At 42.7% G+C, this 72,089-nt stretch overlaps 1 protein-coding gene across 2 annotated transcripts; it reads right to left on the bottom strand.

Annotated features, from left to right (window-relative positions):
* Positions 1–27,409: 27,409 nt before the first annotated feature.
* On the bottom strand, positions 27,410–58,918 carry tmem168a (transmembrane protein 168a). 2 transcript variants are annotated; one of them, XM_080754456.1, is made up of 10 exons: positions 58,860–58,918; positions 56,881–57,030; positions 56,024–56,404; positions 54,251–54,541; positions 53,486–53,692; positions 51,920–52,201; positions 47,485–47,627; positions 36,724–37,001; positions 30,808–30,962; positions 27,410–29,743 (listed from the first exon to the last, which is right to left on the bottom strand). In XM_080754456.1, exons 3-10 carry the CDS (start codon positions 56,387–56,389, stop codon positions 29,330–29,332), a joined length of 2,136 nt encoding a protein of 711 aa, XP_080610582.1. In that variant the 5' UTR covers positions 56,390–56,404; positions 56,881–57,030; positions 58,860–58,918; the 3' UTR covers positions 27,410–29,329. The 2 variants fall into 2 exon arrangements, with proteins under 2 accessions (XP_080610582.1, XP_080610581.1); XM_080754455.1 differs by having other exon boundaries at positions 56,886–57,030.
* Positions 58,919–72,089: the final 13,171 nt, after the last annotated feature.

Genomic DNA, 72,089 nt, shown 5'->3' with positions numbered 1-72,089 from the left:
AGAAATCAGTATAAGGGGGTACTGCCGCCAAAAAGGTTTGAGAACCAGTGAACTAGTCGTTTCCCGTTCGAACATATGAGCTCCGAATTATGTGCAGTTTGGGTTATGTGGTGTGCACAGTAAAAAGGGATTGAATCTAGGAGTCTCAGAAGTAATGTTGGAGAACCCAGATGTAGCAGCGACGCATGCGCATACAGGCGGTGGTATCAGTGATGTCAGCTATGTCCAAATTTGGGCACTGTTTAGTATCAGTGATGTCAGCATATGCGTATATATCAGACAGACATCGGGCAGACAGACATTCGGTCGTTTATTAGCAGGATATGGCAGTCTGTCTGTCTGTCTGACCTTTATTTATGTTGCGTCATGCTCCTCTTCAAGCTCTTTCACTCTCTCTTAGTTGACACAGACTACTAGTACTAGCAAACATATCTGCATGTGGAACGTCCCTCCATACCCAATGCAGCCATGGATGACAGGGGCCCTCCGGGAATGGAGTTGCTTTTATATGAGCACGGCCCTGGTGTATGATTCTCAGAGGTTTGTCTCTATTTAGGACTCTCTCTATGCACACACGCACGCACGCGCACACACACACAAACACACGCACGCACTCACAGATGTTCCCCGCACTGATCTCGTTTCATGCATATGCAGGTACTGTACAGGCACACAACCCTTGTCGCTATATATTTGTGCCTGGCGGCATGTACTCTATCTCATATCTGTGACATATATCTTTTTGCAGTATCTGTATTAAAACACAATGCCAGTGCACCTGAACCTAAATGTAGTGAATAAACACACAAACTGTATTTTTTATACTGTATACTTTATACTGTACATACTGTACATGTACGGTCATGACTTATCTAGAAAATGTAACATTAATTTGGCACATTTCTTTCTCTCCATCACTGTCCTCTCTCTATTCCTGCTAATCATGTTTATCTATGTCTGTCTCTCTGTCTCTCTCTCTCTCTCTTTTTTCCCCTTTCAGTGTTTCGCTCTCTCTCCACCCTATCTGTTCCCCTCGTTCTCTCTCCCTCTCTCCTTGTCCATCTACTATTCAGGGACATTCAGTGCTGTTAAATTAGGCTATTCCATTTCGATGCCCAATTGCCTGGCAGCATGAGGCTGTGGCCGCAGCAGTGTGTGTGTGTGTGTGTGTGTGTGTGTGTGTGTGTGTGTGTGTACGTGCGTGCGTGCGTGCGTGTGTGGGTGTGTGAGAGTGTGAGAGTGTGTGTGCGCGCACGTGTGCATGCGTGCATGAGAGTGTGTGTGTGTGTGTGTGTGTGTGTGTGTGTGTGTGTGTGTGTGTGTTCGTGTGTGTGTGCCCACTGTATCCCAACATAAGCCCAACATAGACCATCTGTGTGGGCAAACGCTGAACATTCAAGAGCGAGACCTTGTCTGTGCGTGACTGATAGTCTGTCTGTGTGTGTGTGTGTGTGTGTGTGTGTGTGTGTGTGTGTGTGTGTGTGTGTGTGTTGGGGGGGGGGGGCTAGTATGTGTCATACAGTACACAATGAGTGGGTACGGATGCAGAGAGTTCTCCATTGTGTGTGTGCATGTGTTCATTTGTGTTTGTAGACTTTGTACACATGTGCTTTCTCCACATGCGTTTGTTGCGACCGTCAGGTCGCAGTTTAGTTGCGACCGTCAGGTCGCAGTTTAGTATCAAAACCTCCACCGGCCGTCCGTCCGTCGGTCACACGTCACACCTTTGCCCTGCTCATATCTCCGCATCAGTATGACATCACACTGCTGACATCAGTATGACATCACACCATATATGGAGGGATGTGTTGGTTATCTCCATATCTGGAGATTCAACCTTCAACGATTTTGACATCTTGTTTTTACTAATCTGTCGGTAGATAATGCCGGTCTTATATAAGGGTCATTTGTGTACGGTGTGATGTCATACTGATGTCAGCAGTGTGATGTCATACTGATGTCAGCAGCTATGTCTCTATATATGGAGTTATATGTTGTTTGTGTCCAAATATGGGGCTTGTGAGGTCAGACTTAGTGAGATTCGTCGGTTATCTCCATATATGGAGGGATGTGTTGGTTATCTCCATATCTGGAGATTCAACCTTCAACGATTTTGACATCTTGTTACTAATCTGTCGGTAGATAATGCCGGTCTTATATAAGGGTCATTTGTGTACGGTGTGATGTCATACTGATGTCAGCAGTGTGATGTCATACTGATGTCAGCAGCTATGTCTCTATATATGGAGTTATATGTTGTTCGTGTCCAAATATGGGGCTTGTGAGGTCAGACTTAGTGAGATTCGTCGGTTATCTCCATATATGGAGGGATGTGTTGGTTATCTCCACATTTGGAGATTCAACCTTCAACGATTTTGACATCTTGTTACTAATCTGTCGGTAGATAATGCCGGTCTTATATAAGGGTCATTTGTGTACGGTTTGATGTCATACTGATGTCAGCAGTGTGATGTCATACTGATGCGGAGATATGAGCAGGGCAAAGGTGTGACAAGGCCCTGCAGAAAATGCATGACACGCTGCTGCGCCACACTCAGCACCCCTAAAAACCAGTACTTGGGATTTGTTGATGTAAATGTTCACATAGAGTGTAATTGGTAAAACAAACTTTTGGCCTATTTGTGGAGATAAGCGACCAACGGTCGCTTATCTCCCGATTAGGGAGTCTTACTGGTGTACATACTCTTTGAACTGTGTGTACGAGAGTTTCCATGCGTGTACATCTGATCTGTGCGTGCTCATTTTGCAAAACAGAAAAAGTACAACACTATGGCACCACCTCTTTAACTCTCTTTTCAAATATTCTCGGGCACCCTCCTTCTCTTCTCTTCTCTTCTCTTCTCTTCTCTTCTCCATCCACCCATCCAGGCACGTGCACACATAGACATCAAAGGGGGCTTGAGCCCCTGCCCTTTAACCCGTCTGTAAAAAGTGCCCTCTCCAGACCATGAATGCCATTTTCACTAAGGTGAAAGAAATACAAATGCCCCCTTTTCATGCATTCAAGAGAATTGCCTTGTCCAAACTCTCCTGAACTTGAAAGCAGCATCTTATGTTGAAAGTTTAGTTTAGTTTTGTGTGGTATCAAGTACCGAAAATAGCCTACCTCCAAGCTATTTTTGATATTTTCACCAAAAGGCCCCTTTAGAAATTTCAGCCCCTGCCTCTAACATTCTCTGCACGTCCCTGCATCCATCCATCCATCCATTTCACTCCATTCCTCATTGCATCTCACCACGACCAATTTCTTCCGTTTCCCATCCTCTCTCCCTTTCTCTCTCCTTCCCTCTCCATCTGACTGTTCCTCCCTTTTAATCTCTCTGCATCTCTCACTCTCCGAGGCACCCGTGTTCAACCAAGTATAAATCTATACTTGGTTGAACACGGGTGTTTGCGCACCAAAAACAGGAGATCCAATAGCTTGCGACACCTGTGTACAACTAAGTATAAATCAGGTCCCTCTCTTACCCTCTAAGAACTCTCCCTTTTATGCCCCCCCCCCCCTGTTTCTCTCTCTCCTTGCCCGTCTGTGAGGCATATTGTAACGCAGCTTCATGGCTGTGGGTCTGCAGCTCCTACTTGGCCTCCTGGGGTATCTTTGACATTGGACACACACGCGTGTAACACACGAACACACAAACGCACGCACACGCACACACACACCTGTCTAAAATATCCTGTAACAGGTCGAAGTCTATTCAAACATCATACAGTAGTAATTTCTTTCCTGCCTCAAATGAGAGAGAGGTTGTGGTGGTCCACTTTTGGAACTGCGTGCATGAGAGTGCAAACACAAGGGAGTGAGCAAGCACAGAGGATTCAGCTCATTTATATACAGCAGTTAAAGTTTTAATCCGCTCTTGTATTGATTAGTGCGCACCGTGTTGAAGAGGAGGGCTTATTATGGCTCTAACACTGGTAAGCGTCACATCAAAGTAATAATATCCAAGATTTTGTTTTTTTTATGGATTCTTTATGGATATTGTGTGTCGATGGTGTCCTTCGTTAGCCTTAGGCTACACGAAAACAAAAAATCCCTGAAAATGTGCTATCTTGACTCTTTTCCCAAAATCATATCCTATACTATGTATCGCAGTGGCGTCCCCAGAAAAGTATCATACTGTAGTGTGTGTGACCAGATGGGGGAACTGAAAATATTGGGTCTAAAACGAACCCAAAAGCCTAACTGGATTTCAGGGAATTCTATTAAAGGCTTGTTATGATAGATAATGCCGTTTTACAAAGTGTCAAAGCATATCGTGGAACTCCTCCCTATATGGATTAAGGAAAACTGTGAACTCTATTAAAACTCGTTGGTGTCCGTTTTCAAGCCAGTGCTGCAGTTCTATCATGAGGCAATTGGAAATACAAAGATTCTTCCCCAAAATGTGGGACTGCAGAGTTTCAAGGCTTGTATATTTTGCATTATGACGCAATTTTCTTCACCTCAGAGAGAAGCACATCAAACTGGAACGGATGAAACTGTCTGAAATATCTCCTGATCTGTGTTGACCGGGCTTTGGCCCATCAGAGTGGAAATGTAATATCCTTCAAGCCAACAGAGCTTGGTGTGACATGATGGCCGGGAGGTACAATAGAACACAGATATTGCATTACTCGCCAGTCTGCAAGGGTCACAGTACTGTCCTAAATCTCATGAAGCACTTTCAACCTGCTGTGCAGCCCATTTGTGCAAGTCACCGTAGGAACCTTTTCAAAAAAGCTTGTAGGTTTACAAGATTGGATCTGCTATTTTCATAATTTGTCCTAAGACCAATTATCCTGGTATATTGGAAATATCAAAACTAGCCTTCACAGAGGCATTGGCTGAATGAACTTTCAAGATAGTGTACAATGTAAGGCGAAAACCTGCAATATACAAAAACATTGGGGTAAATTCTTCGATATTCTACCATCAATATGTTCCCATGGTTGATTTCATTTCATGTTGTCAAAAGGTGTTGTGGATAATAGAGTAATGAAAGTCTTTTTTTAAATGTATTTTATGGTGTGTTTTTTTTTGTGTATCTTATCTTTCTCTTCTTTTTTTCATTCTTTTGTTTTTCCTCTTCTTTCCCTTACTATAAGTCTCTCAGACTGAAAGTTCTCCCCATGTGCCTAGAGCCACCTTTGGTGCAGATATGAGTCAGACACCAAGACATACTGTACCATTTCTGCAAAAGAGAAAAGAAACAATAGGCTTCAGGGATACATTTCACACTGACAACTAATACTAAATTGAAGCAGTGAAGATTAAAAGCTAGAAAGCTAAAGATGCACACCTGTGTGTCAGAGGCTATATATATATATATATATATATATATATATATATATATATATATATATATATATATATATATATATATATATATATATATAACTCAATGGAACACAATCCTATTGAAGCTGATAAAACAAATACGAATAAGGTGATAAATGAGTTCCTTTTTAAATTAGTGTCGCACCTGAAAACATTTCAGGGAGACCCGTTATTGAACACTATACAACAAAAAAAAACAAGAACATAATTTTAGCTCCATAAACTAACTTTTGTTGTTCCCCTTAACGAGTCTTCATGTGCCGTTCCACATGACCCATGTCACGAAAGCTCAAACCTTTTGCCACTAAACTTTTTTTCCCCCCTGTATGAGTCATCATGTGTCGTTTCACATTACACATTTGAGCAAAGCTTTTACCACAAACTGTGCAGGTATGGGGGTTTTCACCTGTATGAGTCACCATGTGTGACTTCAAATGAGCTGTACGACTAAAGCCTTTGCTACAAACTGTACATGTAAAGGTCTTTTCCCCTGTATGGATCATTGTGTGTTTCTTCAGATCACGCTTTTGTCTAAAACTTTTGCCACACTCTGTACAGCAAAATCTTTTCTTCTCTGTGTGACTCCTCGTGGAGTGAGTTTCTTTTGACGAGTTCAGATCCTGGGGCAGCTTGTTATTGGAAGACGATCTTTGTCCTTACACATGTTGGGTCTTGTGTGAGTCAGAATCGTGTGAAGAGAGGAGTTGGTCATCAGTAGTTGGTTGTGATGTTCCACAGTCCTCTACACTAGCTTGTGTTTTCATGTGTTCATTTGAGGTGCTGGCTACAGGCTCGGTCTCTCTGGTTTCGTCTTCACTTCTCACTGCTAGTAATGTCAACATTGACCCATCAGGCTCCTCTGCTCTTTGAAGAAGCTTCTCTTTAATCTGTGGAGGTTGTGGTTCCTCCTGGACCAGACTGGAGCTCCGCTCTTGTCGGTCAGAAGAAGCTTCCCATTTACACATAGGGAGGTGCAAGAACTCTAAAAAAAGATCAAATGAGAGTTAATTATAGCTGGATAGATAGATAGATAGATAGATAGATAGATAGATAGATAGATAGATAGACAGACAGACAGACAGCCTGAAAAGGTTGAGAACCACTGGGTTAAACTGGCCAAGGCCACTGAGCTGGTATTCAAAGCCATACTTCTGCAGTATTTGTACAATTCTCTGCAAAAGTGCTGACATATTGCAGGCGCTCTGTTGCTTCAATGGTGAGGAAACGTTCTCATACAATATTGACCCATTTTAATAGTATCAAACTGCAAAAGACATCTGTTTCGTCAGGATTCAGAAGCTGGACTCAAACACAGGACGAGCAGGAGTTGTGAGGCAAAGGTTTACAAGGCTAAGTATACAGGAACAGGACACACAGTAAAGTAATAATTCAATAACTATCAGAACAACAGGCAGAATGAAACAGGCTTATGGAAATAAACAATTGAACAAACATTAAAGGAACGGACAGGTACTACTGTACATTACATAATATGTGTGTGTGACACTGGAGAATCACAGGACAAGGCGCTGTGGGCAGGGACCAGAATTAGCAGGGAAACACGTGGATTGGCAAACAAGATGCGTAGGGTTTATCAGGCAAAAACACAGGACAAAGCTGACAAACACAAACACAAGAGAGATGAGTAAGGAAAGGAAGGCTGGCGGAGGGATACAGAAATAGGGCGAGGGAGAGACAGATAAGCAGAGATAGTCAGACAGAGAAGCAGAGTGAGACAGAGAGCGACAGGGAGACATGAACAGGAAAGGATAGACAGATGAAACAGGGAAAGGAAGAGGAAGCAAGTTGCGAGGAACAACACAATAAATGGGAAATGTTCCTCTCTGTATCATAATTGGTCTATTTGACCATAATGCTGAAAGCTTTACTAAGTAAGTAAGTAAGTAAGTAAGTAAGTAAGTAAGTAAGTAAGCAAGTAACTGTATTTCAACAGGCAATGTTTTTTCTTTTCAACACTGTGTGTATTTATGTATTTGTGTCATTTGTCTTTTGATTGTGTGATCATGCTTGGCTAGCAGTTCCTAGAGGAAATGTACCATAATAGAGGAAATGTCCTATATTCTGAACTTTAATTTTTTGAAATGTGTTCTCTGTGCAATGTTTCATGTAGGCTGTGAGGAGCAGGGTTCCTTCAACAGTTGTAATGTACTCGCTATTTCCACTCACTCATTTATTATATTCTGCATTTATAGGCTGCGGGAAAGCATACATTTTTGCTTGCCAGGATTTTATTTTCATTCACTTTCGGCTCTAGCTTGCCGTTGACTTTGAATATTCTGGTGGCCATGCTGACATATAAATCCCTCATCTCAGTAAATAGTGTTTTTTAGGCCCCTCTTCAGATGTTTTTGCTGGAGCTGAAATGCTCTCCCGTCATCTCGATCGTCTGGTGTAAGGTGCTCATCAAAAAACTCAGTCTGAGCTGTCTTAAGTCAGTCTTTCTTCTCATTTTAACATTCTAATGAAAATTTAATTCATATTATTGAAAAGTGCATGCTCAATGTCAAGTTCAATTACATGAATATTGTCAAAGGTGCTTATGGAGCAAGCACATACTGTACAATATGGATGGAGAATCCAGTGGACCTATTTTCTATCAAACATTTCTCATTCTTCTCTCTGCTATATATCTGAGTGGGCCCAAAGTGAACACTGAGCAGACGTGCATCTACAGTAGAATAGGAGGTCCATGCTGAGCTTGCTGTGTCTGTCCACGTATTAATTTGGCAAATATTTAGCTAATGTACTGGGCTTTACACCAAGAAAGCTTCTCATAGGACAGTTCCACACAAATACTGCATTTGTTATTTCCTCCCAATATAATCTGCTCTATGCCAAATCATATCATCTGTGATTAAAAGCGGTGTGACTTATTACGCAGTGTCTTTAGATGGGTGTCAGACTTTAGTCTTTTTAAAAGTAATTTCAAAGTTGTTTCAAAGTTGTCTAGTTTATGATATATGTGAGAGGAGTGTCAGACTTTCATCTTTTCCAAGTATTTTCAAAGTCTTCCAGTCCATGGTATGCATTACTTACCCCTTAGCAGTCTGGTGGTCTGCTAGCTAGGCTAGCTTCTGACGATGCCAACAGAGACATGAGGATGTTGCTGCCCATGAGGCAGACTGTAATCTGTGCAGCACCTAGGCCAGGGAGGGATCGCAGTGTGAAATACAGATGACCAACTTGGTTCACCTTGTCATCTTTGGCTGCAATATGAGATGGCTTCATTCACTGCATTAAAGTATGCACAGTTCAGCTCAGTTCAACATACAGTATACAGTATGATACTGTAGAATTACTGCAATTTTGATTTGGATAAATATGACATCATGCTATGTTTAACCGCATTTAGCTGTTCTACACTCCTACAAGTGTACAGTGTAAAGAAAATGCCCAAATGCCCATCCTTAGACAATGTCACAAGGCGGTGGTTCTCTCCACCAACATAAAAGCGAGAGAGAGAGTTGCAATTCACAGAGTGCTTGTTTTTGATTATTTAAGAGAATCAATCCTAAGAAACACATTGTGCAAACATGCAGATCTTTGGACAAGAAAGGAATTCCTCCTGACCAGGGTGGCTGATGTCCCCTGTCCCTTCTGGACCTTGACTCGTGAAGGTGGGGTAGTATGAGGGCCAGTGATAGCCCCCTGGCCACTCATGTATCCATTCATCCCTCAGGTACATTTAAACTTTTTTTTCTTCTTCACACCACGCTAACAAGGTTTGTCTCCACAGTCAGCGGCTGAGAGCCTTGTTATGTCATGGTTGAAGGAGGAGCCGCGGTGGGTGTTTTCCATAACCGCAGTCTGAGGCCGGCAGGCAGGCAGACAAGACAGTGGGGAGGACAGGAGTGTGGGGCTGAGGTGAGTCATGTATCATCAAGGGCGTGTGAGAGGTGAGAGTGGATCGTGTGGGTCTATAGGGACATGACAACGTGAGCCAGCTCTCTGGCTGGCTGACATCCAAATCCCTGCTTGGTCACTCGTGCGTATGCCTTTCCCTGAAAAAAGTGACTGTTTTTCTCAGGGACTGTGAAATAACCTGGCACACGCTGCATTAAGTCCATTTTGAGTCTGGACCGTCCGTTGCCTTGTACATAGTGCTTAAATGTTTAACTTCCCTCCTTCCCTCCTAGATAAAGGAGCTAAGAAATCCTGCTATATCATCAGCCAGTTTTAGCCAAAAGTCAGATCAGACCACTGACGGCTACAAGAATGTTTTGGTACCAGTAGGCTATGGATTTTTAGCTACCAAAATAATGCTCTATACTCGTAAACAAGAACAGCAGAGTGCAGACTGAGAGGAACTTGAGAAAGGATTGTGTGTGCACGATTATAATTACATCTAAAGATGCTTCTCCTTCATTCAGGTTTGGTGAATGTAGCCCTGGCCAGGTAGAGTTGATGACTTCAGGCAATGACCATCGTCATCAGGTGTTTCGACCCTTGTACCGCTACACCCTCTGATGGCAGGGTCGGCAGTGGTGGCCAAATTACTGCCCATCTCCTCCTCCTTGCCAAGGCTAAACTCCTCCCTCCTGCTCCATAAATGATTATTTTTTAAACCAACCAACCTCTGTATAGCATGAACCATTGAGCAGTGATAATGAAGAGGTTGAGGGTTTTATAGTCACATTATATCACGACCTGAACCAATAGTGGACAAAGCAGAGAGCACATAAGTAAAAGTTTTCAATGTCTACAAGCTCGCAGTGAGCTTGGATACCTGCTATTTTTTTAACCCTTGCATTGTGTTAGAAAACTGGTGACACTTTTGGTGTTATAGCCGGTCAGATTTTACTCAAAAAAACTATACATTTCAATTTAGTTTTCCTCCTCCACCTAATAGCTGACTTGATATGCATTCATAACCATGTAAATAAACACTATTAAAATATTATTTTGGGTTAGGAGGAGATTTGAGTGTGATTAGCCATCAAGGCTTTGGCACGTTCGCTTGGCTTTTGCCCGTATGTCTGCAGTCCTGTCTAGTCTGTCTGTCCTGCAGTCACCACTACACATCAAATTGACATTAATTGAGTTAATTGAGTTAAGCATGCTGTAGTTTGGCATGTAGTACTGTAAAAGTTGTGCATCACTGTTTTTTTTTCTATGCCTCCTCCTTTTCCTTCTCTTGCAGATGCAGATGGAGTATAATGGTTAAAGACTTGTGTGGAATGGTATCACTGCTCAAACCTTCTGTCCTCTCTGGGGTTTTCTTAAGATTTTTTGGGGGATTTTATGCCTTTATTGGATAGGTCCGTAGACTTACAGGAAATGGGGGGAGAGACGGGGAGTGACACGCGGCAAAGGTCGTCCGGATCGGGAATTGAACCGGCGACGCCTTCAGGCATCAATGCCTATGTGGTATGCGCCTGGACCAGTAGGCCAGCGGGTGCCCCGTCCTCTCTGTTTTTAATGTCTGCTTTTCCAACCAGCAGTGTGTCTGACATTGAAATGTCAAAAGCCTGATCTCAAATGCATTTACTGGTCAATTAGCCTTACAAGGCTCCCCACTAGCCAAAACGCTCCTCACTACCTGTTGCTCTTTCAAACATGGCCATGGCCTTTGCAGTCTCTCAGAAGAACTGTGTATGTGGATAGGCGGGGGAAATCTGACATGTCACGCTTCAATTGCGTTGGGTGGCAGAAGTTAGTCGTCTGTGAGGCAAAGTGGAGAATATGGATGTTTGATGCAATGCATTGAATTGATGAACAAGCTTATGAATAGATAGGCTACTCTCCTTGAATGATTGAGACCTTAATCGGTTCAAGAAAATAAAAGCCATTGTTTTCTGTCTTGTTGTCGATGTGCACAGTCTGCACTATATAACTTTATAAAGTAAAGAACGCGGTATGTCGTTTCTGAGCAGTAAGTATACGGGCTGTCATTGCTGTCAACCGATTCTTGCAATGACAGCCCATACTGTCCAGTATGTACTCTGTGCTCTTTAGATACCTCAATGAAATTCTATGGTGTGCACATTGAAAAACAAGAGCTGAGAAAACTGAACTATCTGACAAAGGTAATCGCAATCATTAAGAAATATTGACTTGAATAGAATGTGACCACAAGACATTTGGAAACGCTACAGTGCCAATTCGACTTTTACCCTTGTACCCTACTTTAGTGTGTGTTGTTACTCTAGAGACTATGCCAAATCATAATACCGGTAAACTATTTTCAAGAAGCAAGTTCGAGGGACACAAACACAGAGGACTGGATGTAAGCTTTGCTACAGAGAAGCATTACCCATACACCCACAACATAATGCCTGTGTTTTGACATGCTTAGTAAGTTACACATGCATAGTTACCATCTATAGATGGGAATTTAGATGTGATAACAAGATTGCTCAGACAAATCCCAAGTGTTTGTTAAACTGTAACTCTCAACTATCAATGAGGCTGGCAGATTTCAGTGCTTTTTGAAGTTGAAATCATAAGCAAGCTGGTGTGGATGTGTCGGCCTCCGGAGCCAGCCAAATGTGCTCAGCGTGAGCCAGATGATGTTGATGCACATAATTCAATTAACAGTGAAAATCGGAGGCTAATGAGACTGTCAGTGCCGTGGGATCGGAGGTGGGCTAATTAGCCTCTGTTGTCACAGTTGGGTTGAGACGGTACAAGGGACTGAGGCTGAACGACGAGCATGGTGGATTTCTCATTCTAGTTCCAATGCAAGTGCTAATGTGTACAGTAGGCTACATTCCCATAGCCAATGGGGGGACATTGTCTATTCTATTTTATGTCACAGGGGAATGGATGTATCATTCATACTGTATAATATGCTGTTCATACTGTATTGTTAAGCTATTTCTATTGTCATTTTCTCTTTTCTTTTCTTATATATTTTATCAATGATGTTGAAGCTCTAATTAGGCCTACAGTACAAGAATTCCTCCAGTAATAGTGCGGTATGCTATGTATTCCTGTAGGAATTTTTTGCCAAAATTGATTTTTTTGCTGTTTTGGCTTCTATAGGGACCAAACTATCAGAAAATGACGGGGGTCAAATTTTCAGACCCCTCCCTCATTTCCTGGGGGTGGGTCACTTCAGTTTTGGCCCTTTTCGGCCTTGTATTCCCAATTTCCCATAGGATTTTTTTGCCCAAATTGATTTTTTGTCTTTTTTGGCTTCTATAGGGACCAAACTATGAGAAAATGACGGGGGTCATATTTTCAGACCCCTCCCTCATTTCCTGGGGGCGGGTCACTTCAGTTTTGGCCCTATTCGGCCTTGTTTTCCCAATTTCCCAAAGGACTTTTTTGCCAAAATAGATATTTTTTGTTGTTTTGGCTTCTATAGGGACCAAACTATCAGAAAATGATGGGGGTTCAATTTTCAGACCCCTCCCTCATTTCCTGGAGGCGGGTCACTTCAGTTTTGGCCCTATTCAGCTATGTTTTCCCAATTTCCCAGAGGAGTTTTCTGCAAAAAAAAGGATTTGTTTGCTGTTTTGGCTTCCATAGGGACCAAACTATCAGAAAATGATGGGGGTCAAATTTTCAGACCCCTCCCTCATTTCCTGGGGGCGGTTCACTTCAGTTTTGGCCCTATTCGGCTATGTTTTCCCAATCTCCCATGGGATTGTTTTGCTAAAATATATTTTTTCTTTTGTTGTTTTGGCTTCTATAGGGACCAAACTATCAGAAAATGACAGGGTTCCAATTTCCAGACCCCTCCCTCACATCCTGGGGGGAGTACTTTACAGTACTTTATACACAACTTCACAGTATATTATGAGGTTATTCAATAGTTTAGGTAGGAACAGTTCAAGTGAGGAGGATGGGGTAGCATTTATACTTCTGACCTGTTATTATTCTAGTCAAATACAGGATCTATTCATGATCACTGTTATCTATGTCCTCCCTTAAGGCTCATTCCCACTGGGCCAGATAAACAGATTCTCCATTCAAGTGGATGGTAAGATCTAGATAAAAGAAAATATCTGTGTCTTACCATCCACTTGAATGGAGAAAGATATTTCTTTATCTGTTAATCTGTCCCAGTGAGAATGGGCCTTTATACTGTTGGCAAAGTCTCCAGTCCAGTGCCATAGCACGTGCAGAGACTGACTGTCCCTTGCAACCTGCTTTGCACCTTTGGAGCAGGGAGGGCAAGACACCTGACTGGAACATACCCTCCACTCTCTGAATTCCACCAATTCTCTTCAATTGGTGGAAGCTCAGGGCTCAGGGCAATTGGAAATCGGTGTCAGCAGTCTCTTCGATGTGTGCACCTCCTCAAAATCATGTCCCTTGATGAAGGTATCATATATGACAACGAGCTTGAAAGAACTGTCCCTTGAGAAATACTCAAGCAGTCCCTGGCCTAACACATGTCAACTTCTCCTTGGTTGATCACAGTCAGGAGTTTCTTGATGGACATAGTGAGCTTCATCTCTGGATGAAGACTTCGTGTTTTTCGACTGATCCATATACCTAATATTACCTATCAAAGACAACTTGACCCTCAACATAGCCAGCCATCATCATTATGATGCGTTTGTTGAATGCATCCTGAAGATCTGACAGCTTTTTGTCTTTTTCATGTTCTGAAGCAAATTAACGCATGGCATCAACAATAAGAACTTTGATAGAATAATCGTCCTCCGTCAAATCATGCTATGGGACACATGGAAGATCTTCCTACAGGGGCTCTGCCCTGGCATCTTCAATTGCATGTGTAGCCCCCACAGTTAGTACCAGCCACGAACCAGCGACAACAGCCCTGCTAATCGGGCTCAGCCCTATTAGCACGACTGGTTGTGCGTTGGACTGGCGAGTGGGAGTCCCGGGTTCAATCCCCGCTTCCGCGTATCACTACAATCTGGCGTTGTCGGCAGGATGAGGAGCGTGGTGTCCTCGCGTGAGGGACAGGTCCACGTCGTGTGCGGCGGTCTGCGTCGTGAAGTGTGAAGCGCGAGGGCGCGCTCCAAAGATCAGGGGGGTGATTGTAGCCCCCACAGTTAGTACCAGCCATGAACCAGCGACAACAGCCCTGCTAATCGGGCTCAGCCCTATTAGCACGACTGGTTGTGCGTTGGACTGGCGAGTGGGAGTCCTGGGTTCAATCCCCGCTTCCGCGTATCACTACACATGCAAAATCTGAACCCCCTCATTTTCTGACAGTTTGGTCCCTAAAGAAGCCAAAACAGAAATAAAAAAAAATCTATGGGAATATAGGGCCGAATAGGGCCAAAACTGAAACCCCCCCTCCCCGCCTCAGGAAATGGGGGAGGGGTATGAACATTTGAACCCTGTCATTTTCTGATAGTTTGGTCCCCATAGAAGCCTAAACAGCAAACAAAATAATTTTAGCAACAAAAAAATTGGAATGCATAGCTGAATAGGGCCAAAACTGTGACCCGCCCCCAGGAAATGAGGGCGGGGTCTGAAAATTTCAACCCCATTATTTTCTGATAGTTTGTTCTCTATGGAAGCCAAAACAGCAAACAAAACAATTTTTGCAAAAACATCCTATGGGAAATTGGGAATGCATAGCTGAATAGGGCCAAAACTGAAGTGACCCGCCCCCAGGAAATGAGGGAGGGGTCTGGAAATGTGACCCCTGTAATTTTCTGATAGTTTGGTCCCTATAGAATCCAAAACAGCAAACAAATCAATATTAGCAAAAATACTATGGGAAATTGGGAATACATAGCCGAATAGGGCCAAAACTGAAGTGACCCGCCCCCAGGAAATGAGGGAGGGGTCGGAAAATTTGACCCCCGTAATTTTCTGATAGTTTGGTCCCTATAGAATCCAAAACAGCAAACAAATAAATATTAGCAAAAATACTATGGGAAATTGGGAATACATAGCCGAATAGGGCCAAAACTGAAGTGACCCGCCCCCAGGAAATGAGAGAGGGGTCGGAAAATTTGACCCCCGTCATTTTCTGATAGTTTGGACCCTATAGAACCAAAATCTGCAGAAAAATCAATTTTGGCACAAAAATCCTACAGGAGCTGTATTTTGGACATAGCATACCACACTATAAGCAACAGCTCTTTTATACTGCCCTGCAAAGCCAAAGTGCAGCAACTAGGTTTTTGGACACACCGACTTCTTTGTGTATCCCAAAGGTCAAATTAGCTTTTGCGTTTTTGGGGGACAAACCCTACCTCAAGAACAGATACACCATCAGTGTATAGCCTACGCCGATATATAATTTGAATGACCAGTTGAAACACTTTAACCCATTAAGACCGGGAATGCATCCGTGTCACTCTAGATTTTAACCACTTTAAGCATTATTTTATGCTTTTACTATTAACCCTTCCATTGTGTTAGGGTAATTTTTGACCCGTTTTCAAGTTTAAATATGTAAAAAGAGTTAGGGTTACATTTCTTTATTGGTGGTCCGCGGACCACCAGGGGTCCACGGACCACTGGTTGAAAATCCATGAGCGACAGTATGATGATGATGTATCAGATATGTGCTCATTATTACATTGTCCCATCAGAAAAGGGACATGCGGATAGGGACATACAACGTATTTGATACAATGGAAAAATACTGTGATAATGGACATACACACAAAGTCACATATTGGAGCTGCTAGCACCGCTCAAAACTTAAACAAAGGCATTTAAAAAAAGCACGTTTTATACATCAACATAAGACTGTGTCTGGCACACAGAAATAGCAGCTCTACAAACTCACGAGTCATGACCCCTGGATGCAACGTGCTGTGAGGTTGTAGATCAGCAGTCTTTCGGTGACAGCATGAGCTGGGAATAAGAGACTCAGCTATAGGCTGTGGAGAGAGAAGGAAGGAGGGAGGGAGGGAGAGAGACAATGAAAGGGCAAGGGGGGACAGATGTGATGAAGAGGGAGGCAGAGAGAGAGCGAGAGAGAGAGAGAGAATGTTAAAGAGAGAGAAGGAGAACGAGAGAGGAGGATGAGCGGTTTATTATTATTTGTGTGTGTATCTGCAATTGTGTGTGTGTGTGTGTGTGTGTGTGTGTGTGTGTGTGTGTGGGGTCATATTGACATATAGCCCTCAGAAGCCGGTTGTACTTTTATGATCTAATCCAGTTTAGGAGATGAGTCCAGCCTCTAATCTAATGTTCTCATAAAGTACACACGGATCCCTGACCCCCTCCATAACAGCGCCCTTGTTCAAAAGCCACAGCCAATGGAAAGAGAATGGCAAACACCTACAAGCTGTTGTATGTTATATTATCGGATCTTAATTAGTCTGGTTGCCCCTGTAGGGGGAAACCAAGGGAAACCAACATCTTTCCGTTCCTCGATAAACTATATTTTGCTGCGCTACTCCTCCCACAGCTTTGATGGCACGCACTTGGGCCATACAGTATGTCAAATCGACCGGCTTCATCGGGAATCGATTCCTTGCATTTTGCTAAGAGATATGTTATACAGTATATAGTTTAATTACGCTATCAGAGCGCACAAGGACTGCGTTCGGCTGCATGTGTAGGTACATGTATGTATCTCTATAGTCATGTGATAAAGACAGATCTGTCGGATTTTTCATATTCTATCCTGAGATTGGCTTCCAAAGTTTTGTACAAAATGCCTCAGATCATGAACGCAGCACCCGGTTGCCGTGAAACTTTGTACGCACATCCCCACTAGGCCAAAGAAAAAATACCACCCAACATTTTTCAAATCAACCTCATGGTGGCGCTACAACAGCAGATTCACGTTTTGGCCTATAACTTTCGAACTGTATATCATACAATCAACATATTTTTTCCCTGGATTTTGTGGGATCTTACAGTGGGTGAGAACACACCCATTGCAAGCGTAAGAAGACTGGCACCACAGCCTTTATTCCACCCAACATCCTCAGCCGTCTCATGTCACTGGCTAGTTGGTTGAAGATCACACTGATGCAGCAGGCTGCCTTCACGCGTGGCCTGATCACAGAGTTGGTTGGTAATTGTGCAAACATTTCAGCATCCTACGCGACAGCAGATTGAGCAAGTCCTGGAGGCCGTCAATAAAGAAAACCACCAGCAGTGGACACCATCTCCCACGGTGATGCTCAGCAATGTGCGCCAGTTGGAGGAGCATTTGACTGTGGTGGTTTGAGATGCGGAGCAGCTCAAACTGCTTGGTGTGCAACCATCCACAAAGGTCAACATGGTATTCGAGACCACTGCATCAAACACAGGCCATCTCACAGCAGCCTGCATTGCCATTCAGCTCTCACTTGGTAGACCACTGCTCTGGTCCGGGTGCCGGCAACACATTGGTGAGGTGCTCCTCAGCCACATCTTCACTGGCCTCACGCTCACCAAAGGTTGTTTAGGTGTCTACAAGACAACTGGAGTTTGCTGCTGCACGACTACAGTGGCCCATTGACCCGCCACATTACTGCCAAAGCTGAAGATGCCGCATGGAATGACCTCAAACTCTACCAGAACCTGTACGAGTACAAGTCTGTTGACCAGGGCATTGCAACATCAGCCATGAAAGAGCTGGAGAGGCACCTCTAGTGCCCCTGGCACGCGACCGAGTATTTCCCGGTGAATCTGTGCCCAACGGTGGGGGCTTGGGAGTGTGGGGGACACGAACCACTGACTATTGCTGATGATGGAGAGGTTGTATAGCTTAGCTTTTATGTATTATGTTATGTAATTTAATCTTGCCGATTTAGTAAGAGACTCGTCGCCAATTGCAAGATATTTAAAAGTTATTTGGGGCCATGCTGATATCCTTTCTTCCCACAACAAAGATTTATATTGTCTGTGTTATTGTTTACAACCACAATTATTCACGTGTGGCAAGATCGCGGTTCACTAGTTTTTAGTAGGCTATAGACTCGAGGTGGGTGAAGCCTTTTCAGAAGTTAATTTAATGTTTTCCATTTAATGATTTCCTTTATCCTCATCTAATCTTGCGCTAATGCACGCAACTGTTTTTGCCATGTTTTAAGGCCGTGTATGCTTTTCAGAAGTTAATTTAATGTTTTCCATTAAATGATTTCCTTTATCGTCATATTCCGCTAATGCACGCAACTGTTTTTTCGCCAGGTTTTAAGGTCTTATTTTAGTTGTTTCTCATAAGCTCGCAACCCTCCTTGGCTTGCCCATCGGCCCCCACCTTTGCGCACAGATTCACCGGGAAATACTCGGTCGCCCCTGGCACTCCCCAGCACCAAGGTGCTATGGCTGGTGAGCAGCATGTACTTGAGGATGCCATCTTGGAGCATGAACCAGATAATCTTCCCATGCGAGCCAAACACCAGCGCTTTGGCACTGGTTTCGGAAAGCCAAAGTTTCCAGTCCTCTCACCGACCACCAGGATGGGATGGCCAACCTCGTGAACTTAGACTGTTGGTTCGGTATGCACCTGCTGCACATCAATCCAGCATTTCTCTCACTCAATGTAGACATATTTCAGTGATGTTCAATGAAAATGTTTCGTCTCTAATAAACACATTTAGCATTGAATTTTGATAGGTAGGTATAGGTAGGTAGCTTGTGTGTTTAAGCCCATAGCCCAATCAGGGACCAGTATTTCTGGCAACGTCATCATTAACAGCCACTGAGGGACCAGCATTCCTGGTGATGCCATTGGTGATGTCACTGGTATCGCCAGTGGTGAGCACACCTCATGGTGCGCTCTGCTGGCGCAAAGTAGACTATATACATTTTATATATTTATAGTTTATATAAATGTAGGCCTATTTTCTGAATTAATTTTCTCCATTGACTTTTTAATAAAAAATTAAACCTTTCACAAATATGGAGATGACTGACATAATTAGCGGTTAGCGCCGCTCGAATTAGGGACGAGGACTGACAGTGACAGATACAGAGATATTTGCAAGTGTGACCCGCCTCAAGGCAACCACACTTGCAATTTCCAATCACATCTTTCTAGTTAGAAACGCCTCTTTGAGGCTATTATACTTCAAAGAACAAACAGTTCTGTTTAGCTGATGAACAGACGATCAACAATTCACCTTGCAAGAGAAGGCATCCTGACTTTAGTTTGTGAACTAGGCAGACTGCCTGGAAGTTTCTGACTCCCACTCAGAAGTATAAGATGGGGAGAGGGGAGGGGAAGTTGATATGACCTCAGATCTATCTCCCTGTTGGAGGTTCAAGTGAGGATAGAAGAGCAATGCAACACCAGGCAAGAGATTTGGGATCTGGCCATGTCTCTCTCTCGTCTCTCACCTCAAATAATATATATCTCTACAAAGTAAAGTTTTCAAATAAATGTAGTGGAGTAAAAGTAGGCCTGCAATATTTGGAGTAGAAGTAAGAGTATTGGAAATTGGAAATACTCAATTAAAGTATACAATTAAAGTATATAAAGTATATAATACCTCAACATCTTACAGTACTTAAGGAAATGTACTTAGTTACTTTACTTTCCACCACTGCCTAAAAGTTACACATGTTGCCACCTCGCTGCAGTTCCCTGCTCTGTCTAGTTCCTACAGCCTATGTTCAGCACGTTTTGTAGTTCTTTGGCTTGACTGCAGGCAAATCCAATCTGTTTCTCAAATGTGATCTTCAGGGCTGACTATCCTCACTGTTATTTGTACGTTTACAGATCGGATTGATCTATTCAGACGTCCTCGACCTATCTGCATTGGTTTGCTGTGGTAATAATGTCATACGACACATAGGGAATGAGTATATGCCTAGTATATGCCTCTGTTGCATGATGCGGTCGCTTGCCTAAAATAGCTGAAAACAGCTGATATACAAGCTCCCAACGCGGTGAGACATGTTTTATATTAACGGTATCTGACAGACGTAAGGATGTGAATCAGATTTCATTTTAATGTGACTTTTTTCAAACCACAGTCTTTAATTCCCAGGTGTCTCTTTCAGCACATAACACCCTTTTAAATGTTTAGTTATGTTGACACCCTTCGTGAGAGCATGTCTAGGTTTAGGCTTACAGCATAAGCTCTGGTGGTTCTAGCATAACATTTCATTATAGCCTCCAACTGTGTGTTTTCTCCTTCTTTTTCAAGTCATGGTATTTGTTTCCAGTTTTGTTAGGTTGTCAGCACAGCTGTCACCTTCTGTCATAGGTTTCTGTTTGTTCATGTATACAAATAAAATGTTGCACCGTCACCTGGCTGCTTCCAGCCTGCTTGTCAGCGGTTGGGTCCCATACATCCACGCAGTGACAGTGACAGTTACACCATAACAGATATTAAGACTGTGTAACATCGATTGGATTAGCCTCCCTGTTCCGAGTGGTGGAGCAGACTAAGATGTAGGATGGCTACTTGGGAAAGTCTCATATAGGGAACGACCTGTAAACTGAGGTCCCCCCAGGGGTCTGTACTTGGCCCCCTCCGTTTTCTCATCTTCACCAAATCTCTTTGTCTAAAATACTGTAGCTGATATACAGGCTCACACAACACACCACGTTGTTGTGAGCTTGTATACTTGCTAGTTTTGCCACGCACGCACGCACGCGCGCGCACACGTACACGCACACACACACACACACACACACACACACACACACACACACACACACACACACACACACACACACACACACACTCACAGACAGACAGACAGACAGAGACACACACACACACACACACACACACACACACACACACACACACACACACACACACACACACACACACTTCCTAGCCCCAAAATAGGGAATGTACTCCCTATTTTTGTTGAGGGTTCAGTCAAGGGATTCATTAATCTCTTATCTTTCTAACACAAATTTTGTTTAGAATATAATTATTATGATTACACAGGAAGACAACCCCAAAGGCGAACTCAGATTATTAGGAGGCATCAGTATTATTATGCAAGTATTTTGAGTGTTGCATTATACAGTACATGGGTAATGTGATTACTCTAGCAAATTGGTAGAGTAATCACATTACCAATATGTGGAGCACAATTATGCTAATAGTCATGTTGATTTGATTGGTAGTACCAACAACATCTACATGAATATTAGCATAATTGTTGTATGCTCCACAGAAACTGGTTAAAGGTAAGGGGAAACATTGAGCATTCTGGTATTCGCCCTGGGTCGACTGAACAAGACGTGCACAGTGTGAAATCTGGTTTTCTTTTTTTTTTTCATGAGAGGCGAGACCCCTGCTCAGAAAAGATATGGGGCAGCGGGGGCGCGCAACCCAAGACTAATATGTATCCACAACTTTCCAACATCCCATAATGCATTGCGCAGAAGTTGGACGGAGCTTCCGGCACCGCAGCCGAGTGTGATCTACAAGCTCACAACGGCTGCATCTGCGATGCGACGTGAGCTTGTATGTCTGCTGTTAACCGGAAGTGTGGTGCAAAAGATTCTCCAGTAAATTCCCGCTGAAAGAGGTGGATAGGGAACTGGGCTATTGGTTTTCTATCAGACACAAATGCACATCACACACACACGCACACACGTGTGAGCAAAAACCCACCTACTTCCTTCTACTAGCACTGTAAGACCACATTGTTGGTGTGTGGTACACACACATGCTTGCCTCAGCACTAGTGTAAATCTTTGGCAAGTTTGCTGTAATCGTTCTTTTTTTTTTTGCCAACGGGGCAGATTGCACAGCACCTTGCTCACACACTTAGCATTACATAATTTAATAGTTCCATAACCACACTGACTGACTGGACAATGAATAAGCCACATTTGCTTGTTTAGCGGATTGTGTAGCTCTATCCTGACCCCCCCTCTCTCCAGCCCTCCGCCGCTGCACAGAATCTTGCACCATGCAGGACTAATGGCATCTGCATTTGTACAGTATGAGAAAGGTCCTGCAGAGCAACAAAACACATCAAGCCCAGAGGAAGTTAAACATTTAAGCCCTACTTTGTTGTTTGATGAATGGCAAAACATACATAGCAGATCTAAAGTGGTTCCCACACTTTTTTAGCTCGAGACCCAAAGTCTCCCTGGGACCCAAACTAGTGAAAATTGCAGATCTACAAGCTCAACGTGTCGCAATGCTTATTTTATTTTATCAATGACTCTTTTCTTTTATTCATGAAAGTATTATTATAATTTTTTTGTGACATTTTTGAAATGTTTACAAAATATAATAATAATAATAATGTAATAATAATTATGAAACGAAAACAGAGGATATTGACTCAAGACCCATAAAAACTAAACAAATGGGTCCCGACCCAATATTTTTGGAAAGATTATGCCTACTGTATGATAAAAGCTCTGCCCTTGAAGACATGGACGGATGCAGGCCGACAGTACGGCGGTAACCGACTAAAGTGACAGCACCTCAACTTTCCAGACAGAAAGACAGAGGGGCAAATAATGATACATCCAAATTGAGACAAAGGGTGTTGGCCCTGGAGACTCTTTAGGTGTTAGAGAGAGCGTGAGAGAGAGAGAGAGAGAGAGAGAGAGAGAGAGAGAGGGGGGGGGGGGGGGGGGGGAGACACACATTGGACAGACAATGAATCATTTTCTTCCAGCAAGTAGTCTAATCAGTTCGCTGTATTGATCTTACTGTTGCGTTGCTATTGTAATAGAAGGATAGATGGAATATTAATACTGTGTATTAACAGATGGATGGCAGTTAACAAGACGGGCAGACAAGTAGACGGACATCGATGCACACACAGACATACGGAGGGACAGACAAATGAAGCATGCGTTTCATCTCTTTGTTTACACGCTTTGTCTCTTTTTGCAATTGTGACATGTGCAGGGCTGTGCTAGGATTTGGACAGAATGGAGTCTGTCTTTGTTCATGGCCTCGAACATCACATGGCAATGACACTGACTGGCTACACACATTGTTATATCCCATAATCCCTCTTTCCTCCACCCCAGTGAGATCACTTCATCTCTCCTGTTCTCGTTCTTCAGCATCCCCTTCCAAATACCACAGTGCAAACACAACAAATATCTAGTGTTTAATGATTTCCAATAATTAGATAGAGGGGGAGTGGAATTATGACAGGTGCTGCTGTCATAAAGTTACTCCCAGGTAAACACGCTGTGTTTGAGCTCGACACTAGTGCCTTTTACAGTAGGTTATCACCTATGGACGGGGAGAAAGTAACAGCATCCTTCAAAATCGCCCTGAAAAACCACTTACAGGCAGCAGCCGTTCGCAACTGGTAAAAACAAACATAGCCCATAGCCCTACCCTCCCCTGCCCCTTCTTTGTATTTGCCTGCTGTATGTTTTTATCCTTTTATTTTTTTTATTTTTTCCCTGACTATATCTACTGCATAGTACTGTGTTCTATCCGTCTCTCTTTCAATGTTATGAGATACTTCAATGGTTTCCTATGGAAATAAGCTTAGTCTTTTCTAGGATCTCCTTTTAGTAGACCTTGTACCAGTGAACTGTACCGTCATGAAACTGTACCTTTTCCTATGCAAACTTCTAATAAAGTCTTCAATCAATCAATCAAAACAGCAAGAAAAGGAGGGACAGCAAAGCCACAGGAGATGAGGAGCAAGGGAGTGACGAGATGACGATAAAATAGTGAAGAAGACTGAGTGTGTGTGTGTGTGAGAGAGAGAGATAGAGAGAGTGTGAGAGAGAGGTAAATTAAGTATAAATCTTGGTCGATACAGGCCCTCATGGTCACTGGTACTGCATCAATAAAGGCAGTGAAAATGCGCTGGTGCTTTGACGCTGTGCAGGACAACTCCCTGCTTGACAGCTAAGGAGGCAGCCAAAGCACTCACTGGTAAGCTAGTGAACTGACTGCTTGTCGGTGTACAGTGGTGAAAAAAAAACACTTTTTTTTTTTTACTTAAGTAAAAGTGTCAATACGGCAATATAGGAATGTGCCCACACACCAAAATACAAAATACCTTGAGTGGAATCCGCCAATTCATTTCAATGAGAATGGAGCATTTTTTGCCAGTAGAGGATTTCTCCAAAAAAACGCTACATTCTCATTGAAATGCATTGGCGGATTCCACTCTAGGTATTTTGGTGTGAGGGCACCCTTACAAGTGAAAGTCTGGAATTTAAGATTTACTTGAGTTAAAGTAGAAAAGCATTGGTATAAAATGTACTAAAAGTTCTAAAGTATAAAGTATTCATTATGCAGAATGTCCCATTTCACAAGTTTTCAAATATAAATATTTGAAAATAGCAGATCTGCAAGCTCACAATGCGTCGCAAATTGTGAACTTATAGATCAGCTATTTTCAAATGGCCGAAATGTACCTGTATATAGGGCTGATGTGGTTAATGTGTGTTTTGTAGTAATAATCAAAATCTACAAATTAATATTAGTAACTCAAGTTTTCATATAGTGGAGTAAAAGTGCAATATATGAAATGTAGTCGACTAGAAGTAAAAGTACTGAGAATTGGATATACTCCAGTAAGTAAAAGTACCTCAAAAAGTACAGTACTTAAATAAATGTACTTAGTTACTTCACACCACTGTCAGTCTATGTACCATACTGTACTATGCGTCTCATCTGAAGCAATGAATAGGCAGCGTTCCTGAGCCCCAAATGAAACGTGAAACCATACTGTACGCCTAGCCTGGCTCCAGCCAATAGACCCGCCCACTCTCTGAGTGTACACCAGCTAGCCCGCCACCCACACAATAGTAGCATATCGTCGTTGTTGGGTGGAAACCTTGTCTGTCCAAAAGCGTAGTGAAAACAGCCGATCTACAAGCAAGCACCACGAGGCGTTGTGTGCTTGTAGATCTGCTGTTTTCACTAGTTTTGTGCGGCGGCCTTGTATGATGAAGCAGGGCTTTACTTAGCAAAAAAACATACACATTTGAAACTTGGAGATACGAGGTTTCTGCCCGACAACGACGATATCTAGAGATACTGTGCTGGGTCATGTCTGACAAGCAATCATTGTAGGAGAGAAGACATTTTAAAAACAGTCACCAGAAACCTGCAGGGACACCTGGGAGTGAATGTGTGCCTGGTTGTCGTCGCAACAATCAGTCTTCATCATGTTCAAGGACCATACTGGTGATCTGGCATGTGTGTGTGCATACTGTACTGTGATTTCCAAGGAAGCCCATGGATTCACTCATGTATGAAACTAAGCAGCAGACTTGAAACTTCACTTGATATATAGGTAATCCAACATGCTGAATACATTATTTCTTTGTTATCATTGTGTCATCCCTATTTTGGGTATGTAATACTGTAGTAATTGTAAACTGTAATTCATTTGAAAAGTCTACAACGAGGATTAGCCAACATCAAATCTATTATTACGTTTGTAAATGTTTGAGTGCCTATCCCGAACTAGTTCAGCTTTATTATCGCATCCCAGAGTGCCAATCCCGAACTAGTTCGGCTTTTTAATAAAAAAATATAAAAAAAAAAAAAATGATTTTTTTTTTTTTTTTTTTGTCCTCTGTTTACAGAGGACGATATTTGCCGATATTCGCTGATATTTACCATCCACTCCAATGCAATCCAGGATCTTTAGAGCTCATTTTCTCTGTTTCTTCTCCCATGCATGAGGTGTGCAAGGTTTAATCATGGCTAAGTTGACGAAAATCGAAATCTAAAATGCTTGGTAGCCAATAGCTAACTTCAAGCTAACTTCATCCTCTTCCTGTACATGCACAAAGGAAAGTGTTCTGGCAAGTCATGGCTCCAGGGCTTGGGCATGCATTACCAGCATATCTCTATTATTCTCTGGTTACTGGGCGCCCTCTAGTGGTGATAGGCTGGCATTAAATGAGTTAATAACGGGGTAAAGTAAACAATCGCTGAGTCTAAAAATACTAATTGTCTCTTTAGGTACAACATATAGGCTGTGTGAATGAACAATTATATGTATTGACACCAGTATGGTCCTTTATAAAGTCTTGAGCAAGACAATGGACCCCTCCCTGTTCACTCCATGATGCTCATAATTAAGCCAGATACAGTAGAAGCTCGCTGGTGTCATACACAAAAACAGCTAATCTACAAGCTTACGTACTGTAGATCGTCTATTTTCAGTGCACCAACTTAACCCACTCTCTGACACGTTATGACTGATGAGTTTTTAGTTTTGACGCTGGATGGCGCTGTTCGCTAGCCTATGGGTCACCAAATACTTTGCGATTCTACTATATGTCACCTGACACGCCAATGACATATCCGGAACAAAAAAAGCTTTTCCCGGGGACACGGTGAGTCGTTAGCGTTGTCACCACACAGCCAGAAGGTCCTGGGGGTGTGTTCTCTCCTCAGCGTCATCGGTGCCCATACCCTAGGTGGGGTTGGCGAAAGGGCCTTTCTGTGTGGAGTTCGCATGTTCTCCCTGTGTCTCCTAGGGTAGGTACCCTCACAAAAAACATGCAGCAATCCTGGTCTCTATACTGCCTCCCCCTGGTCAGCCGGGGCGCCTGATGGAGAGGGGAAAGGAACTGCTTGGAATTACGTGTTCCTTCCACACGCTACATCCAACCGGGGGAATCTCCCCCCTGTCAGGTGAAAAGAAGCGGCTTGGACTCCTCATGCACAGAAGGAAGCATGAGGCCAGTACGTTGCTCCCCAGGTTGGCAGAGGGAGTGTAGCGCCCAGGATTACATTAGACAGTTGACAATTGATCAAAACGTAAGTAAAAAAAAAGTGCCCCTTCTTTTAAGGGAAAAAAGCAATTTGTGTGTATGGGAAAGGGGCTGAGGCGCAAGGTTGAACTGGAAGCTTCGATATCTTTGCAGTGGATCGTTGCGCCTGGACACGGATTATTTTCAGAATCTAGGAGACCCTGTGGGCGTCTTTTGAACGCTCCCATGTGCAGATCAGAGCGACGCAGAATATTCAGCCATTTCTCAGAATGTGAAAAACACTTTGAACCATGGCAGAGGATGGTTCATGTATAACACATTAACCCATTTAGGCCTAGAATTAGAAGGATTCAAAAGACACTTATAGAATCGGGTCAAAATTCAAATGTTCACGACTTTTCAAAAATAGCAGATCTACAAGCTCGCAGCGCGGCACTCGGTGCCGCGCTGTGAGCTTGTATATCTGCTATTTTTCAATAGTTAAAGCATAAAATAATGATACACAAAATGTGTACCCGTTCTAAATGGGTTAAAGGCACGCTTAAAAAAGAAATAAGTACAATCAAGAAGAATTCATTTTAAATTTCCCAAGTTCTGTTTTTAAGGCACTCCCACAATAAGAAACAAAAAGATCAACATAGGCTATACAGAATATGAGAGAAAAAAAAGATTAGAAAATTGTTCCCAAAGGAAATAAATGCAGTAACTAAAGTATAGTGCATATTTCAAAAGTATCACATAAAGTGTCCCAAGAAAGTACAAGAGCTTACAATAAAAAAGGCACATATAAGGTAACTTCAGTCTTATGCGGTGTTGCAGAAAAACAGAACACGTAAACAGCTTTGACAAAATTAACCAGACAAATTAGCCAGACAAAGTATACAAAGTAGCCAACCAGCGCATGGCTATGGTGTAAGGATAAACAGTACATGTCGACTGCCGCAGAGTTTAGGGTTTTGAATCCACTGCGGTGCATCTGCCTTGATCAAGCATATACTGTATACCAGGGCTTTTCAACCAGTGGTCCTTGAGGGGGTTCCAGGTGGTCCCCAACTAAAGGATGGAGAGTTGAACTCTGACCAAATGGACCCTTATAGATCTTTAACTCTTGAGAGCGTAAAATGAAACCAAATGGACCCTCATAAGGGTCCATTTGGTTTCTAAGAAACTTAGGCATTTTAACAAAAATCTCCTGTTGCTAATTAGGCATTTCCATGAAAAAACAATGTATCACACAACGCAATACATATGAACTAATGTACAAGGTCCATGCATTCAGTCCACAGCCAAATAATGTTTGGAAAGTATGAGTCAGTATTATGACCCATAAGGGTCCATTTGGTTTCATTTTACGCTCTAAAGAGTGAAATTATTGTTAAACATCTGCATTACTTAATTTACAAGAAGTCTACACAATTAGAGAATGTAGAAGAATTGTTATTTTGTTCACGGTTTGCCTGATATCTCTGCTATGGTACCAACATATATTCTAAATTGTGGGTCTGAGAGGCTAAATCTCATCAAATGGTGGTCCGTGGCTCAAATACTTTGATATTAAAAAGGTTGAAAACCACTGATCGATACAAACACAACTGGCCATGTTCAGGGAAGGGAAGTCGGGCGGTGAGAGTGATCTATGTTGCTGTGCCAGACAGTGACCTGATTAGGGCTGTCACGATTATGGCATTTTACATGACGATTATTTGTCACTCAAATAATTGCGATTAACGATTTAATTGTGTTTTTACATTTCTGATTTAAGTTGCAAATGGTAGATATGACACATAATTACTGAAATATTTGACAACTTTATACTTAAAAAAGAACATTGATAGTGGAAATAGCCGATCTGCTATTTCCACTATTTTTTACCTTTTATTTAAATATATGAACATTTTTCAACATGGAAACGATTACGACGATTATGAAAAATAATCACGATTATGTCCAAAAATCACGATTAGACGATTATGTAATAATTGTGACAGCCCTAGACCCGATATCCTACTTCGGGAGGAGTAGGATGGAGAAAGGCTACGTCCTCTCGGTGGGGGCTCCTCCTGCCTCACAGGCAGGTGAACCACTGACTAGAGTACAACAGCAATGGCAAACAATAAAAAAAAAATCGTGTGGGTTAATTGGCGCTGCGCCACAAAACAAGGGGGTAAAAATAATTGGCTAATCTGAATGTATTACAAAAAATACAAAAAAACAGCCAACCAATCAAAACAAAAAACCCACTGTGCCATTGAATTAAATTGATTGTCTGTCTGTTATGGTGACCTCTGATTCACGTTAGGTCACGCTTTGACGGTTCCCCTTTCTCGACTACTTCGTCGACCACCGTCAAAAAATCAGTTGGAAATATTGTGTGTACGTTTTGAGCTTGTGTAACAGTAGGTAGCATTGTTTGTCTCTTTGGCATCGACTCCTCCTCCTACTCAAAGATTTGAGTCCTTCACCGCTCCGACCACCATCGCACCACAGCAAGTTCACCAGTTGACCAGTTTGATTCCCTGCCCGGTGTCGAGGACGGCGGGAGGGAACCAGGCCAGCTTGAGTCTCCTGAAGCACCGCAGGAACACGCCGCACAGCCAGAGGAGGTTGAGGCCGCAGCACCAGCTGGACAGGTGCACCATGGGATAGGTGGCCCGCGGGAAGTGCGCCTTCCAGTGCTTGGCGACGTCGTCGCCCGTGGGCAAGTGGAGCGTGTAGTCGCTCCAGCGCTTGGAGCAGCCGTAGGCCGCGCTCACGGACGGGCTGCCGCCGCCCCGTCCCCTGCTGCTGGCGTCGCCGCCCGGGTTGCAGTTGAACTCCACCCAGTCGGCGGTGAAGTCGCCCAGACGCGGGAGGCCGCCGTCCCCCGACTCTGCGTCCAGGTCACCAGGGAGGGGCGTCTCGGCGCCCTGGGATGAAGCGAATTTATATTATTATGTTATATTGCTTAGCAGTGAATACTTTGTGTTGCTAGTTTGAGTTTGAGAGCTGGGAACGCGGACCTAAAACCAGCTGTAGATAAGCTGCAGGGAGTAAAGGTTGAAGGTCACACAGCTGCTGCCAGCAGAAGAGTGGTAAGTAAGTAAGTAAGAGTGGGCCGTTGTTTTATGACTCAAACTGCTCAGTAGAGGAGATCAAATGTTTTGTTTTTCTTTAGCCAATTATAAGCTGACAGTCAGGGACGAGCAAGTCAGTCTATCTGTAAGCTTTGCTGTTGTAGGATGTATCTGTATGTTGTGTGACTGTTACAGTGCTGTAAAAAAATCTTTATCATCATTTAAAGGACAACTTAGTTGTTTTACAACAAGGATGTGTTAAAATGTTTAAATTTACTGCTTTCTATTGTTTTAGTGATTTTAATTATTTTGATTTCAGTGGGTGGGGGGCATGCGTACAACTAAGTGGCTAAACATGTCTTTTTAGACACAATAAGCCGGTGATTTCTTTATTGCTATTTACTGTAACACTACTAGCCCCCATAAGTCACATCTGCCCGTGAAAGATTGCGGTGCATCTTGGGAATGGGCTTATTGTGTCTAAAAAGGCATATTTAAAAACGGTAGAAAGCTGTAAATGAAAACATTTTAACACTCACTACAATCTAAAATATGAACCCTGGTTGTTAAAAAAACAAACAAAGTTGTCCTTTAATATCGTATCTGTGACAAGGTTTGCTGATCTTTTGAGAGTTTCCATTCTGCTAGACTTTTAGGGCTCTATTATGATCCAGGTCTTATGCCTTATGCCTTAACTTCTTTGCATTTTTTTAACTATTTTGAAAAACATTTTTAAATACTTCAAATGCTGATCTACATCTGCACGTTGTGATCTTGCAGATCAGCTATTTGAAATATTAAAAGAAATATGTCTATATAGTAAACAAAGGCAAAGAAGTTAAGGCATAAGGCATAAGACCTGGATCATAATAGAGCCCTTAGACCGGAGTCCATAAAGGAAGGATTTCCCAGGTCACCTGTACGGCCACGTAGGCCCCCTCCACCCGTCGAACGTCCTTCACCCAGGGCAGGGAGTTCTCCGTGTCCAGGACCACGATGAGGCGAGAGCAGTGGCCCGCGTTCTTCTCCTTCCACCACTCCAACAGCTGGGCCAGCTGGAGAGACTCACCTCCTGGAGAGGAGTGGGAGGAGGAGGAGGACAGAGGAGGAGTTAGCGAGAGGGCAGTTGTGGAAAAACATGTTTTACTTTAAAGTATCAATACTGTAAAATAGAAAAACTCTGTAAGTAAAAGTCTGGAATTCAAAATACACTTGGGTAAAAAGTAACCAAGTATTGATATCAAAATATACTTTAAAGAACCAAAAGTAAAAGTAGTTGTTATGCAGAATGTCCCATTTCACAAGTTTTCAAATGTATACAAATCTTTTGAAAACAGCAGATCTACAAGCTCACAATGTGTCACGATGCGACGCATTGAGCGCTTGTAGATTGTAGATTGTTTTCAAATGGATGAAATGTATATATGTCACTTTTTTTTTTGAGGTTCGGTGAAATTGAGAACCGGAGCGCTCGTCGTGCGGCGCGGGGCGGAACCAGCGGTCGCTTTGATCCACAACAAAGGCAACAACAACGTAGCGTCGGCCCACGGAGGTTAGGGTTAGGCATAGTTTTACTGAGGTTAAGGTTAGGGTTAGGGTTAGAGTTAGGCATAGTAAGCTAATGGCTAAACACAGCCGAGCTAGGCTAGTAAATAAACAACAAAAGAGAGTCGCAAACGAGTGACGTCAGCGCCTACACTAGTGAATGGCTGTTGTCGCCATCTGGTGGTGATTGGTGTGTGGTGAACGACAAAACGAGTGCTCTTACCACGATCTAACTGAGTTACCCAATCTAACTGTAACATAATATACTGTAGAGCTGAAGTGGTTAAGGTGTGTTTTGTAATAATAATCAAAATCGACAAAGTACGTTTTCTTATAGTAGTAGTGGAGTAAAAGTACAATATTTGCCTCTGAGATGTAGTAGAGTAGACGTAAAAGTATTGGAAAATGGAAATACTCAAGTAAAGTAAATATTCTTAAAACGTTTACTTTTACAGTACTTGAGTACATGTACTTAGTTACTTTACACCACTGGGAGAGGGAGAAACATGATGAGAAAATTAAGGGAGTCGTCGATCAGTAGGGTTCGTCCTGCAAATGTGCCCGGTTAGATTGAGATATTTTATTTGGAACATCATTTTGGCCTGAGGACAAGTAGGTCGGGAGTGGCTTATTGTCGGTATCAGCCGGTAACACGCGGGAGTCCCCGTTACAATGCGCTAGACACCTGGGAGATGGACTGCTGACACCTACCATCAGCTCCCAGTACTTGCCGCACAGCCTGCCAAGCCGTGCTACTCATACGCTGAGTTGGCGGTGCCCGGAATCGAACCCATGACCTTGTGGTGCGAGAGCTCTACCGACTGAGCTACCCGGGCACAAAGGCCTGAGGACGGTACCCCGTTTTCAACGAGAGGTACGTGTTCCAATGGACCCCTCAAGGCTTTATCATAGTCTGAGGCAAAAGGTGATCACCTCAACTTTGAGGTGATAAGCTATCACCTAAAAATGTGATAACAAGTGGAGGCCATCATAGTTGCGGGCTCACAGTGAGGTCCTATCACCCCGCCTCTGTGCCTCTGAAACCAGGGGGCACACTGATTGGTCAAGATCGACCAATCAGTGAACAGGGCGATGGGGAGATGTCTCTTAAGAGTATACAAATAGAACCAAATGAACACGTATAGGTCTGTAACTGTTGAGAGTTGCATGTTCTTATGGACCCACAAGGATTGGGTCCCCTGAACTTGAGCTGAGAACAATTGGTCAAGTCTACATCATGGGGACAAATGGTTAGGGTTCATCAACTGGCACGGCAAGTTTCACAGTAATCCACCAATTTGATTCTACTTTTTTTTTTTGTCCGAATGGAAAGGCCATGGGGTCATCAGAATAACATTTAGTTGTTATGCCTCCCCACACACATTTTGTGTGTCGTCACTGCTGTTGTATCCTAATGACTCGCTTGCCAGTGGAAAGCACCCACTGGAGTACATACTGTAGAGCTGCTGAGTCGGCTCAAACGGACTTCGCAACGTTCGACATGGCGACTCGCTCGCTTTAGCTCGCTTGGCGGTGTCTCCCGTGGCTTAAGTCTGCTTGAGACGGCGTGCCTCAGTCGCGGTTTGGTACAGTAAATAACTATCCTTGTTTTCTCAAAAAAGTTATGGCGGTGTCCATGTTTTCTCAGTCTTGCATTCAACCAATGAGAACTCAGAGAGGGCAGCGCTTGCCAGAAAGGCACAAAGATTCACTATTACTGTACACGTTTAAAACGAATACCATGCTTTCCTTCGAGGTGGAAAGTCTGGTAACGCGAGGTCAGTGACTGACTGGCCCCAGCGGTCCAGCAAAGAATAAATAAAAAAGAAGGAGAAAAGGGTTGCCTGCTGAGTAGCTCCACTACAGTGTGATTGATGCTGTGGGTAGAAAAACTGTGGAAGAGTTCAGCAAGTGCACTGAGCAGATGCACAATAAAACTCAAGGCTGTGTCCACATACTGAATGCCTGAAAATCTGTGATGTGTTAACAAGCATTTCGACAGTGGTGGAAAAGTACTCAAATTCTTTTGCTTAACTCATACCCTGCCAAAAAAAACTTTCTCTATAATAAAAACGTCTTTTTAACTATGGACCTCCCTGCCAGACGTCTTCTGGACGTCTTTAAAAAAAAAAAAAAAAAAATTGGACCTCCAACAGTGTACTAGGCATGATCGCGATCGCGAAATTGCATGTTTAACCCCCATACCAACCCCATCTTTCAAACATGGCAGCCATGTTTGTTTACATTTGAAGAAAACATAAGGGCTGCCTTCTCCTGAATGCCTGAACGGATTTCCAAGCGGATTTTTTGGTTTGAAAGCTGTGAAAAGCATGCACATGCATAGTGCATGATCTGTGCACGAATGTGTGCACCAGCGTGCACACTATTTTCTTAACCCTTTGTTGGCGGAAACGGCAATATAAGAGGTCCCACTTTAAATATGGCACCGACTGAGTTAAGTAAAAGTTTCAATACTGCACTGTAGAAGTACTCTTCAACTACAAGTAGAAGACATACGGAATTCAAAAGTTACTTGAGTAGAAGTACAAAAGTATTGGCATCAACATGTACTTAAAGTACCAAAAGAAGACATTTCTCATTATGCAGAAAGTTTTCAAATGTATAAAATCTTTTGAAAAATAGCCGATCTACAAGCTCACAATGTGTCGCATCGTGACGCATTGTGAGCTTGTAAAGCGGCAATTTTCAAATGGTCGAAATGTATATAGGGCTGAAGTGGTTAATGTATGTTTTGTAATAATAATCTAAATCTACACAGTAACTAAAGTTGTCAAACAATTGTAGTGGAGTAAAAGTTCAATATTTGCCTGAGATGTAGTGGAGTAGGAGTAAAAGTACTGAAAATTGGAAATACTCCAATAAAGTAAAATACCTAAAGGTTTTACTTAAGTACAGTACTTGAGTAAATGTACTTGGTTACTTTACACCACTGCATTTGGAGTCTGGTAATAACTGGATTGGGCCACTTTGCCACTGAGACGCAGCAGCTGTGATCAATTGTACAAACAGGGAATACGTATTTTCTTTCACAGGTCTGCTTGTGTAACATAGTGGCAGGCAGCAATACAGCATTTACAGCTTAGAGTGAAAGTAGAACTAGAAAGCTGCAATAAGTGTTCCCCATTTGGCTGCTGTATAGAATAAGAATGTGTCCACATTTGCGCACAATTAGACTCAGAACCTGACAAAAAGCAGACAATTACCCTCAGTAATGGCGTTGTATGGAGAAGGTGATTATCTTTTCCCCCTACTTTCTGGAAGCACCACAAGGTAATATCAGGGAATGAGTGAAGAGAAAAGCAAATAGGGGAACTTTTATTGTTAATCATTAGTATTTTTTTCTGTTAAGCACTTGTGCTTCACTTTAGCTCTGTAAAGCACTTTGAGTCGCATTTCATGTCATGAAAGGTGCTATACAAATAAAGTGTATCATTATTATTAATATTATTATTTTGCCACCAAAGGTTGCAGTTTACCATGATAAATGTCAGCTTGTCCGTGGGGTAGACGTCCGTGTACACATTTTTACAGTCTATGGGTTTGTCGCTCTGACATCATGCTCTGATGTCACTGTGATGTCCGGCACATCTTGTCCACGTATCCGTGTATCTCTGAAGGTGCCCTTCACACATCACTGTGACATCACAGGTGATATCACAGTTGACATCACCTATGTAAAAGTCCATATATGGGAATTCCCCAGAATCCCTTCTATGCCCATATATGCAGATCCCTGAGGTCATCGATATACTGTATATCACTGGCAAGATGGCCAAGGCATGGCCCATATCATTGTGGCTGGTTCAGATAGGGATCTCCATGTATGGGCATAAAATATATTGTACTGTATGTTGTGACTTGTGATGTCATGGAAACCACTCTAACAGAATCCCTTTTATGCCCATACATGGAGATCCCTGATGTCATCAATATTAAGCCCATATCTAACAGGACTTCATATGGGAATGCCCATATATGGAGGAAGACAGCCCATATCTGTGTGGCTGGTTCAGACAGGGATCTCCACGTATGGGCATAAAAGGGATGTACTATACAGTACATGGATCTCCATATATGGGTAGCTGGTCCGATATACATCACTGGCCAGATGGCCAAGAATTGTCGCCCTGAGGCGTCTTACTAGTTATTATATACAGACTAGTCTCGCGTGGCCAGACTGTTGACTCCGACAATTTGCAAATACTCCCGTCATACAGTCTGGGAGACGGATGTTCTAATCATGAGTATGCGATTAAGTGGATAAGACGCACCCGCAGTAACGGTAAGAAGTCCTACTGGAAGAAGCGTTACGTCTTCTTTCAATATTTTTGGCCCGTATTTCATCTTTCTCTGGTGTTGTTGGTGTTATTTCCTTGATGTTTTCAACAGTTTTCTTAAACTATACACGCATAACAAGAATATGCCGCTCGAATGACTCTGTGTTAGTGTGTTTGTGTTATCTATCTATAAATGCGAGAAGTCTCTGCGTGTGTGTCTGTCTGTCTGTCTGTGTGTCTGTAATCCGCGTATCTCGAGAACCGTTCGTCCCACCGGCTTCAGATTCGGCACGCGCGTTCCCCGCCGCGGCACGGAGTGCAGTGCCGGGCCTCGACCCGACCCGACGCGCGGTTTTCCGAAACCGGCCCGAAACGTTCCGAATATCCTTATGCGGAGCTGATTGTTGACATCAGGCTGTTCCGGAGGAAATCGGCGCAAGCGCTGACTCATTGTGATCACTCATAAAAGGCTCTGACATCACGTACGTCACATGAGTCAACAAAAAATCTCTGAATATCTCCATATATAGCATATATGGGCATAAAATGGACGCAGAATCACAAAGATCTCCATATACGGGCATAAAGGGACACAGACAGACGGATACAGAGATCTCCATAAATGGGCATAAAATGGACGCAAATGGCATATATGGGCATAAAATTTACGCAGAATCACAAAGATCTCCATATACGGGCATAAAGGGACACAGGCAAACAGATGGTCAAACATTAAAGGGCGGGGCATTCATTCCCTATTTACATCGTTCCCGAGTTGGCCAGGTCGCCGACTAGACGCTGGGCTTCTAGTGTTTCCAATGGGACTACAGTTCCGTGCAGCAGTGACTACTTCCGTTACTCGCCTTTCGGGAGCTGTAGTTCCAGACTCTATATAGCATTCTGAGATTGTGGAATAGTTGTCTGGCTACGCGAGACTATAATACTGACAAACCCCAAAACAAAATGCAATCCTCAAACAGCATGTCTCACCAGCCAGGGCCCAAGAGCCGGTGCCAGGCCGGCTGTGGCCGCTGTAGAACACCAGGTACGTGTCGTGGCGCGGGCCGTCGGCCGTGCGCAGCTCCAGGAAGGCGCGCAGCTTGGCCTGCAGCGCCTCCAGCGTCACGCCGCTCGCCGAGTAGTCGCAGCCGAACGTCTGCACCATGTGGTGGGCGAAGAGCCGCTGCACGTTGTTTAGCATGCCCGTCGAGCGCAGGTTCGACTCCTGCACCTGCTCCGGAGGCAGGAGGGCAGGCTGGCCATCGGCACTGCGAGGGAGAGAGGGAAAAAAGATCAAGAATTTAAGGTTAGGCTTCAAATCGAATGATGGAGAGGGGCTCTCTTGGCTGACATAATTTGACAACTTTATACTTTAAAAAGAACATTGATAGTGGAAATAGGCAATCTGCGTGAGCGTGTAGATCGGCAATTTCCACTAATTGCGATTATGTCAAATAATTGTGACTATGTCACATAATTGCGATTATACGATTATGATTATGACAGGCCTTTGTATGCTTTTGATTGATTGATTGATTGACACATTTAACATCCCTAATAAGGCCTTTTACAGTCTTTTTTTACGTCGGAAGTCCAAGGCGCTCAAATTTCAACATAGCAACAATAACATAACATTCGTTGCATTTACAAAATAAGAAATACATTATATAAAGTAGTGGTGGCTGGTGGGTATGACTTGTAGCGCGACTAGCGAGACTAAACTAATTGATTTGCATTATGTGGGGAACAAAACGTGTCTAGTTTTAGAACGAATACCAGGCTCCTCTGCGGTCGAAAGTCTGGTGATGCGAAGATAGCAAAGTAGAGTTTGAGGGAGGGGAGGAAGAGAGAACGTTCACAGACAGTGTGAACCAGAAGGAAGCTGCTGCAAGGACTTGTGCAAGAATGCAAAAGGTCAAATGAAGTAATAAGAAAGAGGCAGAGGGAAGTTGGACGGAGGGTTTTTAACCTACATAAATACGTCCGGAACATGCCGGTTTGACTTCTGAACTTGCTCCCGGGCATCAGAGAGGCTGAGGCCGAGCAGCGCAGGCGGAAGAGGATGGCCTGCCGCGCCGCATGTAAAGCGAGTTGAAAAAACGTGAACAAAGAGGTGGATATGAGAAGGGCAGAGAGAGACGGGGAGAGGGAGAGAGCGAGAGGAGCAACGAGCAAAGAGCCTGAACGAAAAAGAAAGGATGGGAATTGAGGTGAAGGGAAGGTGAGGGAAGAGATGTAATAATAGGCTGTCTCTGTGTGCGTGTGTGTGCGGGCACAATACAGATATACAGAGAGAGGGCTAGAGTGGCAGAGAGAATGGGAGATGAGTTGACCCCTTTCTGAATGCCGATTGCATATGAGAGCCTGGCTGACAACAAGAGGTGGATGATAACACCCAGATCTAGTGGACACAACCGTGCATACACAAAATGGACACACGCACGCACGCACGCACACACAGTTATTTCCTCTTCCAGCTAATTCCCGGAGTCGCCACAGCGGATCATGTTCCCATCTGTTCCTGACTTCCTGTCCTCTGCATCTTCCTCTGTCACTCCAGCCACCTGCATTGTCCTCTCTCACCACATATAAGCCTTCCTCTTCTCCTCTTGCCTGGCAGCTACTTCTTCAGCATCCGTCTCCCAATGTACCCATGATCACTCCTCCGCACATGTCTAAACCATCTCAACCTCGCCTCCCTTACTCCTTTATCCCCCTAGAAACCTGGGCTGCATGTCACCCTATTGGGCCATTCCTGACCTTGTCCATCCTCGTCACTCCTAATGAGAATTCCATCTTCCAATTCTGCCACCTCCTTTCGTTAGTCCCACGGTTTCCAAGCCGTACAGTATAGCTCCTCTCACTACCATCTTATACACCTTCCCTTTCACTCTTGCTGGTACATGTTCTGTTCGTTTTCGCACGCACGCACGCACGCACGCACGCACACACGCACACGCACACACACACACACACACAGGTACCTTTCACCTTTGAATCAATACGATACGATACTCGATACCTGGGCATCAATATGATACCTTTTTCGATACCGTTTTCCATACTTTTTATTTATCATTATTATTATTATTATCATTTACCTTTTTCTGTAGGATATTTTACACACCACAATAGGTTATTATTAAGGCCTTCTAAGACAGTTGTTCAGCCATTTTTACGGGGAGTGAAAGTCCCTTTGCTGCAGAGAATTGCTGTTTGCAGCGAGTAGAGAGAGGGGGAGAGGTGATCATACAGAGTCACCGACAGAGAGTATAACGGTGCACCCGTTGGATCATCATAATAAATATCATAGGCTATTGTCGGCTATTTACTAAAGCAGTGATTAAACTTTCGGCAGCCCAACTGTTACAGATGCGACCGGCCATGGGTGTGTTCAAGAGTATCGAAACGAGGTATCATTTGTTTTAAGTGAACCGATACTCGGTAGTATCGACGTCATGCGTTCGATACCATTAAAGGTATCGACTTCGGTACCCAACCCCACACACACACACACACACACACACACACACACACACACACACACACACACACACACACACACACACACACACACACACACACACACACACACACACACACACACACACACACCTTATTGATGGCTGCGGATGATTACGCACCATGCGTGGCTATACTTCACCCCTACAGACGTCTGCATAACTCTACTGTCATATCAGACCGGGCCACCCTCGCCGGCCGACCCTAACCTTCACCCGTCTCTTGAAAAGAGCAAAGTTTATCATGTGTCATGTGTGTGAATCGATTTTCTCATAATGTACCCAGCCAGGGGTGTCACAAGGGGGGGGGGGGGGGGGGGGGGGGGGGGGGGGGGAGTGGGACTGAGTTACTAGGGCCCAAGGTGGAGGGACCTTAATTATTTTATACTTTAGCTATTGAAAAATAGCAGATATACGAGCTTGTAGATCTGCTATTTTTGAAAAGTCGTGAAAATGTGTGCAAATCTTTGAATATACATGTATTTTTTAAGCAAACATTTGTAGCTCAAATTTTTCTTCTGGGGGGTCCCTGGAACTAAATATTTTGAGATGGGGGTCCGACCATGGCCATATCATTTTGGGGGTCCTTCACATGAAAAAGTTTGAGCACCACTGACATAGAAACAGTTTTTTCACTATGAGTGTTTTTAGAAGACATTTGTAGAATCGGGTCAAAAATGATCAACATTAAAAAAAAAAAAAAAAATAGCAGATCTACAAGCTCGCAGCATCTGCTATTTTTCAATAGTTAAAGCACAACATAATGTGTAATAACACGTTCCCAGTCTAAATGGTTATTGGTTAATGCTATTCATGGGGGGCCCACAGTGAATCCTTGTTCCCAGGGCCCAGAATTTGGTGCGACACCCCTCTACCCAGGATGTAGACGGGCTAGTGGGCGGCCATTATTTGTCGAAAGCCACAGAGAGGGTATACCTTTGTGGTTATGGTTTCATGCGGCAGTAGAATCAGAATCGTCTTTATATAGCTAACATGATAAATGTGCAGCAATGTGTTTCGTGACATTGGTGTGAAGACAAATGTTGTGATGTACTGTCCCTGGAGCAGTGGTGGAAAAAGTACTCAATGTTTTTTCTTGAGTAAAAGTATCACTACTGTAGTATAGAAAAAGCCCGGAATTCAGAATGTGCTTGAGTGGAAGTACAAAAGTATTGGTATCAAAATGTATTGAAATCTTTTGAATATAGCACATCTACAAGCTCACAATGTGTTGCATCGCGACACATTGTGTGCATGTAGGTCGGCTACTTTCAAATGGCCGAAATGTATATACTGTAGGGCTGAATTGGTTAATGCATGTTTTGTATTTATAATCAAAATCTACAAAGTAACTAGTAACTAAAGTTGTCAAATAAATGTAGTGGAGTAAAACTAAAATATGTCAACTTTTTTCTGATCGAAAACATCACGGACAGATGCTATGCTAACGCCTCCTCCTACAATGAAAGTGGACGGGACTGTGGCTATGCTGGCTGAAAGCTACGAGAAGTACTTCCGATTCAGAGGTTTGAGAGAATGATCCTTTTAGATCAGTCGAAGAAGACACAGAGGACAGCTCTCGGTCGTTTTTTTTTATCATTATCATTTATTTCGGTTTTAATGACCTAGTACGGAAAATTACGGTCGGCTAATTTAAGTACAGAAGAAGTACAGTTTAATCCGGTTTTAATATTAAGTGGCTCCCCGTGGCTGAGAAAGAGTTAACTATCTGTTACTTCTACTATCGATTTATTTTTCCATTTATCGAACAACCAAGAAGCATATTTTATTCGTCACCTAATGACACAAAACATTTCCGATAGATTGTTAGTGTGCAAAAATAGCAGATCTACAATCTGAGCTCACAATGTGTCGCATTTGTGTAAATATCACTCTCGTGCTCAGTATCATGATCACTTTTATTCCGTCACGGTTGTGCCATTAGCCATGCTGAGCTGTTAAGTTGTGCATTGGTCCAACAAACCGTGAGACAATTATATACTGAGTGGGATGGAAATTAGTCATTTCTTTGCAGTAAGCCAGGACATACAAGTACATCTTGTACCGAGTCTGGTGCCGATATAATGAGTAGCACAAGGCGGTAATAGTTGAATCGTAGGAACATTAGGTGGTGTCTCTCTATGTTGGCTCAACTTTTATTCCGTAATTACAGTCACATCTTGGTGCTCACAGTGGAACGGAACCGAGTGGTGGGGTCAGCTAATTAAGAAGTACACCTGCTCTGTGCGAGTTAAATTAATTCACTGAATCTACCGGTATGTGACTCAACACTCTGAATGGTATAAATGCCGGCGCGGGGGGCCAAACGGTTCATTGAAAAAATATTGAAACGGCAATGCCGGCGAGCACAAGCTGTCAAATCACAAGGCGTTGCAATTTTTCTCATCAGAGGAAGCAGAGTTTTCAGACAGCCTTCTGGAATAAGGTATTCTGCTTCTGTCAACAAGTCCAGCTATGCATCACTGAGAAACTTAACAACTACCTGAACCCTAGTGTCACTGTTCTGCATTTCATTTTTTTAATTTGCTTTCTTTTTCAAACATAAAATGTCAACCACAGTATCTCCGCATATTCACGCAATGGTGCCTGTCTGCTTCGTTCAACACATTCACTGCCGGGGGTTCATTAATTAATGCGCCACTGCCAGGTTTTTCCGTGTTTTTATTTTATTTTCTCCAGCATCAGGAACGCAACATGCCTGAGCTGCAGGCGATCATCTTGTCGTTCACCCGGAAAATAAAAATGATAAGCGCGATCATCCTTTAGTTATGGTCCGTAGAAAAAGACTATCTGGGAGATTATTCTGAGATGCATCCATTTTTTCTGAAATTCATTAGATTGGTGTGGACGGCAAGAAGGATTTCCGAACAACAACGTCATCTCCCGATGGATCATGGGAATTTGAGTCTTTGCATCACTCCCGACTATGGGAGAGCGCTGTCTATCGCTCTCCACTGAAAAGACGTAAAAAACTTAAATATACACCCTCGGAGGTCAACAGCTGGATTTGATTAAACGTAAATATACGTCCTCCTTGGCGGTGTAGGGGTGGGGAGAGTAATGCATGGGAAGAAACATGCTATTCCGGAGTTCGGTGAACTCCACTGAACAGGTGCCCTTACCAACCTGTAGGTGTCAGTAGTGCAGCAATAGATAGTTCTCACTACCTGTCTTCCCACCCACAAAAAAATTTAACAAACAAAATACTAAATAAAGAACACAGGCAATTGTGTTTGTTGGAGCACACGGCGAAACCAAAGGCAGTGTGGAGGATTTAAAAAAACAAACAGTCTCTGGTCTCAGCGGTTGCGGGTAGTTAACTTCATCCTTGTGCCACACGGACGGCCTCAGTCCTCCCTTGTTCAGACAAGCTATAACCCATCATTCCTAACAAAAGCTATTTTTATGTCTTCGTATAAGGGTTTGTATAGGGGCCTATACAACAAACATCACCTGGTGTTGTTCACATCACAGCCATATGTTATCTGTTCTACTCTCCTGGTGCTCTGGGGAGCCAAGGGCCTGAATTCTGGCATCCAGACAACGTCTCCTGCCTCAACACTCATGGAGCCAAACACGTTCAGGAACAACGCTGTCTCGGCTTTATCTCGGAATCTACTTCCAAAACGCCAAGAAGGCAGAGAGCCGCTCTTTCTCACAGCGACACTGGGCCGTGACGATAGACCGCGGTTAGGATTTTAGTTTTGCGTCCTTTTTAAAATTGTCAGATTACACAACATGCACACGCATGTGGCTTCCGGGGCTCTTCAAAATAAAGCGTTAAGTGAATGGCGGCGCTCTACAGCACAGAGAATTACCAAAACAATGGCAGCCCATGTGTTAACACTAACACTCCCCCTCTCATCCTCCCACCTCTCCTTCCCTCCGTCGCCCCTGTCTCCGTGTTTACTGCTCGCTCCTAAACCTTCTCTTTCTACCTTCTTCCTTCTCTCTTCCAGTCCATTTTTACGACGGTCTCTCTCTGCATATCGTCTTCCCCTTCATCCATCTCTCCTACGTTCTCTACTCAACTGCTTTACCTCTCCTGGTCAAACCCCCTCCCCCCACCACCACCACCACCACCACCACCACCACCCCACCCTGAGGTCTCTTTGTCATTGTGAAAACATGATGTGCAGCCGTGGAACTGCTCCCTGCGGTCCCAGCGGAGGCACTTGTGTGTGCAGGCCTGGCATACAGAGCATCCCACAGGCTCTGGCAGGACATGGAGCTGCATCCCAAATCACCTGGAGAGGAGCCTGCCTGCCAGAGCTAGCTGCTAAGCTAACAAGTAAAGAAATACTTGTGGGCGCCGACAAATCGTAATTAATTCATTCAATCAAATTAATTCACTTAATTTTGATTAATTCTTATTTTTGCCCTCAACATAGGAGGAGAAGTTGCTTAAACAAACACAAACGCAAAAGTATAGTTTGTTTTGCATGTTTAGGAGGAATTTCGCATAATTTTCACCAGACTCTTGGCCGGGTGCTACAGATGTTAGGTCGGGTGGCCCGCCTGGCCAATAAAGTGCTGCAGGAAACCCTGTATGACAGTTACGACTAACAGGAAATGGGGAGAGAGATGGTGAGTGACACGCAGCAAAGGTCGTTGGGATCGGACTCAAACCCACGACACGCTGTCAGGCATCAGAGCCTATGTGGTAGGCCCCTAGACCAGTAGGCCAGCGGGCACCCCTTGGGTCTCTAACTATGAGAGTATCAAATTGGGGTCAGTGGTCAGTACAATCAAACTGTACAATCCTCAGTGGTAATTTAACTCTGAGAGGGTAACATGGACCCAGCGATGGGCAGTAGCGAGCTACAAGTAGCGACGCTACATAGCTTAACTACATTTATCAGTAGCGTCACGGTAGCGCAGCTCCATTTGAACCAGCGTAGCTGTAGCGTAGCGTAGCTATTTTTAGACCCCAGTAGTGACGTAGCGTCCAACAAACGCTACACGTTACTATCCCGGCGAAATTTGACTGCTAAATAAAGTTTGTGAGGAAAATAATTCCCAACAGATCCCCAAACATGTTGTTCTGCACAGCGCTGCTTTCACTTCATTCAACGAAGCTCCTCTGTTAGAGAAGCGACAGCGACTAAAGCGAGACACTTCACCCCGCAACTAAAGGGATTTATGGCTCTTTGAAGTGAGCCCGAGCCAAAGATCTGTCTCACTATGCGCTCTCTACTTCGCACTCTCTACTGCGCGAACCGGATCCCATCGTTCACTTCACAAGAACCGTTCAAAAGATTTGATTCGTTCGCGAACGTCCCACCTCTGCTCTGCCCGCAACGTGTTCAGAGAAGGTCTGAGAACAACTGACATACAAGCTCACATCGCGTTGCAAATGCCAACATTGTGAGCTTGTAGATCTCCGGGGGCGGAGCATAAATCAGGCTTCAGCCAGAGATGGACAGTACTCGACCCGAGCACTTGAGTAAGAGTACAGACTGCGTACTCCTGGTCACATTTACTCCAATCCATAGTAAACTCAGTCAAAATGTTACAAGTAAGAGTAAAAAAAAGTACTTGCTTTTAAATAAACGTATGTATTCAAGAGTGCATACCGGTACATGCTTTTAAAAATAAGCTACTTGAAGTACAAATAAAAGTAAAAGTACTCAAGTACATTTACTCAGTTACTGTCCACCGCTGGCTGCAGCTTATCAGCTGTTCCGACAGCACACAAGTCAGTGCACTCTTTTGTCCACAGCTAACTAATGACAGTGAAGTAACAATTTAAGGACCTTTTAGACATTTTTAATACCTACAAAAATATATAAATAAAAGACCAAAACTGCATCAAAAGTTATCAACTATAAAAACTAGTCAAACATTGGCCAAATTGACAATAGTAAAAGAGGCACAAATTGTGAAAATGGCAGATCTACAAGCTCGAAACGCCTTGTGTTCCGAGGCGTTGTGAACTTGTAGATCTGCTATTTTCACAATATTTATCGGTGGAACAGAGTCAAACGAAATGTAATGCCTCAACTCCTAATTCCAATTGCTTGTCAGGGTGGGGTCCCCAGTTCAAATAGGATTTTTTGGGGGTCACAGCCTGAAAAGGTACACATTTAATTTAAAAAGTAAATGAAAGGATGACACAAAAAGCCAGACATAAGGGCTTGTTTCCAGTTTTATAATAATCAATCGAACTGAGCCTTTTTGCCTGCCTATTTGTTTGGTGGAAAGTTGTAATTGATCATGAAGTAAAAAAAAAAAAAAAAAGTAGCTTTGTTGTAGTTAGCTACTTTTGCCGTGTAGCTTGTAGCTTGCTTTGCTACATTTTCTGTGGGTAGCTTCGTTGTAGCTTAAGCTATATTTCATCAAGAGTAGCTTGTAGCTTAGCTTACTCCATTTTCCAAGTAGCTTGCCCATCACTGCATGGACCCATAAGGTTATCACCGGACATTGAGAATCAGTGAGTTAGTGTGTTTGTGGGTATAGCGACCAGGCCACTGAATCTGCAAATTCAGTATGTTTTTTGGGGGACAGAAGTACATTTACCAAATTGTAAAATGGCCCCTGAAATCTGAACATGTCATCAGAGAGAATGGATGCAATTTTTTTTTTTCAAACACCTAATGTCTTTTCCATTCAGGACACTTACTGGGTTTGAATACCAAAATGACCCAGAGAGGCACTTGTAAAGGACTAATGGCAAAATGATCACAACTGGCTAGGCTCTATTTAAGAGGTCAATTGGGGGCCTGGATGCAAGAAAGAAAAAAAAAAGAGCTAAAATACTTGAATACAACACTTCATAACAAGACACGGTTGACGTTGTTTACATTGAACTTGGCTATTCTGAAAGCGTTCAGCCGACAGAGAGTGCTCACTCGGGGAGAGGCTGGTAGGGGAAAATCTAATGGCCAACGGCTCTGACTTGATGACTTAGTATGCCGGGGAGGGAGCTGTTGAACACTCCCTTAAGAGCCTGAGCATTAGCAGAAATGTTTATGCATAGTTATTGGCCTATTTATCCAGTTGATTTTGTGCAAACTGGCGATTACCGGAATGAGTCATTGCATGTGCCAGTGCCTGTAATGTCCAAACAGGCCCCTAAAGTTCGCCCCAATTCAGTGTGTGTTAAGTGCATGAGTGTGTGCAAAGTCTGTATGTTTGTGTAAGTTGTATTGCTGGGTTGCTGTGCATTGCCAGTATGTTTAAGTGCATACATAGTTCATATCGGTGCTGTCGGGAGGAAACCTTGCATGTCCAAAGTGTTAGTTCTCCAGAAATGGAAGAAAGAACATGTGTTCCAAATAGATATTATTTAGTTTAGTTTAGTTTTTGTAATTGTTTAAATATTCACCAGTAAGACTCCCTAATCGGGAGATAAGCGACCGTCACATCGTATACACAAACTTTAGAAGGCAATCGTAGCCAATCAGGAGGGAATATGAAAAATGGGACAGATCCATGTTGATGACATGACTTTAGAGATACTGTGTACCGCTTTGTGTGCTTTTAGGCCCAAATCTGTAGGAGCAGTGTCCCAAAATGTGTTTTGCAAAGATCGGCCTGATTGTGGCGCTAGAAGAGGGCCACGTGAGAAATCAGGGCTGGAGGTTGTGATTTGCCACCCAAGGGGTGTGTGTGCAAAGTTCGTCATCGATAGGGCCAACGGTGGCAGAGATAAGAGTAGGGGCAAAAGTGTGACACAAAAGTGTGACAGACAGTCGGTGGAGCTTTTCATAGTAACTTGCGACCTGACGGTCGAAATAAAAAAATATATTTTAATCTTTTTGTGGTAAAAAAGTGTTGAAGTGTCCCTGAGCACGACAGATCACCCCTGTGCTCTCATCCAAGTCTTCTGAGCAGCCAACTGCTGGGTGAAGCAGGAAACGTAATCCCCCCTCCTCCCCCCAGGACAACTACATTTATTTTATACTATTCAAAAATAGCAAATCTACAAGCTCGTAACGCGGCATTTTGAGACGGGGTCTGCGGCCAAATACATACAATAGAGGGTATGTGCGTGACAAGTTATGCAGGACCAACTACTGAGTGGCAAAAAAATACTTTCTGGCCTTAGTTGACAGCCCATACATCCTAACAGAAAAGTAACTGATTGCATTAAACAAGGTTAAGCTCACTTTGCCACTTGATTTGCCATTTACTTTATGCATGCGCATACCCTCTATTCATAGAAACATACGTTTTTCTTAATGGGTTAATCCTCCCCCCTCTGTACCTGAAGTAGGCGGTGGGGACGACCAGGGCGTATCCGACACAGGTTCCCCCCAGGCAGCTGCCCAGCTCGTGGAACAGGCCGTGGACCAGTGACTCCAGAGGCAGCACCACCAGCAGAGCGCTCAGAAACAGACCACTGTACGGCTGCAGTCAAGACACAGGCGGACAAGTTAAGAGTTTATACATCCTGTATAAATATTGGTTGTCATCACTATATGTCTCATCAGTTTTAGTTTCAGAACTTCAACCCGTTTCAGTGTTTGGCAACACTGGCCCCTTTGACTTTGAGCTGTATTTTCTTCCATGCATTACCCCTTATCCCTAAACTTCTTTGCCTTTTTTTTTTACTATTTTGAAAAACATTTTAAAATACTTCAACTTGCAGATCAGCTATTTTAACAATTTATAAATGTTTTTCAAAATAGAAAAAAAGGTGGATAAGAGGTAAGGCACAAACGAAAATAGGGCCCTTTGTCTCCAATAGGAAACTCCCTTTAGGCAGTACTGCACATGTCAGCCGACAGAACACAATAACGACGGACCTTGACAGACATCAGTCAGCACACACCCAGACCTGTTCAGCAAGGACTATTATTTAAGACAGGCTATTATCTCTAGGTATCAGGCTTTTTCAAAAGTGAGCCCTTCAGCACCTCAGACATCTGTATCCGCACCCAGAGAGAAGTAGTGTAAAGCCCGTATCATAGTCGGGTCCGCGGTGGAAGGGTTTACACCGCGGTGTAGTCTTTTCGAGTCTGTTTGAGTCATGAAACTACAACGTTAGATCATTCCTCACGGTGGAGAGCTTTACACCGTGAGTCCCAACTCATCTCTCTGTTTTTACTATCAGACAGGCAGGCTCTACACCCCGTTCACTGATTGGTCGACCTGAACCGGTCTAGACGGGGTAAAGGACTTCACCGTGGGCCGTGACTATGATGGCCTGCACTTATTTTCTGACTTGAGGTGGAAAGCTTTCCACCTCAAATTTGCGGTGGATAGGTCTCCACCGTAGACTCTGATACAGGCTTAAGGTGGTGTAATGTCCTTCTCTATTGAAGGTTGCAATGCATGCAATAGACCTTTGCAGTGACAGCCCAATGTTAGGACGTAGTTTCCGGAAATAATTTCCCATCAATTTACTCCCTACGCGTTTCAGAAAGTCTTTATACAGAGTTTTAAGCCTGGAACAAAGCCAACCAGGCTCCTGACGAATCATGGCCATATAACACATTTGATTTTTCATCAAGTTAAGTTCAGATACTCAAAAAGTTTACTTCAGTACAGTAATGAAGTAAATGTACTCTGTTACCATGTCCACCACTGAAGAGAGCAAAGCACAAGGCTGATAGGTTAATGGTTGTAATGGTTTTGAAGCCTCAGACACTTTGATGTTGATTTATTTATTTTTTTTCTAGTGGAGTTGCATTCCCCGTTGTAGAATATAGTGATCTGTCTTGAGTACATCAGGGAAAGAAAGATGAAAGACTCGCTTATCAACTGGCGTCTTTATCGAGTGTGGTACAGCAAAAAAGAAAAGAGACGCAATGCCAGCTTGGAACTTATTACTGAATGTCAGTTTTAGACTTTGAACGCTTGATTAACACTTAGTAATTTGGCTATGCAGTCTAGTGGATTTAAGTGGCTGGCCCTACATAACCCTATTTAGTGCATTTCAACAGCCTGAAGAAATAAATATGCCTCTCCCACCATACAACGTGTGACTAATTTTCCTGAGCAAATTCACAATTGAAATGAACAATAATCAGGCCTCAAATTACGACTGTGGGCCCCTGAGACTATTACAAGGTAACGCTAACAAGGCTAAATAATGTATTGCTGGTCTTTATGCGAGCAGATATGGGATATTAAAGCACAAATTTAATTTGTTACGGTTGATAGAGGCACTGACGCTGTTTAGGGCATTGACTAACAACTCACTCCACACTGTCTGCCACTAGCATCTCACTCTGGGGTTTATAACAGTGGTACGTGATATGCTGCGGGCTGTTCTTGGCATTGTAAAAGTATTGGTTATTTATTGCCATGGCTTTAATACAGAAAAGGCATTGGCCACCACAGCAGAGTCTAGTAGGGGTTTGCTCACAAGGAATGGGCCAATAATCGTTATTACATCACCCATTTTTTTTGCAAATGTTCCGCCCCAGGATAATGGATGTTGGGGATATTTTGATTATCACGATAATATCGTAAATCACACTTGAAATTATATTTATTTGGTCACAATAATCGTGACATGACATTTTCTGTGTCCTCCTGGTGGTGGTGGTGGTGGTGCTGGTGGGGGGGGGGGGTGTACAACAGCAGTGGCAAGCTCTAAGCGAGAGGAATTAATTGGCATAACTAAATTGAGAGAAAGAGGGGAAAAAAGGACAAAAATAATTGTCTAGTCTTTTATTGTATTGTGCAACAGCTTGGCCCGTGTATCACACTAAATGTGTTGCTTCTTGAGTGAACCTCACTGATTAGAAATGAGAGAATATAATTACCATTCCATTGTTGCAGCAAGTTATCATAATGGATTCATAGAAGATGTTTTTAAAGGAGTGAGTCGTACACTACAAATGGCATTTTATCATTTTCATAGAGACAGGCAGATGGCTAGAAGACCCTGTTTATGGCTTAACCGTCCGCTATGGACATTGGCAAGGACAAACTAAACCTTTTATTTTATTTATTATTTATTGAGCAAGACCAGTAGAAGTGCTAGAAGCTGCAGCAGTTGTATAATAATAGTAGTAGCAGCAGACATAGTAGTAGTAACTAGTAATAGTATGTGTAATAACAGAAACAGTAGTAGTAATAATATTGCAGCAGCAATAGTAGTAATAACCCACACCAGTTCATACTGTAGTATTGACATAGTTCATAGTTGGCAGTAGCACAAGTAATAGCATGAGTATCAATATATTTCATTGCTAGTAGAAATAGTTCTCACCAGTGTTAATTTTGTCGACTGAAACTATGACAAAAAATATTCGTCGACTACCTTTTTTCACTGACGAAAACAAAATAAAAAATAAGCTATGACGACTACAACTAAAACTAAGTATATTGACAATTTCGTCAACAAATAAAAACTAGCCAAAATGAGGGAGGGACTGCTGGAGAAGAGACCCAGTAGAACTAAAAGACATGCAGTTTTATGTTTGGTTGCGCTCTGAAAATAACAGATCTACAAGTTCACAACGCGACGCGCTGTGAGCTTGTAGATCGTCTATTTTCAGCATGCAACCAAGTGTAAAATCAGCCATCAAGGACTGTAGATCAATCGACTGTAGATATAGTTGACTAAAATCTTAACGATGTTTACTAAGTACAGTAAGTAAGCTGTGTCGAGCCATGAGGCCCATATAGGGCAGAGGACTATCTCTTGTTTCTGTAGCGTGAGGCAGCTTGATGTACAAGTACACCCTAGAGGGTAGCACGGGTCCAATTTTACCTACCCGAACCCAAATGGACCCGTGAGAAATGTACCCAGACCCGAATGGACCCGCCTATTATTGGGAATTTGAGATCCGATACCCGAACGGACCCGTGGCAATTAGACCCTACCCTACCCTGACCCGAGGGACAAGTCAATATTTTAGACCCGAACTGGCTCGGTTCTCGGTTCGGGTCTCGGGTAATTGATTCAATATGCGAGAACAGGCGATAATATGGATTTGGGAGCATACTTACAATGCATGTCTCATTAAAAACAATATATATTTTAAATTTGAAGGGTAAACACACAATATTTTAAAGCTCGGGTCCTCTTGGATCCTTACGGGTAAATGCATTATTTCGGTATGCCCGGAATGGACCCGAAGCAATTAGACCCTACCCTACCCTGGACCCGTGGCAATTAGACCCTACCCTACCCTGCCCCGAGGGACAAGTCAATATTTTAGACCCGAAGCGGCTCGGTTCTCGGTTCGGGTCTCGGGTAATCGGGTCCTGGAAGACCCGTGCTACCCTCTAGTACACCCCCTGTACATGACACTAATATGTCGCAGGGACTTAACCCCCAATCCGACCCTTGATGCTGATTGCAAAGCAGGGAAGCACTGGGTCTCATGTTTCAGAGTCTTTGGTATGACCCGGCCAGGGATCGAACTCAAACCTCTCAGTCTCAGAGCGGACACTCTAACCACAAGGCCACTGAGCTGGTCATTATGGTATTCTGTCAACTAAAACTAAATCTTTTCAGATGACTAAAATATGACTAAAGATAAATTTCATTTTATTCAGAAGACTGACTAAAACTAAATCAAATTTTGCTGTCAGAATTAAAACTGAGCAGCTGCAATAGTAGTAATAACAGTCCCGCACCGGTACATACTGACAAAGTTCATAGTTGGCACTTGGCAAGTTGGCAGTAACACAATAATAGCGCGAGTATCATCATCGCTGCTAGCAGTAACAGTTCTCACCTGCCAGGACACGGCTCCCAGTATGGCGGTGGACAGCAGGCAGAAGAGGACCAGGCGCTCGGAGATGAGGCAGAAGTGTCGGATGCCCCGGGACGCCATGACCCGGTCCAGGCTGCGCTTGCCTCCGGAGGAGCGCTGCGAGCGCCAGGCGTTCTGGCACTCGCTCAGCTTGGTGTGGAAGCCCCACAGCGTGATGAGCAGCACCACGTGGCACACGGACCAGAACAGGCCGAACACGCAGAAGCCCGGGATCACCAGGTACCACAGCTCCAGGTGACCCAGCTGGGAGGGAAGGGGCGGAAGACACCGTTTTGATTCATGTCATTCGGAATGCGGTGGCGGAAAGTGACTAAGTACATTTAAGCTCCATTTACACTGGCAGCCTGAATCAGATCTGTGCCACATCCAGATTGGAATCTGATTGGTTTAGATGGTCACGTGTTCACATGGAACAAATCAGATTCCTGGTTTAAATGGTCACGTGTTCACATGGAACAAATCAGATTCCTGGTTTAAATGGTCACGTGTTCACATGGAACAAATCAGATTCCTATCAGGATGTGACACAGATATGATTCAGGTTGGATTTGGCTGCCAGTGTAAATGGGGCCTAACTCGAGTTGTTGTTGAGGTACTTTACTTACAGTACATAGTATTTTCACATTTTCACTGCTTTTACTTCTACTCCACTACATCTCAGAGGCAAATATTGTACTTTTACTCCACTACAATTATTTAAAAACTTTAGATACTAGGTTACTTTGTAGATTTTGATTATTATTACAAAACATACATTACCCACTTCAGCCCTACATTCATTACGGCCATTTGAAAATAGACAATCTACTATCTCACAATGCGTCCCGATGCAACGCATTGTGAGCTTGTAGGTCTGCTATTTTCAAATGATTATTATACAATGTATGGATTTGAAAACTTGTGAAATAAGACATAGTGAGTACTAAGTTTGTTTCACTCAAGTACATTTTGAATTCTGGACTTTTACTTAAGTTGTACTTAAGTAAAACATTTGAGTACCTTTCCCACCACTGTCAGAATGCCTCATTCCTACCACAGCTAAGAAAGTAACTAAACGGGGTAAAATAAATAATGTATTGTCAATATTGTTATTTAAAGATGCTATCACACTCAGTTAAACAGCAGTACCAGTTTTATATTCTACAGGCAATAAATTGATTATTTCAGCTAAAACTTAATGCTAGCTTTGCATACGTAAGATAACTATCCCTTTAGTTTAAGTGGCTGGTTTAAGGCAGTTGTTCCCGAAATTAGACGTTTGCCCGGGACTCTAACTAGTGAAAACAGCAGACCTACAAGTAGTAGATCGGCTATTTTCACAACTTCTTAAAACGTGTTTCCTAATTTATGGAATTTCTTGATTTTTCTTGATTCTTGGATTTCTAAATTAAATTACTGAAACGAACATAGAATTTAGTTTTTAATTCATGGGTAATAATAAGGGTAATAATAATAATAATAATAATACAAAACTAAAAACGAAGGGACTCAGTGTTTCTGGTTTAAGGCATCCCTGACCGAGCATACCTTCAGGGCGGCCAGAACGAAGAAGGCCAGCTCGGCCAGGCTGAGCGGCAGCAGGGACAGCCTCCTCCACACCCTGCCCAGGGACAGCAGCGGCAGCCAGCGCTCGCTGGGACCCAGGCCGCTGAAGTACACGTCCAGCAGGGGCTCGCACAGCAGCCGGCCTAGGTAGCAGCCCAGCGCGTAGGGGTTGGCCTTGATGCCCAGCGCCTGGACGTAAGGATGGGACGATATGGTGATAAATATCGCTGAGACGATACAATGTCTCCGCGATATGCCTTTTCAGAGGTATCGTATATATCGCGATACAATGAGGGAGCCTTATAAAAAAGTACTGTTGAATTGTTAAATACAGAGACTCATTGCAGAATTAATTTAAACCTGCATTTTGGTCTAAATCAGTACTTCTCAAATTTAAAATGTCAAGGTCTCCCCTTAACTCTGCAAATGAAACCAAATGGACCCTTACGAGTCCATTTGATTTCATTTGTATACTGTCAGAGTTACTGTTACATACTTGTAAGGTTCAATTTAGACCTCCCAAAAGGAAACCAGAGAGTCCCTGGACCCCACTTTGAGGACCACTGGTCTAAATGGTCTTTTACTCCTTTTTCTTTTGGTTTGTGTTACCTTGCAGGTGGTTGTACTGTTAAGTAACTTGAGAAATAACCATAAAAACCAACATGAAAAAGAATCGTGATAAGATCGTCTATCGTATGCTTGGAAAGATATGGTGATATTGTATGTTTCCATGTCAACCACCCCTACCTGGAAGAACGCCAGGGCAGTGACCAGGGTGAAGCAGACCAGGTTGGGCAGCGCCAGCAGGGACTTCATCCGCAGGTCCACGACGAGCGTGCCCAGGGCCACCACCAGGCCCACGATGGCCGCAGACTCGGGGAGGCGCATGACGGTGCTGGCGATGCCCATGCCCAGCAGCTCCAGGAACTCCGTCGACGTGAGCAGCGCGGGCTTGTAGCGGACGGAGCTGCATATCCGCTCGGTGAACGCCCACGTGGCTTTCATCGCCACGCTGGCCAGGAGGAGGTAGTTGGTGACCTGAGAATATATCGTAGTTGTCGGGTGAAAACCTTGTATGTCCAAAACCGTTTGTTTTGTATTTATCATTTAAAAAAATGATTTAAACTAGTGAAAACAGCCGATCTACAAGCACACAACGCCTCGCACCGCGAGGCGTTGTGTGCTTGTAGATCTGCTGTTTTCACTACTTTTGTGCGACGGCCTTGTACGATGAAGCAGGGCTTTACTTTGCGAAAGAACGTACAAATTTGAAACTTGGAGATACGAGGTTTCCACCCGACAACGACGATATATACATTATGCAGGATGGCTGAACACGGTGTGAACGACCCAAAAAACGTAGGAAAGCCTTGACTACAGACTCGGCGATCACAGCCTTGCAATAGAGAAAGGCCGCCACAGACCGATCCCGCTCCCAAGGGAAGACAGCATGCACTCACTGCACACAAAATGTGGTGGAAACAGAGCTACACTTTCTAACCACCTGCCCACTATACCAAGACATCAGAGACACATACTTCCCACAGATTACACGCACAGTTTGAAAACATGATCAACGACAAAGAACTCCTATACTGTACCTACTGGGAGAAATACACACAATGTGCAAACACAGCTGCAAGATTTGTGAACTGTTGTGATAAAAGAAGGCTAGGGAATGGAATGGACTACAAATCATTGAGTGACCTCTAGACATACTGCAAATATAAACAGAGCTACTACCTTTAAACACATTTTAAATCTGAGGCTTTTTTTGTATACTACTTGAAATCGAGGAAAAATGCAGCTTTTTGTCACAAAGCAACGGCAAAAGAGTGCTGCTATTTGTTCCAAAAAGCTTTATACCCTGTATATATAACATTGTACTCTGTATATAGTGACACAATGTGACATAGTTCGGTTTACACAATGTAAACTGTAACCCCTACAACTGTATGTACAGTATGTTCCCCCTTTTCAGCAGTTATTACTATATTTTGACACTTGCTTTGGCAATGTAAACACGTTTACATGTTTTCTCATGCCAACAAAGCTCCTTTGATTTTTTAATTGAAACGGACCTGCAGCTAGGGCTGTCACGATATGACATTTTACATGACGATTAATTGTCACTCAAATAATTGGCGATTAACGATTTAATTTTTGTTTTTGTCGTTGATAATTACATTTCTGTTTGGCTTTTAGGCTTTGAAGTTGCACATGGTAGATATGACACATAACCTAAACACACAAATAAATTACTGACATATTTGACAACTTACTACTTAAAAAATAACATTGATAGTGGAAATAGCCGATCTACAAGCTCACAACGCGTCGCGATGCGACGCGTTGTGAGCTTGTAGATCTGCTATTTCCACTATTTCTGACATTTTTCAACATTCACGATTATGACGATTATGACAAAATAATCACGATAATGTCAAATAATCACGATTAGACGATTATGTAATAATTGTGACAGCCCTAGCTCCTTTTGAATTTTGAATTGAAACCGACCTGCAGCTTGACGTTCTGGAACAGCGCGGGGCTGTTGAGGAAGCAGAGGAGGCCCAGCAGGAAGCCCAGCCACAGGTGGAACAGGCTGCGGCTGGCCTTCTCCATGGCGAAGTAGTAGTGGAGGATGCTGGCGATGGCCAGCACGAACAGCCCCAGGATGAAGATGACCAGGATCATGGGCTCGTCCGTCACCTCCCAGCAGGCGTACATGCCCACGCACACGGCCACCAGCAGCGTGACGCTGGAGATGTAGCCCAGGAAGCGCACCGACGTGAACACGTCCACCTCCTCCTTGGGCCCGCCGCCCCCCGCCGCCGCCGCCGCCGCCGCCACCGTCAGCTCCTCTTCCTCTTCCTCGCGAGCCATGGCTAACTCTGGGAGCTGGGAGCAAGGTTATTGTACAGTTAACGAAAACTAACAAAATAACAAAACTAAAATTATTTAAAAAAAAAGAAAAAAATAACATTTTCATTAACTGAACTAAATAATAACTGGATGAAACTGTATTGTGTGTTTACAAAACTAACTAAAACTAACTGAAATGATAGACAAAATGCCCTTTGTTTTATAATAACTGAATATATATATATATATATATATATATATATATATATTTATATATTTATTTATTAAGGGCGCCATGGTTTATAAAATTCACAGTTCAGTTCGGTTCAATATTTTGGTGCCACGGTTCGATACTTTTTTAATAGAAAAAATAAACAGAAATGTCCTTGACTTATAAATGTATTTTTATAACTACGTACCTGCTCTAAAAACGAATTAAAACTGGAATAGAAAATAAATTGTCAAAACTAACTAGAATTAAACTATAATAAAAAGTCCAAAACTATTATAACCTTGCCTTGGAGAAGGCTACAGCAGTCCTCTGTGACGATTCACTACAGCCACCTTCTCCGAAAGCTGTGAGTGGGATGCTAGATGGGAGCTTTTGTTGTGTTGAGTTGTACCGAGGAACATTCCTCCTGATGGCTGTGTAGAATCAACCCCTGTGAGATCACACATAATAAATGTAATACAGTCAAAAGTTAGTTTAAAGCGGGTTGGACCCAGGTCTCCTGCACAAGAAAACTAATTTCTACCGCTCATCGGTAGCTACTCCCTGCTTGAACAGGGGAGATGTTGTGCTTATGAGTTTCAGGCAGTGTTATGTTTCAACTAGCCTGTTGTGTCCTACCCAACACCAAGGTCTAAATGTGAATGGAAAAGTAGGCGGACCACCTCTGAGAGTGTAGCTGTATTGTAGCCGCAAATTGCAACACTAGATTTTATTTTAATCGGATGAATCTAGGGTTGCAATACCTCCCATAGGGATCCAATGCATCAAAATGTTTTTTTGCTATCTGATTGTGTTAAATGACGTCAAACTCAACAATATTGCGGCTCTATGGAAAGCTTGGAATTTACTCTTTCTATCTGCAAAGTGTTTGTTTCAGAAAAATCCACAGTAGACATGTTAGGAGCAACTTTCTATCCAAGAAATTTGGTTCAGGTGATAATTTTTTCTAAGTCCTGGAGTTTGGAAGCGCTTGTGGAAAATCCCTCAACGGTCCTGTGACCACCTGGTTCTAAATGTCACATTATGCAGGAGGCAGCGGGACATGGCGTTATAGAAGACGAGCGCTTCCGAAGTTCGACACTTAGAAAATAAACCATGTCTGCTCGGATTTCTTGACAGAAAATAAATCATAACAATTATATGGTGGATTTTCCAGAAACAAACACTTTGCAGATAGCAAGAGTAAATTCCAAGCTTTCCATAGAGCCACAATATTGGTGAGTTTGAAGTCGTTTAATACAATCAGATAGCAAAAAACTGTTTTGATGCATTGGATCCCTATGGGAGGTATTGCAACCCTAGATTCATCCGATTATAAAAAATCTAGTGTTGCAATTTGCGGCTAGCTGTATTGGTACATCTCTAATCAGAACGTCAGTATCAGAGAAGGATATTAAATAAAGACAGTGTAATTGTACTTCTATCCCTGGACAACGTTAGGCAAAGAAAGCTTCACAGCTGCAGTGTGTACCTCATGTACACAATATATAGATTCTTTTAGGATATTTTTTTGCACTGATGGAAATAAAAAACAGACAATTAAAGCTAAGGCTTGGCAAAAAACGAACCAAAATAACTTCCTCTCTAAATCCTGAGTGTTCGTTTAAACTAAAGTCTACAAAATAATGTAAGCAAATAGACCCTTATCCATCTGTACCTCTTACGAGTGTCCAAATGGAACAAAACGATCCCATATAGCCATAAGATATCAATGAATTGAATACAAACTAAGGACCCCAATGGAAACAAGCCATAGTGGCTTTCATGGGTTTAAATCATCTTAGCAGAACCTGTCAATCAATCAAGGGTCCATTTGGTTCAAATGCTCTGCTAAATTAACACACTGGAGTTTACTGGGGTGTTGCCATGACCAGGCTGAGGTATTTACTGGTCTGCATGGTTTCTGACAATAATAATATTGACTTCTCAGGTCAGGGGGAAAAAATCGTCAACGTTTTCCTTTAAATAGAGTTAACGTGGAGGTGCATTGCTGAAGGAAACGTGTATATATAATATAATGTTAAGAGACTTTTAGATGTCACCACCAGACAGTCCAGCTCTACTGTGTCTACTGTCAAGTGACGATGTGGCACTGATGCTAACACAGGCTAACGTTAACTCTATCTACTGTCATCATGTTTCATTAACATGTACAATGATGACACTCCAATGTTTAGGCTTCCAAACACGCATACGAGAAATATAATGTTGTCGGAGCGTCGTGAATGGTAGGCTACAGATTGAAGAGAGTTTACTTACATGTTGTTTAGTGTTGACACAACTTTCGACTCTGCTCTTCCTGACTCGCCTAACTTCCGGACTCCAAACTACAACTACGGTAAGTCAACGGTGTCAAACAAAACTACTACTGACATTTTCTCGTTTCCTCTTCCGCCGCTCGGTTGGTGGGAAAAGTAGGCTGGGGTTGTTGTTGTTTACATCTGTACATTTTGTAAAAAATGAAACTTTGACACTTTTGTAAAACTTTGACACTTTTGAAAAGAAAAAAAGGAAAATCTTTAATAAACAGATATATATAAAAAAAAAAAAAGTAGGCGACTAATAGTTTGACTTCAATCAATGGGTAAATGTATCAATACTGCAATATAGAACAACTCTGTTTATTCACTCCAGGGTCAAATCACCCTGCCTGGGGTTATTTATTTATTCCTATCCTTGCTTAACACGTAACTACGATAGGCCTATATATAGGGTGTGCCAAATGTAGTTCTAAGAGCGGCCATTTCTTGGGTCAACAAAGCCTTACACAGGTGTTCTGATTAGACTATAGCATTAGTTCTATGCAATCAAACAATTGAAACACCTGTGTTTTGACCCAAGAAATGGCCGCTAAGGACTACAATGACGTAGCCGCTGGCACACACTATAGGCCAATTATTTGTTTACAAACATTGAGACTGAATGCACAGCTGACTGTATCATGTAATCAATTCCCAACAGATCCCCAAACCTGTTGTTTTGGGGATCACTTATTCAACCTCCTCTTGTGTGCTACTAGTGAGGTGCTCCCATGGGTGCGCCCTTATCGAGACATATATACTTCATTGCGCAACGGTGTTCCACGTCAACCGAGTAGCTCATATACAAACTCACATCGCGTCACCAATGCAACCCTTCTGAGCTTGGAGGTCTGCGGCTCTGCGCGCGACACCGTCGCAGGACGGAGCATAATTAGGCTTCATGGACTGCAGCTGGGCGAGCAGTAGACGCTCTGGTGATCCAGTGGATCGGGTGGGTGATCAAGAGGAGCGCTCCCTCTGTTCTGATGACGGTGAATAGAGGTGGGGTTTGAAGGACAACTGTTTTGAATCGCTATTATTGTTTACAATCAACAGAAACTAAGGATTATATATTTCAAGAGTGAGAATTTACAGTAAAAATCCTAAGCATTCTTCCTCCACACTGGGAGAAAAACGGCATCTGAAAGTTTGATGGAATGCATTTTGGAGCTGTGTGGAACACAAGCTACCCTATACGTGGCCGTGTGTGTAGGTATGTGGGTATGTGGGTGGGTGGGTCTGTGGGTCTGTGGGTCTGTATGTAGCCTGTATGTAGTAACCCTGGGTGACCAGAGAGGTGCTGTTGAGTCTAGCCTGCCCTGAGCATCAACTGCAATACACACACACACACACACACACACACACACACACACACACACACACACAGCTCCACTTCGAACAGAGGTTCGATTTTTTAAACACGAGTGCCATCCATTGCATCCTATGAACGGTGGGGTTCATTTGGTGCCGACCGGCGTGCGCATACTGGTTTATATCAATGTGACGTGGACCATTAAGGCATCTATATAGATTGCCTGGTCAAAATAACACACACTAAAGTGTGGCAGGAAAAATACTCAAATGTTTTACAATATAAAAGTATCAATACTGTAATATAGAAATACTCTGTTGTACAAGTAAAAGTCCAGAATTGAAAATATGCTTGAGTAAAAGTACAAAGTCTCTATTGGCATCAACATGTAGGCCTACTTAAAGAAGGCCTACCAAAAGTAAAAGTAGCCTACTCATTATGCAGAATGTCCCATTTTAAAAAAAAAAGAATCTACAAGCTCACAAATGTGTTGCATTGCATCGCAACGCATTGTGAGCTTGTTGATCTGCTACTTTCAAAAGGCTGAAGTGTTTAATGTATGTTTTGTAATAATAATCAATATACAAAGTAACTAACTATAACTAAAGTTTTCAAATAAATATAGTGGAGTAGCCTAAAAGTATTTGGATCTGAGATGTAGTGGAGTAGAAGTAAAACGTATTGGATATTGGAAATACTCAAGTAAAGTACAAATACCTCAACATTGTACTTAAGTAGTACAGTATAGCCTACTTGTTGCGACCGTCAGGTCACAACAGGCCAATTTGTGCATGCGACCTGGCGGTCGCTTATTTCCCGATTAGGGAGTCTTACTGGTTAGTTACTTTACACAACTGGCTTTAACACTATAGTCAAATCAGAATCAGGGTGTTTGGAGGCAGATGTCAGATAGGCAGACAACATGGGTGAAGCAGGCAATCGAGTACAATGGTACAGATAGTTAGTAGTTTCACTCTAGCTGCTCGTATGGAAGCTTTTTTCCCCTGATAACATAGCAGGGCCAACGCAACTCTGGGTGAATTCCAAAGTCTCTTGATATTGTTGACAAATTATGTCGACAAAGAAGGGGCGGGCATAGTCCTCTACTGTTTAGTTTAATAATTAGTGTTAATGCTAATGCATTTCTAACTCCAAAATGTGCAGGGTCAAGTCATGTCAACTCCTAATTCAATTGAAAACGATGTTACAATGAAACAGACTTACTGTACAGCAGTCTACACAGTATTATATGGCCACCTCTTTATTTTTCTGCAAAACTTTTGGTAGTAGCGGTCCACTGCATGTTAAATGATGTAATTTTTGGATTGCCAAGTCTTTTGAACAAAAACAAAGTAGGCTACTGCTATACTCAACGTTATTACTGTTGTTTCCTCTTCTGGTTCTCCTGCTGTAAAGTTTGAATAACACCAGTGATTTGTGAATCAGGGTTCACCCACACCATGGCCATGATCCACTGAACAATAATGCTATAAATGATTGTATATGTGCATAATAATCGAATCATGCACAACCTAATTGACTACACTGTGTGTGTGTGTGTGTGTGTGTGTGTGTGTTTGTGTGTGTGTGGGGGGGGGGGGGGGGGGGGGGAGTGTATGTGTCCAGGAACCACTTGGAAACCACCAACATCCCCATTCTGGGGGGAACGTTTGGCAAAAATAGCAGATCTACAAGTGCTATGTGTCACCTTGCAACGTGTTGTGGATTGTAGATCAGCAATGTGTGGCAAAAAGTGTAGTGTGGAAAAAAGGTTACCACGTAAATGTTGTAACTGGGGTCCTTTTCACCAAGAATAGAGGGTTTAAGGAGACAATCTACATATGTCTGCTAAGATGCATTAGCAGCATAGTGTAGCCATGTAAGTATGCAATTGTAAAATTCAAATTTCATGCTAGCGGCAGTGTGCATATCTGACCAGCCATGCCAAGGCAAAGCTATTTATTTGTCTTTATCCCCCCCATCTCACACACCACAAAAAGCCTCGGTATCGTGCACTTTATGGACCGAGATAAACCCATCGGCCCATCCGATCAAAAGCCTATTTACTGCATTACTGAGGAGAAGGCTGTTAATAGGTTTATTTAGGATTTTCTGCTGACGCAACACTATAAATGTAAGGATTGGAGAGAACATCGAGATGCAGGCTAATTCAATACCCAGAGGTGTGTGTGTGTGTGTGTGTGTGTGTGTGTGTGTGTGTGTGTGTGTGTGTGTGTGTGTGTGTGCGTGTGTGCGTGTGTGTGTTTGAGAGAGAGAGAGAGAGAGAGAGAGCGCATAGCATGTCACTTTGATCAGATTGGCTGACATGTAAAGCTGAAGCCGAGAGCATACTGTACATGCATATAACACACCATGGATGTATAGACTGACTGACAAAGAAACCCCCAAATTGGTTCCAGCATTTTGTCACCAGGAAGAACCTGTCATTTTATGAGCATTAGCAGCAGGAACTTAAGTTAACCAAATGGACACAATCTATAATAATAGCCATTCTCTAAAGCGATCTTGAACTTTTATTGGGTTGATTCGAGTTTTAATGTTCACATTTGTGTGTGTGTGTGTGTGTGTGTGTGTGTGTGTGTGTGTGTGTGTGTGTGTGTGTGTGTGTGTGTGTGTGTGTGTGTGTGTGCGCGTGCGTGCGTGCGTGCGTGTGCGTGTGCGTGTGTGTGTGTGTGTGTGTTTTTAGACTTGTTTCACCATGCTTTATAAGAGTGGACTCGCTGTTTCCAGTTCCTCCCCGTCCCTCACAGAGCACAGACAAAGTATGGACTTCATATCATGCCCTGGTAACTATACAACTCAAGATTTTACCAGTTTTGTATGTGTGCATAGTATCCACAATGTAGTCCTGCCAATAATTGCAGTAGAGTTGAATCCAACACATTCTCACAAGTGTTGCATCAAATGATTTGACCACCAGGCACCAGTTTGACACAACGGGACTCCCGTAACACATGTTGACGAGGATGGATGGGTGATTTACAATCCCAATGCAAGTCTATCAGTATGTAGCCTCGCGTAGCCAGGCTTACTCATCTGCGAAGAGAAAAGCCTGGTGACAACAGAAGGCAGAAACCGTTCTAGGAGGTGGGGCTGAATTTTCCCGGAAGCTGTATTTTTTCACAGTGCGGCGTTCCTGCAAACGTATTCCCTGCACGAAAAAATCTGGTCTACGTCTCCTGCTCCGTCGGTTGCGCTCGCAATAAACAATATACAAACAAAAACATTGATTCAAGCAATGTTACACCTACAGAACTCATTGAGTGCCTATCCTGAACTAGTTCGGCTTTATTATCGCATCCCAGAGTGCCAATCCCGAACTAGTTCGGCTTTTTAATAAAAAAATAAAAATAAAAAATTTTTTTTTTTTTTTTTTTTTTTTCAAAATTTCTTTTTTTGTCCTCTGTTTACAGAGGACGATATTTGCCGATATTTGCTGATATTTACCATCCACTCCAATGCAATCCAGGATCTTTAGAGCTCATTTTCTCTGTTTTTTCTCCCATGCATGAGGTGTGCAAGGTTTAATCATGGCTAAGTTGACGAAAATCTAAATCTAAAATGCTTGGTAGCCAATAGCTAACTTCAAGCTAACTTCATCCTCTTCCTGTACATGCACAAAGGAAAGTGTTCTGGCAAGTCATGGCTCCAGGGCTTGGGCATGCATTACCAGCATATCTCTATTATTCTCTGGCCACTGGGCGCCCTCTAGTGGTGATAGGCTGGCATTAAATTTAAGAGCTACAATCTATTTTAGTTTTTTTACCTGGGGAATGTAAACAGACCCGCATCGCATGACGTAACGTCCGTTAAACGCAGCACTTCCGCAAGAAATCTTGGAACCAACCGGAAGGCATATTGTCTACAGGGTGATCAGTATGTGGACTTTGAACCACTGCACGGCTGTTCACTCGCCTATAATGGCTCGCCCAGGGCTGCCTCACTGGGCTCAAGTCCACCTCTTTAGAAAAATATGTATTGTTGCCTTTATTGATAGAGTAAGTGGACACAGACAGAAAACGAGGAGAGAGAGTCAGGGATTGATATACAGCCAAGTTTGTCGGGAACGGGAATCGAACCCGCGGTGCATTAGATGCCCGGGCCCCAAGTCCTTTTATCAGTTGGGAGTGCATGCACTTCCGCACTACCAAGTCGGGCGGGACTACTTTGAGTGTTGAAAAATTGCATGACACTTGATCCCATCTGTCAAACGGGTGATGGTCAGATTTCTTTTAGCATGTGAGAGTGAGAATAATATTCTCACTATGTTGTTTAATCCTGCGTGTGTGGGTTGAGAGACAGAGCTCTTAGGCATTTACTCTATGCCTAATGTGCGCGTGTCCAACGTGGGTGCGTTCACATCCATGTGTGCTTGCTGAGTGGGAACAGCAGGTTGCCTGCCAATCTTCAGAGGAGACTGAATAGTAGAGGAGCCTATGTATTTCCGTAATTTTGGAATGTTAATTTTTGGAGACATGTACATCTTGATTCTTGGGGTTCTCAGAATGCCAAAAAAACATGTCTCCAATTTTTCTTTTGGGGTTTAGCATGTGTAATTAGCATAATTAGACAATTAATTGCCCAAAACAGGAAATGGCAATAACTTTGCTTCTAGGTAACTTATAAAGGTGATCTAAGAGTCTAAGTCCATGTTTGTGAGGTCAAGAAATTCATCTGTTACCATTGTGAAGTCATACAACCTTTCCTGATTAGCATAAATTGCATAAATTATGCAAAAATGAGGTGGAAATAAGCAAATTGCTGCATTTTTTAAGTTTTAGTCAACTTTGAAAGCTTCTCACAGACTCTAAGATGTATGTTTGCAAGTCATCAATTATCATCATCCTATAAATAAATCATGCAACACTTTGTCTGTGTAATAATTATGTAATAATCACACCGAAACCAGAAATATCTATATTACTTTGCTTTAAGCTAATTAATAAACATGATCTTACAGACAGTGTAAGTCTGTTTGCATGTGGGTCAGTGACGTGACGCCCCAAAAAATGTGTTTTTAAAAAAACTTTAAATTGCAGGCATAAAAGTTATTTACTTTTGTTCTACTCACTCTCAACCTTATGGAAATACATTTTGTTTTTAGATATTTTATTGGAATCAGACTTTATTCAGCAGTTTGTTGTAAAAATTACACAAATATTTGTGACTCTTCCTGATAATATTCTCTATGTAATCCATAAACATTTTTTTGGTTTAATCATTAATAAAGGTATGATTTCTCACTATTTGGAATGTCACACCAAATTATTTAGTGTCACACCGTATGATCATATCTTCATGTGTCAAAGCAAACTGTGTTTTAACCTACCTATTAGTGAGTACTGAACTTTACTGATTGATTAAACAATTACCCAGGATAACATGGCCTTAATATTTCTGAACAGGATATTATTGTAGGGCTTTAACATGGGATAAGAAAGAATTGTAGTAGTAGATGGATGATGAGGATGTGCACAGGAATGCTACGCACACCTAAGTCTTCTGCCGGCCCACGGCAGAAGGATCCTAAAGGGACAATAATGCGCATAGCCACACTTGGAGCCAAGGCATTGAAGGCAACATTTTATTAACACCAATTAGTGGAAACAGAACTCAGCATTCAGGTAAATTGCTTTTTTCCGAAGTCTCCTGAACTTGAACACAGCATTTTGTGTTGAACAAATGTAATTAGGAATCATGACATTACACCACATCTCCACTAGCTAAAGAGTGCTGGGTTGCGCAACTCCGAAAATAGCTGATCTACAAGCTCTCGCAGCACAACGTGTTGAGAGCTTGTAGATCAGCTATTTTCGCTAGTTTTGTCTCGGGTCCTACCTTAACACTGTCCACTGTCCAGTCCAGTGAGTGAAAGTACAAAAGTATTAGATCAGATTAGATTATACATTTAGACTGTATTGTACATCAGCCAGTCGTATTTGGTGAGGGTAGCAAACCGGCTGCCTTGTTGCGGTTCTGCTATGCCACAGACAACCTCCTGCTCTTCGTAGAAAATGCAGTCTCGCCCCTTTGGCTCCTCTCTCCTTGCTGGGTCATTGTTTAGTTTCTCCCTGTACTTTCTCGTTCTCTCAGCACTTGTCATTTTCCAGCTGACAAAAGAAAATGGAATGTATAGTTTAAGACAAAGAGAAAATATTGTTTAGATTGAAACAATATGTTAAGGTTTCTGTGAAGGGGTTTCTGCTCTGTCTGATGAATTTGAAGTATCACTGAATGAAGCTAAATTACATTTTATGAAAAAATGTTTAAAACAAATGTTTAAATGTACAAAAGAAACATGGAACTTTGTTATTTGTTGTTATATCTGTAGTTAAATACAGTATAAATCATATGGTGTGACAGTCAAGTCATATGGTGTGACAAGCAGACATGTCACACCATATGATTAAGTGTCACACCATATTACTGTTTTCTCCATTTAGGTTTACCTTGAGGCTACTATGTACACATTAGCATGCTAAGAGCATGCTAGCTATAACAAAGCAGCCTAGATCTACATGGAAATATGACCAAAACTTCAAATAACTTAAGCTTTTTTTAAAGAAAAGGTGTCACACCAAAAGACATCCAGAATGGTGAGTTTGTCAACGTTTCAACAAGATGGCATTTCATGAAAATGTTAAAATCATAACTCACCTCAAACACCTGTCTTGCAGTTGTGCTGGGAGTGCTGAATAGCCTTACAGAAGAAGGACCTCTCTAGCCAATAGGTGTCCAAATAATTGCCTGTTTAATTTTTCCAAACTAGTGTCACACCAAATGATTTTGGGTTGGGGGACAAAATGTTTTTGATCAGAAATGACTGAAAACATTATGCTTTGACTTTGAAAAGATATAGGCTCAAAATAGACATTTTTTTTAGCCTAAATTCATTTTCAAATGATTTTTAGCAATTCTTTTTCTTAGTTTTATTCAAGTTCCCACTTTGAGAAACAAGGTCAGGACAGTCACACCATATGAGTTTTGCCATGTTTGGTTGAAGATTCTGAAGAAATGAGGAATGAAATGTTTTAATCTTGAGTAAGTTCACATAAAGCTTAATGTCCTGCACAATATTCAGAAGGTTTTTGACAAATATATTTTTTATTTATACATGTTTGACACCGAGGACAGCGAAAACGTTACGTCACGTCACCCACCCATGTCTAGAAAATATTCTCTATCCATAACTAGGATATTTAACCTTTCCTTATTAGCATAATTTGCATGTATATATATATATATATACATATACATGTATACATATACATATATCCGTGACCCGATTCCGGATAAGCGGTTGAAGATGGATGGATGTATATATATATATATATATATATATATATATATATATATATGAGAAATGGTCACAGATTTATCAGATTGTTTATTCTAATATTTACAGAAAGTTGTGAAAACACATTTAAATAGAAGGGTCTCCATCGTCATCATCACCAATTCCCAACAGATGTGCCTTGCTTACATTACAACACACCTATTCATCTGCCCCACACATGCACATCTCAGAGCAGTTAAAACGTTAAGATCGACAAGAACAATGTGACACGCACTGGGATTTCTTGCAGCCACATTTGATCAGTTGGGTATTATGGGTAATGGTGGCTGGAGCTGGGGGTTCCCGTGTTGTGACTGGCACCAGTTGTTCTCCCTCAGCCTCCATCCATATTCAGTTACTGGTGGTATCTGTGGGTTATGTACGTGGTCCTGACTCCTCATACCATACCATTGCCTGGTAATGGGCACGGGCAATGGCTTGATGTAATGCTCCTTGTGTAGGTGGCAGCTTCTCGGCTTCCAATTGTTTCTTTGTGAATAACCTCCACCTGAGCTCACCAACATCCACAAGATTTGTACCAGGCTCGTACAGCTTGCAAACAAATGCTTAAATCTTATTATTCATTTTTTTCTGCGTCAGAACTGAGCTTTTTTGTAGTGCCTAGAGTATCAAATGCAAATACCACCTCCACAGGACACCGGTTTAGAGCTTGCCAACAGGTTAACTTTCCCTTGCCAACAAAATGGCCTGTCTGGTCAGTTCCATGATGGCATGGAACCCTGGTAAGTTTTCATTCCCTGGTATGTTTTACTGTACATCAATAGAGTTTGAGTGGACATCTTGCCTTGATTATGATAATGTTGGGTTTTCCCTGGAAGAGTTGGAGGGCTTTCTTAGCAAGATAGACCATCAGCTCATCTTTGGTGTGGATACCTGACAAGAATAGTTTAAGTGGTAGGGGGCTTGCCACCCTGGTGTCGCTTACATGTGGCATCCTTCAGTGAAGATGCAATGCCATAGCGGTCAAATACTACATGAGTCTCACTATGTTCCTGTCCAGTGTGGCTATGAAGTGGTCAGCCCACTGGGAACATGTCTTGATCCATGATGGCTTTCCCATTTGCATTTGCTACTCTAGGTATTACAAAAAAGCTCAGTTCTGACACAGAAAAAAAGGTTGAAACATTTGTTTGCCAGCTGCACAAGCCCGGTACAAATCTTGTGGATGTTGGTGAGCTCAGGTGGAGGTTATTCACAAAGAACCAATTAGAAGCCGATAAGCTGCCACCTACACAAGGAGCATTACATCAAGCCATTGCCCGTTCCCATTACAAGGCAATATGGTATGAGGAGTCAGGACCACGTACATAACCCACAGATACCACCAGTAACTGAATATGGATGGAGGCTGAGGGAGAACAACTGGTGCCAGTCACAACACGGGAACCCCCAGCTCCAGCCACCATTACCCATAATACCCAACTGATCAAATGTGGCTGCAAGAAATCCCAGTGCGTGTCACATTGTTCTTGTCGATCTTAAGAGAGATGTGCATGTGTGGGGGCAGATGAATAGGTGTGTTGTAATGTAAGCAAGGCATTGGTGTTGGGAATTGGTGTTGACGACAAAAAGATGGAGACCCTTCTATTTAAATGTGTTTACGATATTTTCTGAGAATAAACAATCTGATAATTCTGTGACCATTTCTCATATTGTTCTTTATTTTATATGAAGGATATATATGCAAATTAAGCTAATAAGGGAAGGTTAGATATCCTAGTTATGGAAAGAGAATATTTTCTAGTCTTGCAAACAGACTTACACTGTCTGTAAGATCATGTTTATTAATTAACTTGAAGCAAAGAAATATAGCTTTCTGGTTTTGGTGTGATTATTACGTAATTATTACACAGATACAGGGTTGCATGATTTATTTATAGGATGATGATAATTGATGATTTGTAAACTTACATCTTAAAGTCTGTGAGAAGCTTTCAAAGTTGACTAAAACTGAAAAAAATAAGCAATTTGCTTATTTTCACCTCGTTGTTGCATAATCTATGCTAATTATGCTAATTAGGAAAGTTTGTATGACTTCAAAATGGTAACAGATTAATTTCTGGACCTCACAAACATCGACTTAGACTCTTAGATCACCTTTATAAGTTACCTAGAAGCAAAGTTATTGCCATTTCCTGTTTTGGGCAATTAATTGACTAATTATGCTAATTACACCAGCTAAACCCAAAAAGAAAAATTGGAGACATGTTTTTTTGGCATTCTGAGAACCCCAAGAATCAAGATATACATGTCTCCAAAAATTAACATTCCAAAATTACGGGCAACAGAATCTGATACATAGGCTCCCCTACTAGAAGGTTGAATGTGAAAATAGCCGATCAACAAGTTCACAACACACCTCGCATCCGAGATGTGTTGTGAGCTTCAGCTTGTAGATTGTCTATTTTCGGCACGCGACACCATTATCATTATATTGTGGAGGGCAAATCAAGCATTAGCGAATCCACACACTGATCACGCTCAGGGACAAGCCGTCCCCAGGAGGACAGGGCAGAGCGCACCCCATTCGCTTTAGTCCCTCCTCTGTTCTATATTTATTTCTCTGAGTTAAATATCGAGGTCATTTATAGCTAAAAAAAGTATCTGCAATAACAAGATAAGTTAAATTGAGTACTGACCACACTTGTTTTAATTAGTGCAACAACTTTGACCCTGGTGTCCCTATTTTGGGCCTGTCATTATTACGACCGAAGGTCACAGTTTACCATAAGAAATGTCACAGCTTGTCCGCGTGTAGACGTGAAGCCGTGTGTGTACACATTTTTACAGTCTATGGGTTGGTTCCCTTGACACATCACTGTGACATCGCAGGTGATATCACAGGTGACATCACCTATGTATAAGTCCATATATGGGTTTCCCAGAATCCCTTTTATTCCCATACGAAGATCCCTGATGTAATCGATATATATATATATATATATATATATATATATATATATATACACACACACACACACACACACACACACACACACACACACACACACACACACACACACACACACACACATATATATACATATATACATGGAGGAAGACAGCCCATATCTGTGCGGCTGGTTCAGATAGGGATCTCCATGTATGGGCATAAAAGGGATGTACTACATACAGTACATGGATCTCCATATATGGGTAACTGGTCCGATAAACATCACTGGCCAGATGGCCAAGAATACTAGTAGGCAAAAAGAATCAAGCTCAGAACGTACTATATAGGCCCTACGTGTCACATCATGGCGTCACGTTTTGAGATTGTAGATCAGCTATTTAAGTTTATACAAGCGCTTAAGTGTGCTTATGAAGTGGAACGGTGCCACGGTGGTGATTACCTCTCCAGAAAAACACAACCACAGCTCATGAGTGGTGGAGATATTATTGGGTAACAGCACTCCCCCAGCACACACACAGAGAGACAGAGAGAGAGAGAGAGAGAGAGAGAGAGAGAGAGAGAGAGAGAGAGAGAGAGAGAGCAAAGAGAGAGTGAAGAGATAAAGAGACAGAGAAATGGAGAATGGTAAGAGGAGGCAAGAGGAGATTATCAAAGACTCCAGCCACCCCAAACTGTTTCAACTGCTATCTGGCAAGTAGTACCACAGCCTCAAGGCCCAGATTAGCCGGCTGACTGTGGGACAGCTTTTTCTACCAGGCACTACTTATGGAACAACGGAAACCTGTTACAAACACACACACGCACGCACACACAAAGAAATAAACAGAAAGGGGGACTCTGCAGAGCACTGACACATACTGTATATGTGTCAGTTGTGGGGTGTAGCTTATACAAAGACGTTTTTTGGGGGTGTGTACAGCAAGACGTTGCTACTATTCGCATTGTTGCACCCCCTACGGGCAGGTGTGCTCTATAGACGCCCCTGCCCCTCAACACTGTTTCCAATTTGGGGTTGGAACAGTTTGGGACATACAAGGTGTATATGCAGATTTATTAAAGCTGCAATCCACAACTCCCTCTTCTTACAGTAACATGAGTGCTTCTGCTTGCCACACACACTACACACACTGCACAAGAAATATACACATCCAGTCACCCCAACGTGTTTAAGGTGCCAAGGCATAAACCAGCATGTCATCTGTGTGACAAATAGTATATTAGTATATTAGTATATAGTAGGCTACTCACTATTAAACCCATCATCTCCCAGGAGGACTATGGCCGCGATGCTATATACACATGAATCTACCTTGCAACTGTGTGTGTGTGTGTGTGTGTGCGTGCGTGCGTGCGTGTGTGCGTGCGTGCGTGCGTGCGTGCGTGCATGTGTGCGTGCATGCATGCGTGCGTGCATGCGCGTCACGTGTCCACTGCAAGTCATGTTCATGTTCCAAAATGTCATCTCTCTCTAGAAAGCATGCTGGGAAATCGATCGTCTTTTCAGCGTTGTGGATATTTATCTATAAATCTGTGCTTTGTCTCTCTGGGTGAAAGAGGCAACTCTGCCGTGACAGTGCAACTACAC

The sequence above is a fragment of the Nannobrachium achirus genome (assembly GCF_963921795.1).
Source record: "Nannobrachium achirus genome assembly, chromosome: 23".
Lineage (NCBI taxonomy): Eukaryota > Metazoa > Chordata > Actinopteri > Myctophiformes > Myctophidae > Nannobrachium > Nannobrachium achirus.
Note: the sequence above shows the minus strand (reverse complement) of the source record. Positions and strands in the feature narration are given on the sequence as shown.

Bases quoted from the DNA above. Each gene is read 5' to 3' on its own strand.
- tmem168a (XM_080754456.1), bottom strand. From the start codon at position 56,389: ATGGCTCGCGAGGAAGAGGAAGAGGAGCTGACGGTGGCGGCGGCGGCG. The intron at 54,542-56,023 runs GTCGGTTTCAAT...ATATATTCTCAG, and splicing joins TCCAGAACGTCAAGCTGCAG to GTCACCAACTACCTCCTCCT. The intron at 37,002-47,484 runs GTACAGAGGGGG...TCTCCCTCGCAG, and splicing joins GTCCCCACCGCCTACTTCAG to TGCCGATGGCCAGCCTGCCC.